The sequence below is a fragment of the Pteropus vampyrus genome, unplaced genomic scaffold (assembly GCF_000151845.1).
Source record: "Pteropus vampyrus isolate Shadow unplaced genomic scaffold, Pvam_2.0 Scaffold12, whole genome shotgun sequence".
In the NCBI taxonomy this organism is placed as follows: Eukaryota; Metazoa; Chordata; class Mammalia; order Chiroptera; family Pteropodidae; genus Pteropus; species Pteropus vampyrus.
In genome coordinates, this window is record NW_011888793.1 from 12762543 (window position 1) to 12833810 (window position 71268).

Consider the following 71268-nt stretch of genomic DNA (forward strand, 5'->3'; position numbering starts at 1 on the left):
ATAACATATCTGCATATTATTTCTTTCTTCATGATACACTACGACGCCCCATTGTACAGTGCACCAATGGGAATTAAAAACCACAAAGCGAACAAACTTTAACAAATACAGCAATTTCATATCAAAATATATATATATGTATATATGTATCAGAGAACGACACCAGAAATTACCAGCTGCAAAAAGCAAGTTGTACTTCTCAAGGACCAAACAAAAATGAAACAAGTTAGTAAAATTTGCAAGCTGTACTTATAACTTCGGATATGAATTAAACAGTAATCTTTCTTTTCCACAGTGAGAAAAAGCTTGAGTGTCAAGTCCCGTCATTTGATGGTGTAACTACATGGGATAACAATAGCTGCTCTCTTAAAAACCTGTAGCCCCTTCTGTTAGCTCAGATAGTTGAGGTATTTAGGCGCCATCGTTGCAGTAACAGTGTCTTTGCTTTGGAAAGTGGGATTTATGGTTTCCAGTGTAAATTCTCGACTTTGGGAGCGTGAGTGAGACAAGTGTATTGGCAGACTGCTAAGACCAATCAAGAGGAGATGTGCAAGGAACAGTCTCCTCATCTCAATATTGGAATGAACACAATCCTTCATAGTCTGCACTTTCTGGGAAATTCACATAACCCACAATTCCCTTTAGCCAATGTTACCAATTCAATGTCAGGAAAGTGTAATAGAAAAAAAAAAAAAGCACAGGGGGAGTTCCTAATGAAAAAATCCACATTGCTCCTGTTTCCTAGTTTGAATACAAAGCTGTTTTCTTTCCTTATTGTACCAAAACGTACTAAATGTTCCCAAAGAGAAAGAAATTAGTCTTCTTTCAGAAGACCTCAGACCCAAAGCTGACTTTGTGAAGGCCTTATATGTATTTTGTAATTCCATGCATGTAGAATATTGTTTAATGATTTCTAACACTATTTTAGTTGGTAATGCAGAATATATGTTCATTTTTGGTGGCTTCAAAAACTTCCACTGATCCTTTTTGGGCTTTAAGCCCTAAAAAAAAAAAAAAAAAAGAGAGGAAAAATAGTCACAACAGCCTCTCCTCTAAAGTAGAGAAAATAAAAGTAGACACAAGACTAACAATTATGTACATGAGAGGGGCTTTTCACTACCCATTACCATTCCAACTGAAAAATATGAAATACACTCCTTGGTGAACCAGCATCCTGGTTCCTGTTTGTGGTAGGGCCTGTGGTTTGGGATGCTGTTTCTGTGCTCGCGCGCTGTTTAATTACAAATATTGGTTGTTTCACGGCTGCGCCACCATTGCTTGCCAGTTGGCAACTCTCTCTTGGGGACTCCACTCAGCAAGATATTCTAATCTGAGATACAAAATAGGTAAATGTGTGATTGACCCTCAGTGGGCTTCCACTGACATCTGAGGACCCGGTAAAACCTGGTGGGAAAGGCGACAGCAATTTCCTCTAGTCTTTTAGGCTCATCTGCAAACTCCTGTAGCTTCTCTTTATAATGTAGGGAAGAGATAGCCTCTTGTAAGGTAGACTTCCAACAAGTGTGATGTAGAGGAGGTCAAATTTATCAACCCTTTTCAGAAGAATAGGGAAAAGATATTTCTTTGAAGGAATTTGTGTTTTGTTTCCCAATAATTACTAGGTTTACATATTGACTGGCCCACAGGTTCTAGAGAAGGAGGGATAATTAAAACCAACAACTTTCTTTCCTGTTTATTTAAACGGGCTCTTCACGATCATTACACAGACATTTGATTAGATATTAGTTTGCACTAAGAAGTAGAACTGGACCTAATTCTATCATTTCATTCCTTTTACTAGTTCTAAGTGGCCTTGTGCTTAAGCTGAGCAAAATCTTGAGCTGAGGTTTTACTGTTTAGATTAGAGAGATATGAAAATTTTCATGTTAGGTTTGGTTGTTTAAACTTATTGTTGGAAAATTTAAAGTGGCCGCAAATAACATCATGCTGTCTGTCGACATGTTAAGTGCTTACGCTCTTCCTAGGTTAATGATCAAACCAGATGTGAGACTCAAAGGGAGAATTACATATTGTTTTCAGTATGGATATTTTTTTTGTCCTTTAACATGTTAAATCAACTTGGAGTGTGTATATGATTTATTAACTCTTTGCATAGGCAGATGAAGCCACTGCCCCAGCTTCTTAAAGTTCAGCCTTCCCTGATTCACACTTTCATCATTGCCCCAACGCTCCCCGCCCAAGGAGAGCCAGCCAGCTCAGTTCTACTTTCCCATCTGTCTGTGGGTGAGCCCTAACCTGCTTTCTCAGCATGATTTCTTACTGTTTCATATATAAATCATGCATAAATCACAAGCTCTTGTTAGACTGGCTTTTTTCTTTCCCTTGTAGGAGGCACAATTAAAAAAAATTCGAATGATTGGCTCCAAATCACAGATCCACATGATGAAACCTCTTTGAATGGAATAAAACATAGGTCTTCCTTGGACTCCTTTCAAGGGGGCTAAGTTTCTATGGTAATTATTTATAAGGTGATGTTACATTTAATGTAGTTTCACAGATGCAGTCTTAAGAAAATTATTCTAGTGATTGATGTTATTTAAAAACACATTGTAAAATCTAAGACTGTTTCACAGAGGCTGGGAAACATGAGGAAAAATATGTCTATTTATCTTAAAAGAAACCTTTTTCTATCATATTGAGTAATTTTTAAAAAGCCAAGGTTGTTAGGGAGATGACTAATCAACTTTAGAGAATAAAGAGAGCAAAGCTGAAAAAAATAATAGAGTTACTATTTGGGAGAAGTGACTCCTGAAATGAGAGTGGTTCATAGCATCTTCAGGCAATCAATATCCACAACATTTACCAAAGCTTGTTCTCTCTTTTTATGCTACAGAAATCACATACATCTGCCACCAGATGATTATTAATGTAATATCTAACCCTCATTAGTAAAAGGAAGCTCTTTCACTCACATTAAGATTTTGTTATTTTGCATTCATACTTCTCTTTGAACACTTTTAATGAATATAGCCCCACTCCATCTGGATATACCTTAAGCTTAACAGATTATATTTAAATTAGGCAGATTTGTTGAGTTCTGAAACCAGTTCAAAACTTCGTTTTCACAAAAATTATTGAAAATTAGTTTGCAATTATTCCCAAGGATATATTTCATAGACCAGGCACTGTATCTTTATGGTTAAGTTTAGGGGAGAGAAAATATGGCATTGCCAAGCATTACTTTAAAATAACCTCAGGAAACTAGAGTTAAAAACAATTAATACAGAGGAATAAAACTAGAAAATAGTAGTTATCTGAATTTAAATGGCATACATTGGCTATGGGTATGATATACAATTTATTTAAGAGTGTATTAAAATGTAGTTTGAATTGACTGTTTTTTGTTTGTTTGTTTGTTTGTTTTTAATACAATGTTAAAGCCCAGTGCATCAGCCTAGAGACTTGTCAGGTTCTGCTGTTTTATCTACAGTTATCAGGCTCCAGTGCTGCTTATTCCCTGGACTGTAAGCCTCTAAGGGCAGATATCCCATCACTTAGCACTTGGAACATTCTCAATCAATGTTAGCTGAGTGAAAAAATGAAGTTCTGCCTCCTCTCCATAACCCTAAAGAACGCCAAAATGGAATTAGCCTCAACTTGTAAGAAAGAATAGACTTAAATATTAGTCCGTGTATCCTGGAAAACTTTTGGCATAATGCTAGATCCAGGAGAGAAAGAACAAGAAACTTGCCATTTTGCCCCCCTTTCAGGAAATTCTCACAAAGATTTTAGCTTAACTCGAACTGTGCCTTCACATACATGCTTACATATCTCAGTGCAGTGCTGGATTCCCTGTAACCCAAAAGTAGAATTTATAGACCATTTACTTTTTTCTGTTGCAGATTCTCTCATGTACCTTGTTTCAGAGAAAGTACTCCTCTTATAGCCCAGACTGAGACATTAGCAGGTAGGTATTTCTCTGGGCTTCAGGGAAGCTGTTCTGGAAAACAGCAGGAAAAATACGTGTGTAAAAGTGAGCTACTCCAGAAGGATAAGGTTCAGAAGTGAAATGTGATCTCATGGAATGCAATTACCTAAGAAGCTGTGCTTCAACATTTTTGTTTTCAGAGTAGCGCCCACCAATCAAGTGGTGGTGTAGCTCAAAAAACTACAGAATTTATAATTTTAGAAATCTGAAATAGAATTTGCAATATGATCTCAGTGGCTGGGTCACTTCTTGTAAAGATTTTTATCTGATTATAAAACAAACAGCCTCCTTCTTCAAGGCATATTAGTGCCATGAAATCATGCTCCAACTTTGCCCTTTTTCATTATATCAGCAGGAGCTTAGAATCTGATATAAGAAAAGGCATGACAGAGAGTTAATTTCTGCCAATGCCCTTCTGGCCTTCACTGCAAGAGATGGTTATTTAAATTTTTTTCTGGGCATTTAAGTAGAGTTTTGATGGTGCTTCTCACCATGCTACTGGGTCTGCATGACTGCTTTATGGTGAATCTGAAACCTGAGGGGAAATGGTCTCAGAGTCCTTGACCTTTGATGGATTCTAAAGTTATAGTTTGGAGACCATGAGAACCTTGGCAAATGAAAGAAGCATATATCTTTTCCATGAATTTGCTTTTGTGAGATTTCAGGATAAAATGTTGCTTGTTGAGGACGTGCCAATGCCACTTGCCCACACTTGGGGAGCAGCTCTCAGCTGGCATGCTGAGCACAGAGCTTTGCCCTTGTGGTATCAGGTGGTGGAAACGCTGCCTTGTGCCCACACTCACCTGCTTTGGCACACCTCCAGGATAAGCTGCAGCCTCGGTATGGTCCAAGAAGTTTGCTCCTTGCTTTTTGGGGTCTCAGTAAGAAGCAAAATGATTCAACCAGCAAAACAAAGGCCTAGAAAACATTTGCTGCCATCAGCTTTGATGGTTGCACCCAAGTTAGAATTTCTTGTAGTCTCCTGTTTAGGTTTTTGTTTGTTTGTTTGTTTGTTTTTAAACAAGGGGACCAGTTAGGAGAGCCAGGTTAAACCCTTAGACAGAATTATCCCGAAGAGCAAAAGTAGCAAATGATAGGCTATGACTGGGGACTGACTTTGGGGAAGGCTGGATTTTTGAAATGAGAGGCAAAAAAGTTTTCACCCTCTAGCCCACAGGTTAAGTTACTGAAAATAAATCACCACCATTTCTACACATTTCTTATGTGTTTACTCTTATTCTGGAGAGTAATCTAACTCATCATTTGCGATCAGAGCCTCTGAGTTCTGTTTGTGTTTGCTTTTGCTCTTTGCTTTGCTACTTGTCCGGGTGTTTGCTTTCGCATCTGACATCTGTTGATAATAGAAACCTTTGTCTTCAGCTGGCCCGCCCCAGTTCTCCTGGCTCTCGCCCTCTGTGGCATAGGAGAAACCTTCCTCCACTGAGAAAGGGTCATCCACATCGTAGCGTTGGTAGGTGCTTTGGTGCAGGGCCTCTTCTCGGGCACTGATTTCCAGGGTGCTGTTCCAGATGCCATACCCAAAATAAATGAGCATACCTGCAGGAGGGGAAAGGCACAGGTGAATGAGCAGTTGTTTTGGGATCCATGGGAGATCACCCTCAATGGTGTAAGCAGAGCTTGTGATGGATATGTTCTCTTTCAAAATACAGTGTTTTGAAAATGACTCAAATTAGAGGCCATTTAAAATTGGGAGATCTTGCATTAAGCAACCTATGTATATAGTTTTTCCTAAAAAATCAGAAGGTCTGACAACACTACACTCACATTCCTATATGGCAATCTTTAGGCTGGAGGTAAGAACTAGCTGACAGTTTAGACAGGATATGGGTTCTCTAGGTCACCTCAGTCCCCACTTCCCCTGTTGACATCCAGCTCAGTACATTGTGTAAGTGCCAGGAATTTACATTTTTTTTCTGCCTTGGGTTAAATATTTATGGATCAGCAACAGTGTATTCCCAACATTCTCATGACATTTTATTATCCTATGCCTCCATCTTTTATTTTTCTACTTAGCAGCATGCGTATATTATCCTACAATTTCTCTTGCTATTCACTGAAAGCATAATATGTTACTGGCACTCAGAGCTGTCTATTTTCTTCTGTTGCCTCTCAGAGTGTCTAGTGCATGCCACTCTTATGACCCTTAGAACATCTGTTGTGTGTGGTTCTATTTTATAGACTACAGAAAATTGGCACTTAATGTTTGTTGGATGAATGAATGAGAACTCCTAATAAGCATGAAATATCCATTGCAACTCCCTGTTTTGATGTCACTCCAAGCAAAGGAAAGAAACTTGCCTCCTTAGTTAATATGTACCATTAATATGGGCTAATGTTTCATTTCTATTAGAATTTTTTTGAAATAATATATAAAAATAGTTTGAGAGCCCCCATTTTCTACCTGGAAAAGCCCATGAAGGCTCACAGCCTGGAAAGCTGAGAACCATATCCTTGGGAGATCATAGGACATGGTAATTAAGAGTGTGAGCTGTGGGTTCAAATCTTGCCTCCACCACTATTAGATGTCTAACCTTGGATCAGTTACTTAGCCTCTTTGTGCCTCAGTTTTCTCTTCTGTAAAACAATGAGAGTTATTGTGCCTGTAACATGGGGTTGCTGTGAGAATGATACCAGTTAAGCAATAATTTTCAACCCTGGCTGTACCTGAGAGTCATCTTGGGAGTTTTTGAACCACTATGATGCTCACATTCTGCCCTTAGAGATACTGACTTATTGAGACCCAAGCATAGGTATGGTTTTAAAGTTCCAGGGTTATTCTAATAGTCAGCCAAAGCTGAAAACTGCTGAGATCAGGAACGTACAGCTCCTGATGCACGTACTCTACTGCCAACTCTGGTCATGTTATGGCCTAGCCACTGGGGCCTACTCAGGTATACAACGTTTTTCCAGGACCCCCTAACACTGTCTTCTGAGTGGTACAAATCCCTTTGACTTGGCTACCCCTGCAGGCATCTGCTGGGCTGTTTGTTTAGAACGGCAAGGTCAAGCCTGTTTTCTGCTCTGGTACTTGAGAAATCCTGCTCCCTTTTCAATTTGAAGTGTGTCTTTTTAAGCTTGGATTTCTCCTCTCTTGTCTCAAGTCACTTCCTGTACTCCCCTTCCACCACCGCCCCATGAAATCAACTTTTCAGGAGCCAAAGTAAGCAGAGATTTATAGTCCTAATTGGTAATAAATCCTAGAGTTAATCACTTGCAGATGCAGCTATTACTTCTCAAATAGCGACTTCATTTTTCTGAGCATGGATCTTTATTCTTTCTTGTTTGGGGGTGCAGGTTGGCCAGAGGGGATATTTACTATCCTTGTGTAGAATGAGGCATCAAATTAAAACCTCTTCTAACGGGCTTATGCCGTTTCTTGGAGAATGTTTCTGTTGGGAGCATGTCTGAGACCTGAGAATAAATTTCAGGAGACTAAGTAGAATTAGCAGACACACACCTTTTGCTCAATTTTCTATTTCTATTGCTATCTTTTCTCCTAGACATCAAGGCAGGTACCAGTTCTTTCTTTTCTGATCCCCTTCTTCACCTTATTCATTTCCCTGCTGAATTCAATGCCATTTTTTCCTTTTCCCTTTGCCTCTAACTTCTCTGCCACTTCTCAACTCATTCAAGCACTGGTTTGGCATCTATTCTGACAGACCTTCCCCTGCCCCCGCCAGGTATTGGGGTGTCAGGTAGATTGATATTTATGGGAATTCTCGGTATGATTGCTCATAGAATCATGGATATTTAGGACTGGAAATGTGTCTATGGATTATCTATTTGAATACCTTCCTTTTACAGAAGAAGAAACAGAGTCTGGGAAAGACTAAGTCACTTGCCTGGGTCTGAGAGGGGCAGAACCAGCATTCCATATGGATCTAGGAAAATCTCTTGCATATCTAATCCTTCACACCTCCTTTCCCCTGGCTGGTTTATAGTCTATGCTTATTGCAGTAAATACTCAGTAAGAGGTTAGGTCTATATTTGTTCTTTGGGAGTGGCTTGTCCTGGAGGGAACATTGTGTGTGTGTGTGTGTGTGTGTGTGTGTGTGTGTGTGTGTGCGCGCGCGCGTGCGTGCACGTGCACACATGTGCTTGTGTAAATGCATCAACTATGATTACTTTGGGAAAGCAACCCATGGAAACCTGCCACATAGATATTTATGGGCCTTTTAATGTTTGCTCTGAGCCTCTTACAGTTTCAAAGGTATGTCACTCTGTTTTCAAAAACACATTTCAAATATGAGTGCTATGAACCAAGAGGTGACTGTGTGTGCAGCCTGACAGAATAAGTAGTTGGCTTGGGCAAAGGCATTTTCCTAGGTCCTGGCATTCTGTCTGCCTTTATTATTCTTGCTGGCCCTTGAGTCAATTCAGGAAAAGTGGTGTGAGGCAGAGAAGGATCAGAGAAAAGGAAAAATGGAGGAGTACAAAGAAACAGAGGTGAGTGGAGAGAGCGAGAAAGAGAGAGAGAGAGAGAAAGAGAGAGAAAGAGAGAAAGTGAGCCAGAGAGAGGGAGAGAGAGAGAAGAGACATGTATTACCATCTGTTACACATAGACAAGGGCTTTGTGTCAGGAGGAGTAAACAGAGCTGCTAAAAGCCTCCTGTGTAGAGCAGGGTGTTCTGTTTCTGTTCCTTCTTTCACTTGGCTTAGAGAACTAAGCATGAGGTAGTTTCTGAAAAATCTGTGGGGATTCTGGGAATCCTGAACTGTCTAAACTAGACTTCACACAACAGCACTGAGTGCTGAGGTCCCATAATGATGCAACATTTATGTTGCACCTTTCTCCCACGGAGCGCAAATGTTATCTTGTTTAGACTCCTCTTAACCTGTTTCGGAGTGTATGTGTGTGTGTGTGTGTGTGGGTGTGGTGCGTAAGGTTTTGAATATGTGCATTTCACAGACGGGAAACTGGACACAGGACGAAATCAAGGATTGTCCATGGCAACACAGTTAGTGGCAGGACCTTGAAGCTTCCGGGTCTCTCCATGTCCAAATCTGTTTTTTCTCCCATCTACCAGGGGTGGCTATGAGGCATAGACTGATTGAAAACAACTTTGCTTAAGTTTTCATTTTGAAGAATTTCAAACATATACAAAAATGGAGAACCCCATGTACTAATATAAAGAACCCTATGTGCTCATCACTAGCTTCCTCAGATACTAACCTATACCCCATCGCTTCTCTTTAGATTATTTTGAAACAAATCCCTTCCACACTGTTTCATCTGTAAATAGTTTAGTATATATTTTTAAAATAGATTCCTTTAAAAAACTTAGCATCATAATCATATCTAAAAACCAATAATAATTCCTGTCATCTGATATCTAGCAATATTAAAATTTCCCTAAATATTATACTTGTGGGGAAAAAAATTATTCACCTTATGAAAGTATACACTTATTTCAATGATGCTTTCATTGCCTGAAATAGTTTTTGGGCACTGTTATTTAGGTTGTCAATGGGACTAGTATCATATCCTTTTGCAAACCCTTATAGACAGTAGAGTTTTACTTTTGAGAGTGGATTTGGTTTTGGCATATGCCAAACCATCTGGACCCAAGCCTTGAGAATAAGATGGCTAATTGATAAATAATATTATTTATTCTATTTGCATATTTAATTCTGCTGTTCCTTTAAAAACTTCAATCCATTGCTTTGTAGTTGTATATCTTACACCTATAATAAGTGAAAGGCAGATGTGATGATGAAAATCAGAAGGGAATCAATTTTTGTGCTACAGTGTGAAAAGGGGGGCCCTGGAGGCCCCACATGCTGGGCTGGAGTTTTTTTCCTAGTGGGAAGGGGCACTCAAGGCAGCAACTAGTTAGCAGCAGGCACAGAAGTGTTTCAATATTTTAACGATAGACATGGCTGTACAAGGGCAAACTGGCTGAATGCCAGCCCTGGTCAAAGGTAATGGCAACGAGTCCTTTGAAAGGCTGTTTGCAGCAAAGGGAAATATTCAAAGGGAAGCTTTGGCTTCTTTTCCGATTAGAGTTCTCTAGTGGAGAATGTGCTCATGAGAGGTTTGGGCTAGACAAGATGAAAAGTCATATCTTCAACAATTGAATGGGCTTTCTTTATGTAATAGAACACTGTGGGATTATAAAATCTTTATAAAAAAGTACTTCTTTATCCATCATCCCAGAGAAGTTAACTGCACAATGAATCAGTGATTGGAATAGTACTGGAACTCGCATCTCTTGAGTCTGTTCCCATCCCACCCAGCTGCCTCCAGGGAGGTTTAGGAATTCCAAGCCTGCATTCAGACACTGGGCACCTAGGCACCAGCTGGCAAAACACCTACTTACTTCACTTGTGTTGATCCATCCTGTGATAGTTAAGCAAATGACCCCAAACCTACAAGTGAGAGGGGTGGGAGGAGGAGGTCTTTTGGATCATATAGGAGAAAATCTGGAACGAAAACTCAGCTCTGAAAAGAGACTGAGTGACCTGGAGATAGACAAAGCAGCCGATTTCCAACTGCGTGGGTGAAACTTGGGTTATGGAGCAGGTCCTTGATCTCTGGAGTCCCCTTGGGGCTTCCTATCCTCTGCATGTAGCTCCATGCTCCGGGTGAAAAGAGGTGGGCCACCTGACCTCAGGCTGGGTGGAGCTGCCTCTTCCAGGGGTACACTTTCCAGCAGGAAGCCCTGCCCGCTGCAGATAACTGAGGTGCTTTGTTATGCCCAGTCTTTTTTATTTTTACCAGTCTGGGATTAATTTTCCAAAACAGACATTTGCCAATGTAGAAACGAAGACTCCGATGGTAATAAGGTATCCTCCCATCCAATGCAATCCCTATCAACTTTGCTGATTATTTTTTAAAATACCGCCACATTGTAATAACAACAGGGTTTGTTTAACGAGGTGTAGCCAGGAAGAGCAGGTTTAGGATGGAATTGGGGGAGGTGGAGAGTTTCTCTCTCTGACCCTGCAACTGATCTAACATAAAGTCACATTACTTTATGCCTCAGTTTCCCATCTGCAAATGGGACTGGGAGCCTTATATCATTTGAGGGGTATAATGGCCATGAGATTGAATTCAATCTTGTTAAAGAATATTAAAAGATCTAATAATCCAAGCTAGCAGTTCCACTTCTAACTCAATAGACCTCAAGGGAAATGTGTCTATTTGACCGCCAAACACTTGGACAAGAATGCTCATAGCAGCTCTATTCTTATAGCCTCAAACTGGAAACAAGCTGAACATCCAAGGACACTAGAATGGATAAATACTCTGTGGTATATTACCACAGTGGAAGGCTAGATGGGAAGGAGAATGAATAAACTAAAACTACAGGCAACGTTGTAGATGAATCTCTCAAATGTAATGTTGACAGAAAGAAACCCCAACACCCCTTCTTCCGTGGCTCTAAGTCTGTTCCAGGCGCACTGTGCTCACCCTCTGCAGGGCCTTCCACCTCTGTGATGATCCTCCCTTCATTCTCGGCTGCCTCCGGGTGCAGAGCTGTGGGATCGCCCTTCCCTTCCTCCCCATGGGTCTCCCTGTTTAGCACAGCACCTCCGCCAGCAGGCAGCCTTGACTGTGGTGGGATTCACCTCCTTCTTGGAATCCCACTGGCCCTGTTGCCACCCTCAACCTGGCCTTCACGATTTTCCTTGCTCTTCTGAGCATGATTTCGATGTTGAAGGTGCCAATGGTTTTCTCCTCTGACTATAAGGAGAATTTCAAACTTATTTATGGGATTAATCAACAGGAATTTTTAAAATCTCAGTGCCCTCAACTCCCAATTCATGGCCTTCTTCTTTTTCTCCTCTTTCCTTCATCAAAATGGTTGCTTTTGTCAATTTCCAATAAGATTTCAGATGATAGCTCAGATAAAGACCGTAAGAGGTGTCTTCTCTTTGCAATATTTTTGGGGGTCCACTGCCCAAATTGCAAGTTCTAACTGTTCTCTAAATCTATAGATAAGAATTTGTTTTCCTCAGGGGGACTGAAAATATTCCTGATAAAAAGTTGGCAGCCCCCAGTGTAAGGGGCCCCGCACACTGGTCTAACAGATGATTAATTCATAATAACCGCCCATAGGGAACAGTAGATCTGAAAGATGCCCATGAAAATACCATCGTACAGGGTTCTCACTGGTCCTTGCTATTCTCATGTCTCCTGAGACTCTGCCCAATTCCTTGAGGTGTTCTTTACAAAACTACATCAGCTAAGAGAAAAGGAAAACAAAGGTTGCTTTGTGCTTATTTTGTTGCAATTATTAACCATTTGCTATTGTATTATTTCTCTTTTCCGAAGGAAATCTTGTTGGGACTTGTGCCTCTTTAACATTATGAGTCGTGTCTTCTGAAGGTCAATGCTTAGAAAACATTGTGACAAAAATGCTGTAATTAAAATTCCCTTAGAGAAGGTTGGGTAAAAAAATGTATCCAAGCAGATTATCAAGTGATGACTCAGCCTAACCATGTAAATCTTTTTAAAAAGTAGCCAATGTTTCATAAGAAGCTCCATTTAAAAATATCTCTACTATTCTTCCCAGGAAAGCTATACTATGAATAGAGAGATTAAGGAGAAAAATCTGACATTTTGGAGACTCTGAAGTTTAGAGGTGGAATATTTATTCTATAAGGTCATTAAAAATTTTATAATCAATTTGAGGGGTTGCAGGATGGGTATATTTTATACATAAACAAATTTATTTTGAAAACTAGGGAGTTTTTGTAATTAAATTATCTGCCTTGCTTGCTAATGTCTTCTTATTCTTCTCTCTAGATGACTGGCTCACAAATTTGAGCATGCATCAGAATCACCTTGAAGGCTTGTTAATACCTAAATTGCCCTCGAGATTCTTATTTGGTAGGTGTATGCGCCCCAAACTCACTTCTAACTAGTTTTCACATAACGTTGATGTTGCTGGTCTGGGAGCACACTTTGAGAACCATTGTTCTAGATAATTTTAAACCTGGCTGCACATTAAAATCACCTGGAGGAGCTTTAAAAAATACCCCAGATTTGCCATAAAAGACCAACTGAATCAGAAAAACTCAGGGTAGGGGCAATCCTGAGCATAGAATATTTTAGAAGCAACTCAGGTGATCCTGACGTGTATGTAGTCAGGGTTGAGAATCTCTTTCTAGGTGAAACTGAACACCAGCTTTCAAAGAGCATGACACTAAAGCAGTTAGCAAGCAGCTCGTAACTGGGTGCTTGTTGAGCTGTGGGCTCCTGTGCCCTCTGTGTGGCCAGCCCCAAGCTGCAGAGTGGCATCCTTCCATGTCAGGGAGTATCAGTTTCTGGAGCAAGTTTGAAGTTTGTGCTATCAGCAAGATTGCAAAAGGCTCTCTGGGAGTTTTCTTCTGCCTGATAACTGGGAGGGCAGTCTGAGTCAGAACAGGTTCACGCTGTGCTTTGGCATGTGATAGCTAGTCTGGGGGACAATGAATCATTTTAGATTTTTAAAAGAAAGGCAGAAAAGAAATAATTCTTATTGCTTTCACCAATATATCTTTACATAAGCACCAAACGGCAACCAGATCAAGGCTAGTAAATTATCTGCATTTTTACAGATGAGTAAACTGTAAATTGAGGCCTAAAGTAGTTAAGTGAATTTCCCAAGGTCACAAGACACAGAGGTAGCAGAGCTGTGATTTGACTCCAAAGACAAAGGCCCCTGCCACCTCACCACTTTTGCAAAATGCCTTTGGTATTCCAGAAACCATAGATATTATTCAGGACCAGCTACTTAATTTGTAGATCCTAGTGCAAAGTGAAATCCTGGAGACTCTTGTTAAAAATTGTTAAGAATTCAAGAATGCAGCAGCTGAGCATTAAACCAAGTGCAGGGCCCTATGTAACTGCACAGGGCATACACTCACGAAACCAGCCCTGATGTTATGTGTTAATCTGCACAAACTACATATCAACCATTCTGGTCGAATGAAAAGGTCTGCTCTGAGGCATCCTGGAAAGGAAGTAGGAGGCCTGGATTTTAGCACTGAGATCCTGGATATTGTAGTAAAAGCTCTGTGAATAACTTCCTGTTACTCCTGTTGACCTTGAGCATGCAATTATCATCTTGGAGGTTCAGAGGAAAAAATGTTGAACACCCATATCCCTGATCTCAGGGAGTGGATGGACTACTAATTCATGAGTATCCATGCAGTCTTGTCCAGGCTAGTTGATTCATGTGCATTTGTCTTGCTTCTCTTTAAGGCAGAGATTACTTATTCTATTACTTTCCTATTCCACAGAGCATCTAAGGATCCTCTTTAGCTAAGTATTTGTTACCAAAGACCCTATTTACGGTTACCAAGTTCTATAAGAAACATAAAAATAGTGACTAAGAAACTTTAAAATTAGTCTTCACTTAAACACCCCTTTCAAGTTATCACAAGCACCAATTCCCAGTCATCTCATAAACATCAGTGATTGTTAGATACAATAAACATATAATGAGAGTGAAATATAAATCGATCACAAAGGAAAATTAGAAATCTTTGGAAAGGTACAGAACTTTTTGAAGGCAGTAAAAGTGAGTGTGAAGAGAGCAACTCTCATCCACACCCACAGCTGTGAACAATTGAGGACCCGACAGAATCGTATCAGTTATCAGCAGAAGGAGAGAAAATCAACAAGGATGATAGTGTGATGATTAAAATATCAAAGGATGAAGAAAGGACTTTGGGAAAAAATAAAAGACTCTTGAATATTTTATAAAAGTTGATGTGAAGTAAGAGATATTAAATGGTGCCATGATGCAATTTTGTCCGAAAAATTTTGCCAAAAAATCCACACTTAGTTCATACCTAGCTCATTTAAAAAATGAGGGCATGGTCACTATTTTAACTCAGTTTTATCATATGTAAGACAAATACTTTTTTCACAATTTTTAGTTTCATGATTTTTAGTTTCATAATTTTTAGTTTCTAAGACAATTTTAATCGACCTTTCTCGCCCTCACTTTTACAATGCTATTTTTCCTTTTCAATCTAAATTCATTTAAAGTAGACTTTTTATGGTTTTATTTATCCATAAGAAGAATGCCCAGTAAAGAGAATCAATGAAGAGGTGGATTGATCAATATCCTTCTTCAGAACCAACAACCAAGACCATACAGGCAGAAAGGGTATGACTGGCCTTATTGACTCTAAAGCAGAGAGCGGGGGTCCCTAGAACCAGCACATTTCTGTTGACATGGCAGTGCCAGCAAGGGAGTAATTCTGGGATAAGCCTGTTCAAGGCCCTAAAAGGGAACTCTCAAGTCTCCAAAGGAAGTTGCTTACCCACAAAGCACCAGACAGCAAACCGGATCCATGTGATGGTGGAGAGCTTTAGCATGAGATAGATATTCACCAGCATGGCAAAGGCGGGCACAAAGGGGAGGCAGGGGGCCATGTAAGGAAGCTTCTTGGGGTTCTCTGGCTGCTGCAGGATCACAAACACCAGGGCACTGATCAGCAGCACCATCAGAACGACCAGAAGGATGGCCCACCAGCTCTGCTCTGAGATGTAGTCAGAGCCAAAGATGATGAAGGAGCAGAAGATGAAAATGAGGATGAAGAGCAGGAGCACGCAGATGGTCACCGTGTGCCCTGTAGCTGCTGTGGGTCGGTCCATTTTGCCTGGAAGGCCCAGCCGGATCCTCAGAGTGTAGTAACGGGGCCCGATCAGCTTTTTTAACTTGATGAGATAAATGTTTTCAGATTCATCAGCTTCTATGCCTGTGGTCATGTCCACAGTGCCGTAGTTGGGGTGGTTGACATTGTAGGTTGACTTGTCCGATTTCCCTATGAGCATCTCATTGTCTCCCAGGGATGGTAAGTTCTTGGCCCCACACGTGTTGGTGGCGGGGCCGGAAAACTCTTCTCCTTCACTCATAGGAGAACACACTTCCTTCTCACAGTCAGCCAGAATGCCCTCCTTCTTCTTTGTGTGCTCCTCAGACAAGAACTTGACAAAACCATCAATGTCGCTCTCTGGTTGGTATCGAAGAAGCAAGACACAGACAGAGACCAAGGTGTAGGCGAGGAGCGTGCCGATGGACATCATCTCTATCAGGTCTCTCAGGCTGACTAATAGTGAGAGGAGAGCCGCCAGGAACCCCGACACGATGCAGGCCACCACTGGTGTCTCCGTGTAGGAGCTCACATGAGCCAGAAACCTGGAGGGTTAATGAAAGTACAGGGTTAACTGGGCTACGGCTGGTGATCGGCTGTAACGTGGCTTAATGCCCCCTTGTCCTGCCTCTACAGCTCACTTTTGGATTCACTGCTTTAAATACAGCTGTGGTTCCTACCCCGGGATTTAGTTCCTATCTCTGGAATATAATTCAAAAAGATTTTACTTTCATTCCTTAGTTTTGAGACAAACTTTTAAATTAAAGTTCCTAATTCATTATGTCATGTGAGGGTTGAATTGAATCTAGGAGGTATTTCAGAAATGTATATTGAAGTCTAGGTTTTTCCAGGAAGAAGTGAGAGTTGGAGAAATCATACACCTGCTGGAGGGTCCTCTAGACTTGTGTCACCCAAAGCACAGTCCATGGATCAGTAGCACCGGCATCATCTTGGAGCTTGTGAGAAATACATATTTTTAGGTTTCACCTGTGACCTACTTTACTATGTCAGAATCTTTGGGAGTTGAGCTCATGGTTTTTCTAAAGTTATGCTTTAAAAAAACCTCTGGAGTTTGATTTATGCCAAAGCTTGATAAGCAAGTTGGTAAAATAAAACAGTAATTAAGAACCTGTGCTCAGCTCATAGGTACAGGCTAAATCCAGCCAGTTACCAAGTGGAGAAGCCCAACAAGGGTGGTCGAACGGCAGCCGCGGCCTCAGCAGTTCCCTGTGGGCCTTAATTCGGCTCCTGCTCTCCTCCTCTCTCTCCTCCTGATCCTCCCTCTTCCCTCCTCTCCCATTCCTCTCTTATTTTCAGATTTCACACAAGACTATAAACTATGCTCGGATGCCCAGCATCTTTCCTCTTAATTTTCTTTCACAGCAGAGAAACCTTTGGGATGCGTGAAGTTGCCACACCTCCCCCATGGGCAGGTTTTGATCTGTCCAGCTTTCCAAACACAGCAGCTCTGACCTGGCAATGACTTCAAGGAGTAGGTTGAGGAACCAGAGAAGATGACAGCCTATGGCAGAAATAAAGTCCCTGAGCTGGATGGATCCCTCTGTACCCCTGAGAGCTCCTTGGCTTCCATGGTTTGCTCCTTGCTTTGTGCACTGGAAGTATGTCTTCCTTGCCAGCCCCTCACACAACGGGCACTGGGAACCAAGAGATGGGGCTACATCCTTTTTGTATCATGAGCAGATAGGCTACTATGTGGCCAACGTAGAGCGGTGGAAGTGTCAATATATCTGTCTGGTTAAAAATCTAGTCTTTGGATTCAGACGGTCCTGAGTTCAAATCTTGCCTTCCCTCCACCCACACCCCCCCAACTCAGCAGCTGGGAGATTCGGGACAAGTTTTTTTCCTTTCTCTGAATATACCCATTTAGTATACTCATCTGCAAAATAGAGTTGTTGTGACAACTAAATGGGATACTGTGTACAAAGCACAAATACACAAATATTTGGAATACACAAATATTTGATAAACGGCAGCTATTGTTGCTATGATTACTAAGTTCTGTTCATAGGGCCATATTCTTTCTTTGATTGTAACTTTGAACTTTTTCAGCTTCAGAGGGGCTGTGGAGAGAGGGGCGGTTGTCAGGCCTCAGCATGTGGGCAGGCCTAACGTGTCCCTGAGATGGGTTCTTCCTTCTGGAGGCCACCCAGTGAAGCAGTTTGTAAAGATGGCATCTTTACAAAGGAGCACACAGTGTCAAATAGGAGGAGAGGGGCAGTTAGGGGAAGAGAGCAGTTTGTGCTAGATCGAGGGATCCAGAGTCAAACCGAGGGGCTGTTTCAGGGCCTAAGCTCTTTCCACTCAAACTCTTTGCCAGGATATTTGACAAGTTCCACAGCACTCATATCAAAATTACAGTCAGGCTGACAGTGGGTGACATTCTCCCTGGATAGGCATAGCAGAACAGAATACATTCCACAGAGAACAGCCCTTACCTGAAAAGGAGCCCATCACCAGCCATGGCATAAATGACCCTTGGCATTGGGAAGAGGGAGCCCAGCAAGCTGACTGTCAGTCCTGCAACCGACCCAATGGCCACTATGAATTTTGCAGCATAGAACCCATGAGCCACAAACATCTCCATGAGTGGGGATTCCGTGTCAATGGCATAATATGGCACCATCAGAGTTAGAATCATGCTCACCTGTTGAAACAAGAGAAAACATGGCTGGAGGTAGAGGGGACTGACAGCGGGGGTGAATGCCTCACAGGAGAGGAAGGGCCCTGCCCTGGTGTCAGAGGCCTGCATGGTGGTTTGGATCTGCCCCTTCTTGGCATGTGCCTCTACTTTAGACCAGTCATTTGGCCTTCGGAGCTCTTGGTCTCAGTATTTTCTCCCCACATGTCGATTTAGTAGACTATACCAGAAAATCTCTAATATCACTCTGTGGCCCTTTCGTATCTGAGGAATAAGTCTGCAGGTATTTCAGCCCCATGAAAGCAGAGCTACACTGACAGTTCAGTGAAGGGCGGATATTACCAGGTTCAAGGACCTGCAGCCACAGGCACTGGAGCCAGGGCCTGACAGTGACCATGACAAGAATCTCTTTTCTTTTTATACTTTCAGAGTCCTACATGGTCTTAACTGTACTCCCTCTTACCCTGAACCAGAGATCAAAACTCCAAAGGTAAATGCAGAGGAGAACCACAGCCAATGAACTGGTGGGACCCGGATGAGGACTCCTATTTCCATCTCCTCTCTGTAACCCAGTCCCAGGTGCCAGGCAGGCCAACAAACTAATTATGGCATCAGGATGGAATCCAGTCCTGCTCTGGGCTATAAGACCACTATGGCTTTGCATAACCAGGAATAACTTAACCAGGAACTATTTCCCTTCTTATGTCATAGATCTGCCATCCCTCTCTTCAGAATCAGCCCCAGGCAAAAAAGCCCCTTGGCTTGCAAAAGCTAATGCTGGCATCAAGAAGGGAGTTCAGAGCCTAAAAGGGAGAGAGTGGTGCATTTCTAGATTACTTCTTTGCCAATTCGTCAGGAGCCAGGATCCTCTAGTGAAGCCATGGGCCACTAGGGAGGCCAGCAGGATGAACCGCCACGGTCTAGCAAGTTGGTTCTTCTGGCAGTGGAATGGCAGACCGCTGATCGGCACAGGGCCAAACAGCTCCTGAGGCACGGCCTGTGCATTCTCAAAGAATATTTCCCAGCAGTGTCATCACTTGCAATGTCCCCCTTGGGAGTGAGCTGGAGGAGAGTGGGACTGATCTTACAGCAATTTCTGTTGAATCTCCTTCCCACGTTCAATCAGGATAGGCGAAGAGTTGGTAGATGCACGGGAGTACTTTGTAGTCTATACAGTGCTACTCTAAGGGAGAAACTGTGATTATTAACTTTATTGTGCTGCAAGGGTCAACCCCAGAGTAGCGGGAGGTATGAGGGAGGAATAGGACGAGAAATGCAGAGCAGGGTGTCTCTGATGCTCCTCTCACATCACCATCACTCTCTGAACACTCTGTCTGCAGGGATAATCAGGATATGGGTAAGATGAAGCCACTTGTATGTGTGTGACCGTGGGAGGTGATAATTGATCTATCCATAAATGTTTGGGTGGGGAACTGACCACATCTAAAGACCACATCTAAAACTGCTCTTGTGTTTTCCTATGGTTTCCAGGACAATCTTGTTCTGCAGCTTGTCTTAATGATTAGTTGACCTGGCTTCTTTAATTAGTTGCTAAAGATGTTCCCCGCTCCCTTCCCTGGGGGGAAGGGAAGGAGGTGTTTTCATAGGCTGTGGCAGCAGGAACTGCAGGACTCTAGGGCACCTCTGCTTCCGGCTCTTTCCTAACTGCAATGACTGAGTGCTTGGGACCCTCAGAGCCTGGGGGTATTTGTGTAAACGCACACCTGTTGGCTTGTCAGCTGGTTCTGTCCATTGCCGGGGGCTGTGGGGCGTGTTCATGTGATGATAGAAATTCTAGGACAGGAGCTGAGAGATGACACATCAAAAGTGTGAGGAGCATCTGAGGATGTGACCCTGGGGACTTTATTCTGAGGACTGCCCTTGGCAGGGAAGCCTTAAGGGGAGAGCTTGAGCCAGTGAAAAAGGAAGCAACAGCAGGAAGAAATTGCATTTCCCCAGGGATTTAAGGGGAAGAGCATCTCTAGGCGGTGTACTCTCTCCCCACCCTGGGGGAGCCTCGCCTCTTTGCTGCCGGGAAGCTCCCAGAAGACAGAAGAGCATTGAGGAGGGTGCACAGAGGCCCACAATGCTCGCACACCCAACCCGTTACTGCCAGCCTATGATCTGAGCTCCTTGGACGGCAGCCCACTCCCAGCACTCCATCCCTGGGCGGCAGTGGACACCAAGAGCCTGTGTGCAGAATGGGCAGGGATGGAGGCTCGAAGGCCGCGGCTGAAGTGAGGGCCTGGGGCTTCTCCCATCTTCAGTTTGGAGTCCTGATTTTCCTCTTGGGTAGGTGGTGATACAGGAAGCATGGACACATGCATAAAAACACCAAGAACGCACAAAGAAAAGACCACTTTTTGACAGAAAGGAACCCAATCCTAGAGCTACATTTTAAGGTCAAATATGAAAAGGTCATGAGAAGGGTCCACAAACATTTGGTACTTACGGATACATATGCAGTCAGGCAGATGACTAGGGAGGCGGTGATAGCATAAGGGATGGATGTGTTAGGATTCTTGGCTTCTTCTCCAGTGGTGGCAATGATGTCAAAACCAATGAAAGCATAGAAACACGTGGCTGCTCCTTGCAGCACCTGTAAGGATGATGATATTTGTCAGACTCAGAGTGTCACGATAGCACCGGAGTCTTACATGTGTTACCCACAATTGGCCAATGCCTTGCAGACATTACTGAGTGGCAGAGGGGGTAACACTGTTGAACTTGTGCTACACACTTGAGTTCTGATCTCCTCTGTTTTCTAACTGTGACACTGCAATTCTCTCATGTGTAAAATGGAGATAAGAAGACTTATGCCCAAATAAAACTAGGTCATTCAACACACACAAACCATTTTGGGAAATAAGTTGGGTTATAAAAAAAGATCACTAAGTTGGCTATCCCTTTGTCTTGGGGGGAACTCATTTACCTCTCTGTGCTTTTTATCCATTGGTTCGCAACCACAACCAGGGACTGTATGACTACCCCTAGGAGATGTCTGTAAATGTGGGGAGGTCCTTGTGACTGTCACAGAGACATGGGGTGGGCACTTCTGGCTTTAGTCTAAGGAGCTCAGATGCTTCTGCACGAAGAAGTGTCCTGTCCAAATTACTGTTAGTGCCCCTAATAGAGCATCTCTACGGTAACTTTCCAGATCTAAAATAATAGAAAAGATTTTCAGATCTTCAGATACTCTGCTGTCTTCCATGGGAAAACAGGTGAAGACAATTTCATTTTTCTTCTTCTTTTGGAGGCTTCAGTGACTGACCTACTTGGGCTTTAAGGCAGGAGAACAGACGAGGTACGAGGCAGTGTAAAGCCGGGAGGTGGTATCCAGTGACATCTGCTGGATGTCTGACAAGAGAGTACTTGGCTCCAAGGATGGTTGGGACTTTATAAAGTCAAGATGTCAGTGAAAATCTTCTAGTGAGGAGTGTGTTACTTTCTTCCAAAGAATCTACTGAAGTATAAATGAAGTTTCCCCACCTTGGTATCTTCATTATCAGCTGAAAATAAAAACTATGCCTCTTTGAATGCTTGGGGATATCTTTTTAGCAGAAGATGAGAGAGATTTTTCTGGACTTGTGTGTATGGGATGCACACAAGCTTCAGTGGGGATCCAAGAGTGAGGCTCTTTGTAGACGAGGCCTTTTTCCCTCTTTTCTGCATGTTTAGTTTATAAATGATGAAATTCAAAACATATGCAAAGCAGATACCTGTTTCTAAATTTTCACTCTTAGCTTTCCCATTGACTTATTAATAAGTAAAAACCAAAATACTAAGTACCAGAACTTTCAAAGTACATCACAATATTGAAGATCTCTCAAACCTTCAAAAACAATCTTTGCTCATCTGCAAAATGAGCTGGTCTCTTCTACAGTCTCTCTCATTAGGATTTTAATGTTTCAATTCCCTACTCAGGATTTTTTATCTTGAGGTCAATGTGACTCAGAAGAGCCTGTGAATTTTGCTGAGAAAAAATGACATCTCTATTTTTACTAACCTCTGACTGTTAGCATTTCTTTTAATTGTGAAAGTAGGTGGTAAACTAACTGTACCTATAATGTTGTCATCAGTAGCAATCAGACATTTTTCTACTATATTAGAGTTGTTGCAGAAATCTTAGAATAGCAATTATTCTTATTGCTAGTTTCAAATTATGATAGTATTAGACATAAATATTAATATTTAATGTACTAATAAAGAAGCATATTATATTATCACAATTTAAAAATATTTTTGTTACTATATTTCAATATATTGATTCCTTGTGATTTTCTATGTAATTAGGTTATTCATTTATAAACATAATTCTCAAAAGGGGTTTATAGGCTTTGCCAGACTGCCAATGGGGCAAATGGTATACACACAAAAGAAATCTAAGAAGTCCTGGTCTAGCCTAATAATTCAGGTAGAAAGAATTTCTCAAACAAGCAGTTCCATTGCTAGAGAGCTACTTTTTGGGAGAGGAGATAACTCCTGATTTCAATTCAATGAAGTCCTTCATTTCAGGGTATGGAAAATGTCTTTGGCCTTCAGACAAGGAGAGAAAACATATCTCACTTTATTGTGCATGGAGGCTCACAGGCTTAGAAATAAGTTTGTTTTTACTTGTCTAGAAAATGTTTCTGGTCTGCAAGGATGAACAATGCTGGGATTGCAGGCTCACGAAGCTGCTCCAAATCAAGAGAAGCCTTGCTTTAAGACAGCTTCCAGAAAACAGGTTCTGCGCTCTATATCTTTAACACTGTTCTACACACACACACACACACACACACACACACACAAACACACACACACACACAAACACACACACACCCCTCTCTTGTAAATCATACAGTGACCTGCTATGACAGTAAGTATGAAGATGTGTCACTCCCAATTAGCATGTCCCAGTGCTACAGTGTCATGCTTATTTCATGCCATCAGTTCTGAACTGAAAGGTCATAGATACTAGATGAGCTCATGAGGAAAAGAGGGTGGGAGAGTCCTAAACAAGAATTTTGGGGCAAATTTACCCTAGAAAAAGGTGAAAAGTTTGTACATCACATCATGTGAAGAACAGGTGGGGACCTGGGGATGTCTAATTTGGAGAAGAGAAGACTCAGTGAATGTCACGGAGCACGGCTTTCAATTTGAAGCAAAGACCATGTAGCAGTTGGAGGAGAAGGATACTGTAGGCTCCAGAGGGAATCCCAGGACCGTGCATGTGAGCAGGATAGGATTAGATTAGGAGTGTAGACTTTGTGGACTGTCAGATCTAGGTTGATTCTGTTGCATAGTAGCTTGGTGACCTAGAACAAGTGTCTAATCTCGAAGAGCCCAGTTTTTTCATCAATTAAATAGAGAGAATAATAGTCCTTAGCTCATGGGGTTGTTACAAGGATTAAATGAGATTATAAAATAAAGTGTAGTCCTAGAATACAGAAGATGCTCAATAAATATTAACTTTTACCAATAGTATTTTTATAAATGGTGTAAGTTTTTCTAGAACAGATGAAACCCAAGGGCACAAACAAATTCCTTCTCCTCAACCCACATTTATTAACTGTTCCGATGTGCCAGGCACTGTGCTTGGTGATGTGGAGATAGTCATGAGCAAGAAGTACTCTGAGCTTGACCTTGTGGGGCTTATAGTCTAAGGGATACTGCATAATCCAAATGCAACCTTGACAGTGATAACAAACTGAATAATATTAATACATATTTATATTATTTTTTAAAACACGAATTCTACTATTTTCCAAGTGAGTGAAAGAGTAGATGGCAATTACTGATAATGATTAGATACCAGAAAGTTAACTATAATCAAGTTGGGAAGAGAGAGAGTAAGTTTGCAAAGAGAATGTCTGTTAGGCTGAATTTGCATGTGTAGAACTAGAAAGCAATTATAGTTGAAGAAAGACTGCATAGGTCAAAGGTAGGACATCTGGAAGTTCTACTGCATAAGGCAGGAAACAGAATTTAACTTAGATCATTCAAATGAAATGATTTCAACGAAGGGATTTTAGGAGCCAAGGCTGGGAGGGAGGGAGGAGGAAATACCCATGGCCTTGCGCTCTTCTCACCTTCTGATCTCCTGATAGTATCTTCCATTGGCTAAACCTAACAGGAAGCAACCAGCAGGGGTCTTCTGGAGCACAGAACAGACCATGAAGGGTGGAGAATGGATCTGGGGAGTGGAGGCAAAGGGAGAAAAACCAGCCCACCTGCCAAGATCAAACAGACCCTGGCCTAACAAGATATAGATTAAATAAATAGATTATCAAAGAGAAGCTAATATGATTAGCAAATAAGGTCATCTTTTTACTTGGGTTAGTTTGAATGAGTTTTTCTTTCTTGCAAACAATTGATTCCTGATTGGTGAATACAAAAGAGCCATGAAGTAAACTGTATAGGTGTGTCTCAACTCAAGAAACCACGAAACCTGCTTTCCTCTCTATCCAAATCTCAGATCTGGCCACTGGAATTTGTGATTAGGATGCCTTTCCATGCATGAAAGATTGTGAGGTACCTGGCAGTGAGCATCTGTGAATAAAACTGGTGGGCGATATGTGTGTGTGTGTGTGTGTGTGTGTGTGTGTGTGTGTGTGTGTGTGTGTGTGTGTATGTGTGCATATGTTTGCGTGTTACTGGCTTGGTACTTTATCCTAAGTTGCCTTTAATGTTTTACATAAATAAAAAATAGCATTGACTTTTAATTTGCTGTCATAAGCAGAAATTGTTTTCCAAAGTAAACCCCGTATAGCTGTTCTGCTAGGGGATCCAGATCTGTCTGTGCCTCTATAGAGCTTTGCAGGAAAGCAGCTGCTGGAGGACTGCTGCTTAATTATTTGTCACAAGCAATGTCATTAGTGGCCTGCTACTTAGTGTATGGGGTCCCTAAAAGCTGGCCCCTATGCCTTGCTGATATTTGAGAGGCAGTAGGATGAGGCGGCCTTCATATTCTGCCTTAGCCATTCTGCCAGATGCTTAGGAGGTAATTAGGCATCTTTATATAATTTACTCCCAAGGTAACAAAATTCCAACTTTAATTGCATTTTCTACCTCGCTCATACTTCCAGATCTATTAGCAGCCTGTTTACAGTGATGGTGGAATGTGTTAATAGATCCAAAAAAATGGATTCAAATGTAGAGAACATGGAAAAGAACTTTTCCTTTGTTTGGAGGCTATCAGCATTCCTCACAAATACTTGCTACTGACCATTTTCCTAGGAGCTATTTGTGCTGGTAGTGTCTTATTTGGTTAAAGAAAAAACCATAAGATAGCATCAAGAACAAATAACATACAGGGAATACACATCCAACAATATTTGGGGGCTGAGGGATTGCAGATGGAAGCAGGGGTTCAGCTGAGGGCCAGCAGTTACTTGATATAGGAAAAAAATGTTTGTTGTTCTTAAGCTCATCAAGACCAAAGAAGCATTTGACCCAAAACCTGTAAGTGAGTAAACCATTCCTTAAGCTATTTTCTTTGGATGGAAGTAGCTGGAGCAGGGAAAGAGTAGGCTTATAAGGGGTCCATGGCTCGCCAGATTGCTCATTAACCCTTTCAAAGTACTTGAGAATTGTGTTTCAAGTCATGTAATGGTAACTTTATAAACCATCTCCTACACAATGGTTTCCTCCATCCCAGCCTACCTAAAGTGATTGAAGAATAAAGTGAATCGGAACTCTGAACTAGTCCCTAGTCAAGGGTGGGGGTCAGTTTTTCCCTAAGGAGTGAAGAAGTTCATGCGGTTGTAAAGTAGGCAACTCAGTTTTACTGATGATTGTTAGATAACAGAGTAGAGAGTGTGTTTATCAACTTGGTGGGTGATGTGCTCATGAGAAAGTGTCAGACCTTAAAAAGTAGGATCTACATTCAAAGTGGCCTTGCTTGACTGGAAAAGTGACCTGAAACCAAAATTGAGAAAGAACAGGTCCAGGCCAGTTCTCCAGGGAGGAAATTTACTATGCAGAAATCCAAGGCCAGTCAGATAGCAGAGAGAATGAATCAGCAACATCTTCACACTGGGATATCCATTTGTGCTCAGTTGATGCTTTTAGTCACAGCCAATAGGGCACATATTTTGAAGTTCCTGCAGAGAAAAGTGGGTTTGCAGTAAAAAATCCGAACTCCCAGCCAAGATTTTTTGGTGGCCAATGACATGCCTGCTCAAGGTAGTAGGTTTGGGTTGGAGTGAGGTCAGTGTCCAAAGGTACAAAAAAGCCAATTGGTCCCATGTGTCTACTACCAGAGGGTAGCAGAGTACATAAATCAGGACTTTGGCTCATGCAGGACTGGGATTGAATTTCAACTCTTTTATGATCAAGATCTGTGGCCTTAATTTTTCTAAGCTTCGGTTATTTCGATGTAAAAGTGGAGATCATTGTACTTATTTTGCAGGGCTATTGTGAAAATTAAAGCAGTATATATGGAAAGGTTTGTCATAAAGAAAATGTTGTTAGAAATGGCATCTCTTTTTTTTATGCCTGATTTTTGATCTTCGTTTCTTGCTGCAAAAGCTAGTGAGAACCTGGGATGTGTAAATGGAGAGCCTTTAAGGCTAGCTTGATTAGCTCCTTCCTTGATGAAGGAGGCTCCTGACTGAGGAAAGATGTGGAGGCCCTAAGAAGGGAAGAGGAGACCCCTCAAAGAGAATAAAGGCCACAGAACAAAGCACAAAGGGAAAGACTAAAAGATTCATCTTCTTCAGCATGGACAAAGAGTATTTACTTGGAGGATGTTAACTCTTTCCAGTTTTCACATGGAGCATAGACTACAGTATGGGCCATTTAGGTAAGCTATTAGGAAGATTTTGAAAATTAAACATGATTCAAGTAATTAAGAAAAGTTTTTGAATTGCTTTGACATGATGTCTTGGTAAGCAATGCACGTTTGGCCTGGACTGGTTTAACCATACTCTCCTTTGAAGATAAAAAAAACGATAGGCCATCTCTTAATGCCCTTTCCAGTTCCAAGACTCTATGACTTTGGGAAAGTTTAAAGGAAATGAAAATATAACATGTCAGATGAATTAGCTTATTCCTTTTTTTTAAAGAATACTCAGAAGGGAGAGTCAACATACACAAGGCATTGATGTAGTAGAAAAAGTTTTGGAGCCACGAAGACCTGGGCAGGAATTACAGGCCTGGCACCAACTAGCTAAGTGACCTCAGGTAAGTTACCCAACTTCTCTGAGCCTTGGATTCTCCACCTGTAAGGTGGCGGGGGGGTGGTGGTGGGGGGATGGCCGTACCTGCTTTAAAGTTTTGTTATAAGAGTGAGATAATATTCACAGAGCACAAAGCGGGCACACAGCAGGTAGTGGATAAATTCTAGCTCCATTTTTCTGTCATTATCACTATTGTTAACCACACAATGTGCACACACAAAAAAATCCAAATTTTTATTCTTTTGCTAACATTTGGTATAATTAGTTTTCCAACTTCATAGGTAAGAAAATCTGAAAGCACAAGTTAGCTGTTGGCCAAAGTCTTACAGTAAGTCCATGACCCAATAATTTCTTACATTGTTAAGAAAATAGTGAGAAATTTTTGTGTGCTATGATGAAAATGCAAAGGAGTTCCAGAAAAACATTTTTTCTCTGTCACTCTTATAATCTGCTGTTTCTTTTATTTCATAGGAAAGGAACAATTTGTATCATAAGAAAATATAGATTTCGGGATCCAGAATGGGGTCAACAGTGTTTCTTTGTCTCTTCTGGCTTTAACCAGTTTCAAGATTTATTTATTTCAAGGAGGCGGCATGAACTTTGTGATTCTTTGGAATTCTTATAGATAAGCAGAAGACTAGAAATCTTGGCTGAAATTGCTTCTTTGCTTATTTCTCTGCATTGAACAGTGTGGCATGGTTCAGAATAACAGACGCTATTTTGAGTGTTCTCCAAGAGACATTTCTGGTCCCTGAACAACTTGGAGGAAAACCAGTCTACGCAAAAGCTGCAAAAGCAAAACTGGTGGAATCCTAGACTTGTTTCTGCACCATCCTAGGCAGGTTTGCCTCTCTGGGCCTCGTGTCTCCACCTGTTAAGTGAGGGGATATGACCAGGTGACTTCTAAGATTCTTTCTAGCTCAAAATTCTCTGATTTATGTTCTACTATTAAAAAAAAAAAAAAAAAAGAATGGGCTGGTGAATTTTACCGATCAATTCTTAAAGTAAGCATTTTTAGTCATCCTAGAGGAAGAATCCAGGTGCGACTTACAACTACTTCTCAGTATAAAGAATTTGCCACTAGGACTTTCCCATTTTTCTTCAGCATGAGCCACATCACCCTGATGACAGGAGTGAGATCTGAAAATGTCCTTGTGGTTCAGGCCACTCTCAACCCCCAGACCGTGCCAGGTGAATTTCTCCGCGTGAACAATGCCACTGGAATGGAGTTTATAACCAGCATCCACTGGGCCTGCTCAACTGCCCTCAGGCCCCAGATGGACTCTCCACCTTGGGTCAAATGCTGGGATTAGATTTAAAAACAGTTATTTCTCTAGTTCCATACCCAGGCAACACACATCCCTTCCCCACTCATTCACTCTTGGCCTCCTTTACTGTCTTGTCTATTTATGGATTGTCTCTATTCTGAATAGACTATAGAGAGATTCTATAGGATTGGGCAAGTTTTAGACTCAGACAGTCCTGGCTTTGGGTCCTGTGTGCCTACTTACACTGTGTACTCCACAGCCATTTAATCAACCCGAGTGTGAGTTTTTTCATGTGTAAGACCAGAATGTAAATATTTTCCTTGTAAGGTTATTAGAAAGATTAAATGAGATATTACATGTAAAGCACTTAGTATGGTATTAGGTGTATTGTTGGGGACCAAAAACACTGAATCTATTAGTTAAATAATAGGATCTTATTAAATACTTGTGAAACAAATAAAATAACCACTTCTTCAGAACTTTCCAATGAAAGGTGATGAAGAGAGCTCCATGAAGACTATGAGACAGAGAAGCATTTTCCTGAAAATATGTCTCAGACCATTCACAGGGTGGAAGGTGGAGCCAGCGACAGGTTTAGGAATGAACTCACCCCTGACCAGCCATGGGGCAAGAACTGGCCCTCAGCCCAGTATTTCCCATTGACGAAGAACAGGCCTGCAATCATGATGAACACCCACACGGCCAGGTTCAGTACATTGAGGACATTGTTGAAGCCCACAGAGTTCTTCACCCCCAGCGCGACGATGATGGTGACGACGACCGCGATCACCAGAGCTAGAAGGTCCGGGTATGATTCTTCACCTTTCCCTGGAAGGGAAAGACATGAGTTAATACTGTCCAGAGGGAAAAAAGGGCCGTGCAAACTGCCAGCCCCAGCCGCCCCAGGGCATCTGCACTAAGCTCTGGGAAGCGTGGTCAGTTTGCCACCGTGGGAGGAGAAGGAGCTATGTGCGTGCGCGTTTGCCTGTGTGCGTTTGTGCGCATGTGCCTACGCTGTGGTTCACAGGTGTCTATTTGCAAACGGCAATGTATTGGTATATAGGTAAGATGACCTGATGTCCCGGACTAAAAATTGGGATACATAATATGACAATTACAACAGTGCCTATGGAACCATGGCACAGAACATCCGAGGTCAGAACCATCCTGGGACATTTGGGATGTGTATATGGGTCCAACATATTATTTGAAAACTGTTTTATCATCATTGTTGTTCAGTTTATAGTCCATGAATTTTTCTTTCCCTTCCAGTAATCTTTTCATTATTAGAAAATTTGAAAATGTGTGTTTTTGAAAACTATTGGAAGAAGGGTGTTCTTTCCCTTTTTATGTGTGTGATTGCACAGAAAATGGACCGTTGAACTTGCCCTGCCTGCTGGGTCTTGTCTGTTGGCCAGTGGACTCCTGCCCTCTATAGAGCAGAAAAGGCACTGCCTTAGCAGTCAGGCTCCTGAATTTCAGCTGCGCTTTCGCCCATAACCAGAGAGGTCAAATTAAATTAAATTGCTATTAAGCACACAATGCAAATATGCACGCAGACTCAAAGCCAAAACAGTCTGATTCTCTCTGCAAGTGCCTCATTTCTCTGGGCCTTATCTGTGAAGCAAGGGGGTTAGACTACTTGATTTTGGAAGACCTTTTCGGACCAAAAATTTTGTGAAATCAGTATACTGAGGACATTTGGTCTTCATACTTTTTATCTTCTCACGGTATGTGGATGCTCAGCATTATGTCAATTCTTCTGATATAGGGACAAAGAAGCCAAATGACTTGCACACAACCAACACCTGAATCAGTCCCTGGAAGTTTTGGGGCAAGACTCTAACGCTTCCTCAACTAATGTGTAGCTTCCCATGAATGTAAAAAGATAAAATCAGACATCAGGGTGGAAAGTGGGTAGCAGGTGATGGACAGAGCCTGAAGTCTCAAGGTAATTGTTATGTGAACTACTGATTGTTTAGTATTCGCTCAGTTCCATTACCTGTCCTTGACCACTGCTAGACTGGAATCCATTTTGTTTCATTGTAAAAAATATATTTAAAAATATATTTCTCATTCAAAAATAATTCATGCTTATCTATGAAAATTAAAAAAAAATCTACTGATAATACCCCTGGAGATGTTCTTTACAGTTCTTTTTTTTTTTTTTTTTGCATTAGTTTTATTTTTATACAGTTATAAATGTAACACATGTACAATTTGCATCCTTTGTCACATGCCATTACATTAAAACATATTCCATGTTATTACAACAGTCTTTCTAGCCTCTCTTTTAATTGTTAGCTATGTAATACTTCCACAGTTTAAGCAATCATTTGCTCCACTGTAGAATATTGAAGCTGTTTCTAATTTTTTGTTATTATAAATAAGGCTCTGATGAATATATTTTTTGTTGAAAACTTTTATGGAAATTAGACTGATTTCCTCTGGATAGAGTCACAGAGGATGAATTACTTTTGGGGAAAAAAGACATATTTAAGGCTCTTGATTCACTTTTCCAAACTGCATCCTGAAAGGGGAACCCTTTTATTTGGCTCAGTAAGTTTGCATGTTGGGGTAAGAGGATGTGGCTGTCTCACCGAGGCCATTGAGGGTTCCCACGCTGTCCACCATCCAGTGGCTGATGGTGTGGTTGGCCAGCGAGTCAAACATGCTGCTCAGAGCACTGGCACCGGCCGCAGTGCCAATCAGATACTCCAGGATCAAGTTCCAGCCGATGAAAAATGCCACAAACTCCCCAACAGTGACATAGCTGTAGGTGTAGGCCGACCCCGTGGTCTTGGGGACGCGAACTCCGAATTCTGCATAGCAAACGCCTGTATGGGACAAACACACATGGATGGTGGACTTTAAAAGATGAGCTAACCTCTTGGTGGCTAACCATTTTGGTTAGAAAATATTGGGAATCTCTGGGATCTTAGAACAAGCACACAAAGTTCAATGTATATGAATCAATTCGAATTCAGTACTAATATCTTCCAATCTCACGTCGGAAAAACTTGTTAACCTGAATCCATGGGAAGCAATCGGAACTAATTCTAATAAACTATTCTAAACTAATCTTTATTTAGAAAAATTCCCCTTTGTTGTGTGTGTCTCTGTCATTGTTCCTTAGGTGTCAGATATCCTAAGCAAACAAGGCCTAATTCATTATGACCCCCATAATTGCTGTCACCAGGGTTTGATTAGGGTAACATTCTTTTCTTTAATTTTTATGTATTGCGGAAGGTGCTTCTCATTTGAGAGTGATACTGTGAGTGAACTGTGCTATGTCTGGGGTGGGAGGGGTTGATAAAAATGGAAATTTTTATCAAGGCGAGATATATCAGAAAGTCAGCATACATGGTAGGCTGTATAAGCTCGATGATGTAGAGATATACAGGAACAATGAGAACAGAGATAAGAAACATGTGCATCAGCCACTTTGAGGTATATGGAGGAATTGACTAGACAAAGAAGGTAGAGGGAGACAGTATGAAGTATTTGGGTGAAGGGGAGTATGCCTGAGGGACTGAGAGGAGACGAGGCTGGAGAAGCCCCAGAAGCCATATGTTTTTCAACAAGGGCCATGGCCACTTCCATCAGAAGCATGCATCGAATCATAATTTCAGGAGATGGAGATCAGGAATCTGCATTTTAATGAGCTCTCCGCTTGCATTTGAAAAACACTGGTATACTGCCTCATTCTTTGTTTGATGGAATCAGAGATCAAATTAGAAAGAGACCAAGAATACACCAAAACTTCTGAGAGCTGAGTTTCCTACATTGTGTTAGGAACTCTGGGTGTGGGGCTAGTGGGTGGGGTAGCAAGTTGGAGGACAGACATGGGACAGCTTGGAGGGAACACAGCAGGAATGGGATGTAGGAGGATGTAGGAGGGAACTCAAAGTAAACTTTACTTTCAGTCCCAATTTTGGTAGGGGCTAACCCTGAGGTTCTCTCATCACAAATCAGGGAATAATATTTCAGTCTTTTGTGAAAAAAGAGAGCAGGTTTCTTTTTCCTTTTGAAGGGGGCAGAAATCAATGCAAAGAAGCAAAAACAAAGATGTCAAAAGTAATGACAACGAATGAGTAAACGTGATACAATATCTCTTTTCCTCCCTCTCAGTGGTGTGGGTTGTTGGCGTGTCCATATGGAAGAAGCACTGAGACAACTGGGCTGCACCGTTGTATTAACTCTACCTTGCACCTGTTCTACCCTTTTACATTCGGTTTCCTTCTTTGTAAAATAAAGGAATTAGACTGAGATCCTCTCTTTAGGATCTTTCTACTCTGTCATGGCAGGATTCTACCTGCTATGTGGAATTGTGCTGCAAAATATATTGAGCATACTCTAACTTTACATCAATTACTATGTTGTTCTGTATTATAGAGGTGCTCTCAGGGACATCAAAGCCGTTTGTTCCTACATTAAATGGCCTGGGCTGCTATTATTTTGAGTTCCTATGTCAGCCCCCCTCCCTCTACTTTGTAAAACAGTTTTCCATCTCCTTCTTGGAGGTCAGTCGCTTCTCCTTGTTGCTGTCAGACCTCTTCCTTTTCTAGATTGCTGCTTCCAACAGCCGATGTTTAAATTGTTAGAGTGAATCTAAAATTAAGAGGAAGTGGTCTTCGAAGGAAGGCCTAAGGAACTCCTCAGTGAGGAAATTATAGAAGTGAGTAAGCACTAAATACAAGGACCTTGGTGTTTTCTTGCTTGGAGGGCTTTTTGTGTTCTCTCCTCCTGAAGAGAGCTGAGTTCGCACATAAAGAGCAGGTTGCTCTTTTAGTGCAGAGTGAGGAAGGGATTAGGAGGTAACTAACTTCTCTGATGTAGAATCCACAGCTTTCCCCAATAATTCTTATATGCTATGAGCTTATCTTCACCCTTCCTTATGCTCGATAATACACAAGACTTATAAATAGAACTTTTCCAAGCAATGATTTTGAAACAGGCATCAATTCGCAAATTTAATTTGGAAAGCTAGTATTGTGGTTTGTGCAATAATACGTTTTCTGCTTAATATTTGATCTGCCAATCAAATTAAAAAATGCCCAATTGACCATCAGAACCCAGTAGCCAATACTTCAGTAGGCCTTGTGAAGGGACCAGCCCCTTGCTGTACTGACTTGCAGGGAAAGGCCCTGTCCTATGCACGGAGCAGGATCACATGTAATCTTAGTCATTCATTTCCCAGGGTCTTGCTTAGATGCTGATGACTGGGGTTTGGGGAGAACGGTGAGAAAATCAATTAGATAACCATGTAAGACAATTTCTGCTCTCAAGAATCATTCTTTTGGATACATTGTAAGGGATATCATAATATTTTAAAAATCCTTCTTATTTATTTGTATGTGAGAATCCAGGCTTTCAGTGGACATTAGAGAGTATCCTACCTGGCATTGAAGCTCAGTGGTGACAAGTAAATGATTTCAACCCCAAATATCCTGGAAAATGTTGTGAATCATTCAACTATCTTCAAATATCTGGTGTGTAAACACAGAGAGAATCTTTCTAATTTCAATAAGAAATAAAAATCACTGAAAGGGAAGTCTTGGTTTTTATCCTAGATTATGTAGTAACTGAGCGTCCATGAACAATTTGGGGTTAAGAAAAATTTAGTGCCTTTCAATGTTAATTCTTTCCAACTTAGAGAGTCTGTGGTTCAATCATATATTGGAATAATGGGCCGGCCTTCAGTTAAATACTCCCAGAGAACCTACACACAATGTTGAACTTTTCAATTGTGCCTTAGACAGTGCCACCCAATAGTAAAGATAATCACTACATGTTTCTTCTTCTCTACTTTCAACCTGTCACTCACAGCCTGCCCTGGCTCTTGATTATTCTTTTGGAACTAGGAGGCCAATATTCTCTAGCCTAAGACGATGTAAAGGAGAAAGACCCAGCTGAGAGTAGGGAAAAGACAGAGAACGGTTTCTCCACTCAGGAAATGTATTTCCTTCCACATTGCACCAAAGAAAGCCATTAGATAAATAAGTACTCTTTAAAAGTGTACTTTCACTTGGAAATATTAAATCTAGTGGTTATTCACACTCAAATGCTAATTACTCAGATAAAGAGAGATTTCCTCATTAACATGTAGTTCAACTTACAGGCTAATTCCCTAACCTACTTTATCAACTAACTTGCCGATTTCCTAAATAACTTCTGACTTCCTAATTTCCTTCCTTTACATGAGTTGAAACACACGGTTAAGTTCCTACTAAATCGATCACTTTAGTGAATACCAGAGACACAAATGCTAAGTAAGGCAGGTCTCCTGTCTGTGAAGCATTTACGTTTCAGTCAGGAAAGAGTTTAATATACAGGTGATTCCACATGGCCAGTCTTAATATTGTAGATTGTTTACAGGGTGCTCTTGGAGCTCTGTGGGTGAGCGTGGTTCTTAGTGAGCATGGGTCTTTCGTTGCTGGGAGGGTGGAAAGGAACGGGGTAGGGAGCTTTTGAACTGCATCTTAAGGGTGAGCTGAATGATGCCAGGCAGAAAAACATGGGAAAAGATGGTTTCCGGCAGATGAAAAGGCATAGCTGGAATGACACATGAAGGCTACTTTGGGGACTGAGGAAGTTGAGCCCGCAGAGGTGGACTAGAATTAAGTGATTGAGGGGGTGGGATCTTTTAAATAGATTGGGGGAATCTAACTGAAAAGGACTGGACAGTTTATCTATTTCTATAGTTTTAAAGCTTTGTCTTGGTTGTAAAACCCTCTTTGCAGGCAGTCTTATTTGAGAGCCTAATACATAAATAAGTAAGAGCGAGGTAGCTCTTTTAAAGAGGGGCAGGAGACTTGAGGCTGGCCTGTCCAGGGTTTTCCTCATCCCACACGTCCCCAAAGCCCCTAACCCTCCTCTGTGGACTCACATGGCTTGGGAAAGGGTGTCAACTTTTCACTGGGTTTATTCTCTTATCTCATAGATGATGCAACTGAGCCCCAGACCTGAAAGTGCATATTCAATTAATAACGGAGCTGGGGCTAGACCAGAGGTCTCTGAATATCCCGTTCAAAGAGCTTTAAATTCATTCATTCATCCAAACCATTCATAACGTACCATCTCTATGATTCTATGTTAACCTTTAATGATTAAAAGATGAACAAAAAGAATATTATCCTTTTTTTGTGGGTCTTATGGTCTGCTAGAGAAGACAGACCAGAAAACCAACAATTAAAATAAAACAGGAAGATAGATTTGGTTGCAGAGGGTGGGCGGGAAATGCATGAACTGCTTTAAAGCTGCAGAATTGAGTTTTGAAGAAAGATCTTTGGACAGCCAGGACTGTTCAAAGGGAAAGAAAATATCAGGAGACATGAGAGGAAGAGGAGGGGGTGTCCAAGAAAACAATTTGCCCGCTCTGAGGTTTCATTCAGGCCTCTGGGATCAATAATGTCTTGAGTGTTGTTAAGAGGGTCACTCTCAGAAGGTCTTGCTTTGTGTGATGGGCATGAGTTGCAGACATCAGGCGTGATGAGTTATTTTGAAAATACTGTATCTATAATACTTCATACTGAGGAGGAAGGAAGGTTCAGGTGAACTGATTTGGCAAAAGGATGAGGTCACTGATTCCTCAACCATGAAGGCAGTGCCTCCTGAGTGTCAATTATCTGTCATCTCCCAGACATAGGATAGAATCAACTGTTGGACTACACCAGTGCAATTCACCACTTAGGCCCAAACATATCTTTAAGAAAGTCCTCACCAAATATAGCATTTTGCTGAAATGGTTAATACTCATTTCCTTCTCATTTTCTTAGTCTTCTTAAAGCATCTTTGTTTCATTTGTAAATTCACAGCAGGACTAAGAAATGTCATATATTATTGCTATGGTTGCTACTATTGCTCAAATGTAGATTGAGAGTGGGGTATAAGGAGAAATCACAGGACCTCAGAGAGAAATAAAGTGTGAATTCTCTTGGGAATATTTTCTTTCTCTTCGACATTGAATTCAAGGTGGTGGGTGATGAAGTGTCCCCACCACGGCTGTTCTCCTTGAGAAGCAGGCTTTTGAATCCTGAGAATCATCTATTTAGGTCCCTATCATATGCTACGGGACCCTGTTATCCACACTGATGTCCTCTTCCCAATGTTCTTGATTAGCCCAGAAAATTGAAGGTTTCTTTTTCAGGGATTAATCTATCAAGCTCTCTCTCCCTCCCCTCTCACTGCTACTGTCTCTTCTCCCTGAGCAACCTTGGCCACTCACCTGTCAGTGAAGCCCAGGCAATTTTTACAAATGTGTCTGGAAGAAAAGCAATTTGTCTGGGGCTGCCTATGTTTCTTTGCGTCTAAGAAGAGACATAATTTTTCTGCCAAAGCAGGCCCTGGGTGGACAGTAGGAGCCTGTGTTTAGGGGATGGATGGCATCTTTAATCAGGGTGTGTGTGATACCATTAGTTACTAAACCTGACAGGGCTCCAATTACAGTTGGGGAGGGAATAGAGAACTCTAAAGTTCCCCAAACCGCAGGGCCAATATATCAACATATAAACAGGAAGGAAAGAAGCTGTCCGTGTGGTCAGAGATGTGAACCCTGAAACAAGTCAAGGAAGTTTAATAATTTGCTGATTAAATGTGACCAGACTATTTACTCCCTTCTCTACATCTCCCTCTATGAAAATATTTAGAGGTTATTGGAGACTCGATGTTCGATCCATAACAGTTTCCATAATATGATGAATTTGAGTATCATTTTGTGTGGTCCCGCTATTGTTAACTTTCATTAATGCACATTGTTCTACTTCATTGCTTTATCACATGATGATGAAGATGGTAATAATAATAATGCGCATGTGGTTGTTTCCAACAGAAGCATTTACAGGGGTAGCTGTTCCCTGAGGCCATCTTCCCATTCAGACCTGGCCCTCTTCATTACCCGGGGGGCAGAGAGGCTGGCACTGCCTTTTTTCTACTCTTAACATTTATATGGAGAAGACCTCAGTTAATGCCAAAAGCAACCTTGGAGGGGAAAAGACTTTACAAAAGAGAAGAGCAAAGGCATGATTTTGTCATCTACCTGTGCCAAGCCTATTACATACGGTTCCTCATCTGATGTTCAGATGAGCAGTGAGGGAATGCTGAGACCTCTATAAGCAGCCCCTCTTTGCTCTAGGACAGGCAGTGAGGTGCCACACAGCCTCTAAGGAGAGATAACGCACATAAACCATGTTGCCTAGTGCCTGGAACACAGCACATGCTTAATAAATAGCAACTAAAATTATTACCAACTGTAGCCTTGAGCAAGTCGTCTAATTAAAACTAAGCTTTAGTTTCCCCAACTGCAAAATGGTGATGATGATGTCTACTGTGCAGGCTGCTACAGATCTTCAGGAATACATATATGGTTCCCAGCATACAGTAGCTCCTCCTCCAGTGGGAGCTATGGCTATTATTACATGCAAGGAAAAGGAATCTCAGAGAGCTTTACTTAGCAGTAGCCTCTGGAATGTTTATACAAGAGCCTTTGCCTCAGAAGTGGGATAAAAGAGGTTGGAAGCAAGTACTATTGGCTGATGTTTTCGCAGACTCAGCACTGGCAGGGATGTCAGAAATTATCTGAAGTCTGGACCAAACCCTATGTGTGCTCAATTCACTTCTAAAACAGAACATGGAAAAGTTTCTTCCTAGGTTTTAAATCTTTAATCTAGAAACATCTTGTCTATTCCACAAATCTAGTTAGAAATTGTGAGGTGAAGAGAAATTTCCTGTTTTCTAGCTCACGCTTAACTGGAGTAAAAAGGCTTTGTGCAGAAAGAAAAGGAGAGTGGACGTTGAAGTGACAACCAGCAATTCTCTCACCCAAATATTTTGTAGCTGATCACCCTCCAGGAGTAGGCGGTGCCCCCATTTCTAAAGCAGATGAAAGTGGCACTGACGGAGGTGATAGACCTAAGAAGCTTCTGTGAATGGACCAGGCCATGACTCCCTTGCTCTGAGAATACAATGAACAGAGGTAAAGGTAGCGTCAGGAGAACACACCTGAGCCCTGTGTGGTATCCTCGATTCCACAGGGATAGGCTGCATTCCCAGTAGATGCCAGGAGGGTGCGCCACAGAGAATCTTTTGTGGGCCTGGATTTGCTCTCTGAGGACCTTCTCAGAGACATTAGACACCCCTCATAAGAGGGGTGCCATCTTGACTTCTTTCCAAAGCACACAAGGAGGGTGGTGCAGAGCCAGAAACCAGGGATTTAGGAGATTGTTGGAGAGAATCTTTTGGGTATGGGGATTCGGTTACTGCTCCTACTTCTAGTTCAGCTCCCTCTTCCCATACAAACACCTGCCACTTTCACCTCTGTCCTTCTCCCCTGCCGCTTTCTACTCCTTGGCTCTCAAAACTCTAGAAGAATTTGGCCTTCTGTGGGTATAAATATGAAATTTGTATTTTAAGGAGTAAGTGTTGCCACCTACTGGTCTATGAGGATGGAAGGATGCCGTGTGCTCGGTAAACGGTACTGTGTACAGGGTCTGTGCACAGCTGACAAGGATATGCTGGTTACTGTTCTTTCTAAAGTTCTCAACTAGATGATCCTGATGGATTGTTTCCAAGTGGCAGTGCAATGGTGACGGTGGGATATGAGCTGACTTTGCTGCAAGACAACTCTTGTACAGTGAATAGCGACTCCCTTAGATATGTTGGTGGCTTCTTGAAAGAGGAATTCCTCCAAGGCAAACATCAAGTACTCCAGGCGGGTTTATAGTATCGAGTGCTCTCATAATGAAAACATTCTTAGAAATGTTTGCAAAGGAGCAGGCATTTGTATCTATGTTTCATATTTAAGAGAAATTCATTAAATTGGGTATTTTCTTAAAAAGCCTGAGAAATTATAAGCTGGGGTCTTCAAAAATAAAGTTTCAAAATAAATAAATATAGCCAAGGGCTATTAAATTTATTACAAGATAGAAAGTCCGTAAAGAGTTGATAGGATCTAAAGATATGCTTGTGTATATATACGTATGTACATATACATGTAAATGTACCCATATATGTATATATGTTTTCGACTGCTTCGCAAAGGAATTTGTTTTGGTCCAGATCCATGAAAATGGACAGTGGTGAAGCACAGTATGAAACATTTGTAATGCATATTAGCAAATCATTGCTTTTCACACACATACAGCCACTCGCTGGCACTCAGAAAAGCACAGTACAGACTGGGTCCAGGATGAATGCATTTCTTGGGTTGTTAAATCAAAGATTCATTCTGTTGCTTGCTGTTCCCTCTTCTCCATGCCTATTACCCTTTGCATTGTAATGTCTGCTTATACTACATCCCAGAAACGGCCACTTCCAACCCATAGGCTATCAACTTGAATGACCTTTTATGAGTATTTCTGCAGCTTGTGACACCAATGCTTACACCTTCGTTCCCTTGTATAAAGAGCTGCTCTTCCTTCAATTCTACTCCTACTCCTCTGCCCACATTTTTTCTTTCTTCTTTGTTGCTTCTTATTTTCACCTCTTTTGATAGCCATTTAACAAAGTTCTCCCCTTAGCTCTTTTCTCTGCTCACACACTTTGCTTTGGTGATATCACCCCCTGGCCAGGGCCAGTGGAATTTTCCAGGACCTCTCCGATTCCCTCGATAGCCATGGTCCCTTAGTACCAGCCTCTGTGACCTAGCAATGTGAGGAGGGGCATGAATGTTCAGAGCAAATGGGCTGACACGTGCAAAGCTCCTGAGCAGCTGTGGTCAGCCATTTAGACTCTAGGCACAAAGTCTGCTTTGTACCAGGTCTCTAAGGGTGAGGGCTCGTGCTTGGCATAACTTCTCTTCATGGGTTTCCATCAGCACTCCTGTCTCAAGTGGCCGTTCCATGTCCATTGCGCCTTACACATATCTAGCACTTATTTCAGTGTACAGAGTTGAGACTGCTTAAATATTACTTGTTCAGAGAGAGTACTTTGTGATGGTACTTCGATTCATTTTCTTATAGCACTGAGCACAAGTTGCAATTATTATATGTATTTATTTGCTTGTTTTCTGCCCCACAGCCTATTTATGTTTTGAAGCACAGCTTTTTTGAAAAGGGCTGTCCCGGTAGGGATGGTAATTCCTCTTGGGCAAATACCTTCAAAAGTAAAAGTATGATCTTTGCACAAGTTTCATTGGAAAAAGAGTGAGCAGGAGGCAGACCTGCTGGGTCTTTTGCTAGGTATGTACTGAGAGGTTTCAGAACCTGAACCAGGGCTGCTTGTTTGCTTTAAGGACACACCTAGCCTTGTTAAGTTGGAGACCTGGCCAGTAGTCACAGCAGCTGTGCTAATAGCAAGAACAAACATTACTGAGCATTAACTATGCACTTCAGTTATACTGAGCACTTTACATACATGATCTTAATCTTCCCAAGACGGTTATGATGAAAAGGCTAATGTTATTTCCATTTACTGATGATGAATCCAAGATCTGGACAGGTTATCAGGACTTCTCAATCTTTTTCATCTGATATAACAGACTTAGAGAATAATAGTATTTGTATGGATATGGGAAGGATGTCATGTGTAAAGGGGCAAGGATGCTCACAGGTAGAGGTGACTAGCCTGGGGCCTTGGCCACTTCCCAGCTGCCCTGAAGGCTGAGGAATCAACATATTGGCACATCTATAATTTTTGGGAAGCTCTAGGTTAGGTACATTTTGCAAGTCATGCAAGTAGTAAATGGCAGAGCAAGGCTTGATGTGAGGGAGATCAGCTACAGGGACTCATTGCTATATAGGGTTGGGAAATGCACGTGCGTGTGTGCATGTGTGTGTGTGTGTGTGTGTGTGTGTGTGTGTGTGTGTGTGTGTGGTGGCCATGGGGAGTTGAGACATTGGATATTTCTTTATAAATTTTCCCCCTCTTTGGGTTCTTTTTCTACCCTAACTCATACAGAAAATGTAATTGAAACTCTTCATTTTACAGAGGGAAAATTGAGGTCAAGAAATGTGAATGACTTGCCCAAGGGTCCCAAGCTGCTGAGGGACAGAGCTGGAACTAGATCTCAGGTGTCCTGACCTCTGACCTAGACCCTACTGTCTCTTGCAGCACAAGCGTTTCACGTGTGCCTGTCTTGTTTCTTCGCATCGATGCCAAGCTCTTTGTCTTGAAGTTCTTTCCTGCCTTCCTCAGCACCTCTGCCATGCTGAGCCCAGGGCAAGTGGCCAGCATGCTAGGCACTCTTGGGATGTACTGTTCACTCTACCAGGTGCTGTAGAAAATGTGAAAGAAGCCCCGGTTCTCCTGGGTTTGCAGGAGGGAACTCATTTTCACAATTAGCAATTTGAGAAACTTGCAAGTTTCTATAAAAATATGTTCGCCTTCTCTGAACTGGTAACTGACAGCCTTCCTACAGGGCTGTCAATCAGCCCTGTATAGAGGAGCTACATGCACTTCACAACACCCTTCTCACTGCTGACAGGTGACAGAAAGGTGCCGAGCTTAGAAGTCATTTCTGTGACCTGGGTTATAGAAGTTTTGAGCTAGAAAAGTGCTCTCCTAATTAGTATAATAGAGTGAGCGGTAGGCTCTTTTGAAACCCCAATAAGAGCAAAAGTTTCCTTGATTCGTTTGATTCTTTTCAGCAAGTTTTTAAGTTTTGGGGTGTATGTGTCTGCATGAAGCAGCTTGGGAATAATAGTCTCTGGAGCTAAGCAGAATTCAAGGCAGACTCGGCCTTTGCCACTGACTGCCTTGTGGTTCTGGACAAGTCACCTAACCTCTGAGAGCCCTGGTTTTGTTATCTGCAAAATGAGTGTAATAATGGCACTTATTTTGTAGGATTTGTTGAAAGGGTTATGTCATTGGTGTTCAGCTAGCGCCAGGCACATTATAAGTCCCCAGTGATTTAGCTATTATGATTCACCACAAAATGGGAACACTGATATCTACCAAGCAGAGAGTTTGAGAGGATTAAATGAGTTGATGTATGCACAGTGCCTAGGGCATAGTTTTTGTCTAATAATCATAAAAACAATAGTAATAATAACAATGCCTAACATTTAGGGAGTGTTTAATAAGTTATGGCTTAGAGGCTTTATAAACATCAGGGATAGCTGCTATCATTATTAAAATTTCAACATGTAGCTGTGTATTTGGACACTATTTTGGAGAGCTCATCTTCAGAGGCTTGAAGACTGGTGTGCACTTCCTCCCCACCCTCTCAATGTTTCTGCCTTTCCCACCCCCCAGTACGGTGGTTCTAAGCAGTTCTCAGATATATTTGGGGGAACAAATAACCGCAAATTTGTGGAATGAAGGAGTGATTTAGATCATTGAATAGGTTGCGAAAGGACCGATCCTCCTGGTGTTCACCTCTTAAGTCTGGCTTCGGTTTGAGGAGGGGAAATTGGTTTGTTCTGAAAAACAAAACAAATAAACTCACTAGACTAACTAGATAGACTCTGAATCTTTACAAATCTTCCTCGATCATGAAAATCTGACATGAGATGAATACAGGAATGGGGAGACTCTGCTTAAGCTTTGCGAACGTCCACAGAACCAGCCCAGGGAGGAGCTTGGGAGCCTCACCTGGGGGAAAGCCATCTGTTTGACAGAGCTCTGCTTCCCTTACCACCTCCCCAGGGATTCAGTTACCTGATAATGAATTAGAAGATGCTAAAGAACAAATGAGGATGGTAGGAAATATGAATTACAAACACTAGTGCTAAACCATAAACTAAGAGTGCCAAGCAGAATGCCGCTCAGTGTGGTGATTCTTTATTGTCTTTTAGATCCTTCTCATTGATTGCATTTATTAATCCACATTTAGTGAGAAATACTGACTTCGAAGATCTCAGAGGAGGCTTGCTGGAAGAGAGGACCATGAGTTTTGGAGTCTACTAGTCTTAGATTTTAGTTCTGGCTCTGCCACTAAATATCTGTCTGCTTCTCAAAAAGTTACTTTAACCTCTGACTGTCTGGCTCCTCATCTGAGGGTGGAACTAAAGTCACCCCTCCCTCCACCGGGTTGGTGAGAGTGGAAAGGAGGTGCTACTTGACAGCACCATACGCAGTGTCCTGCCCACAGGGTTAGTTTACTCCTCCTCTTGGTATTCTGTGGGGATCCTCTATACTAGTGTTTCCTGTTTCTACTTTCACTGTCTGTCACCAGAATGGTGTTGTAAATCCATCATTCTAATGACAGTATTTCAAAAACATTCTCATTTATTATGAACTAGAGAAAGCACATATCTTTTCCACTCAGCCTTCCTCATCCACCCATGCCCGAATCCTCTCCATCCTAAGCTTCTTTTTGATGTCCACGGTCAGGGCCTGGGACCTCACAATCTCTTGCCTGTTCTATACAGTATGCACATAACCAGCTTCTCCAGCCCTCTTCGCTCCTCACTGTTACTAAAATACAGATCTGGTCATGTCACTGAACTTCTCAGTGCCTATGGAATAGTATCTGACCTTCTTGTCTTAGCCCCCAAATCTCTTCTCTAAGAACCTGTTTCATTTAGTGAAATATCTTGATGGACCATTTTGTTTAGAAGATAATAGATTTTGAAGAATGGCCAGGATGAACGTGAGATAGCCATATACAAACTGCTCTGGATAAGATATGGACGAGAGTCTTTGAGCTTGACAATGAACAGGCTAGGGAGTTTGAAGGAAGACGGCTGCCCATCAGTGGGGCTGGAGGCTAGAGCCAAGAAGAGAGGGTTGGTGGCCATTCTCTAAAAGCAGGGAGAATTGGAATGTCTTATATTTAATTGTAAGCTTGCTGTCTGTTGGAATGGACTGCATTGTATCTTCCATCTCTGGCCCAAACTTTCCATAAAGTCCACTGCACATACAATCTTGCCTTCCTGATATTTAGAGGAGGAAGGATCTGGGTGTCATCTAGCTGGATGGTGAGGTGAAGAAAAGGGACATCTGGAAGCGAAATGCAGGCTGGAGACACAGACTCTGTAGAAATAGACATTTAGAATTGGAAGAGCTGGGAGAAAGGAAGCCTCACAACTCCCTAGGGGCTCTAGATTTTCTATTTGTGCGTTACTGGGAATCAAAACAAATTTTACTTAAATATTTCAGAACAGTTTGACCTCAGCAAACTGGAGGGCTTAAGGGTTGTGCATCCATTGTAGATCTGGCAGTGACAGCCAGTTTCCATTTTCTTTCCCATCAACAGAATCTCTGTAATACTGAGATTGGCAATATAACCAGTCAGAAGACTGCATTTATCAGCCTCGATTGTTGTGGCTGAGTATCCAGGTTTTAGCCAATGTTAGTAGAAGTTGTAGGGACAGACTTATGAGTAAGCTTTTTATAAAGGGGACAAAGATGTGGGAAATGACCTGCCTCAACTTTCTGTTCTTTTTCCTGCCTTCTGGAACTGAGACATACTGACTGGAGCTCCAGCAGCCATTTTGGATCTTGAAGTCACCTTGAGGATGGAAGCCAAGCATCTGGATGGTAGGGCAGAAAGATCAAATAGCCTTAGTCCCTATGACTATGGGAGCACAATAGCAGCCTCCCTTCAGATTTCTTTTACATAAAGACAAGTGAAGTTATTTCTCGTTTTTAGTTTTCTATTGTATGCAATTGAACCTAATCCTTATCTGCTAATATAGTAGCAGAATTAGAAAGAGAGTAAAGAGTGGGCTCTGGAGTCACTCTATTCCTTGCTTTCACTCTATTTCTTGCTCTGTCACTTCTTAAGCAGTAGTCTTAAGCAAGTTGCCAAACTTTTCAGAAGCTTTTGCTTTCTCATCTTTAATACGAGGATGATAATACCACTTATCACATAGGGCTTTTGTGAGGTTTAAGCAAAACAATGTGCTAAGCACTTAGAACTCTTTTAGTACATAGTAAGTGCTCAATAAATGGTAGCTGCTTCTGCTACTATTACTATTATTACTACTATATTCATAGTTACTTGCTAGGTTTGGTGTTCATAAAAGACCCATTAATAAGCAATGAGTCCTTTAGGGTAGAGATAATTCTTATTTATTTTTGGTGCTCTCCCAGGACTGGTATATGGTGGGTACCCACCACATCTTTACTGGACTATATGTTACTAGATTTTTGCCAACTATTTATTATGAGTAGGTGATAAAAATTACTGGCATTGTGAACCAGGCAGGGGACCGATGTTGTGTATACATACTGTCATTTAATCCTTACCAAAACCATTTGAGATATGGACTTAGAGGGTTGTTATAGAAAGTGAATAAACTTAAGAGTCATTCAGACCTATATTCTCTCTGAGTTTCAATTTTAATAATATTAAAAGAGAACTGGAAATAAACTTAGAAAAAAATTAAACTGGCAATCCTTCATACAAACTCAAGTTCATAGGAGCCTCCTGGGGAAGGTTGCTTTTAACTGTCAGATATCTCTGGCATGAGAGCTTTGCTTTGTGTTTTATCCTAGCCAAGTGAATTAGAGAATTTCTGTAAACCATCTTGCCTCCATCCCTCAGTCTCTCAACAAGGCTATAGATAGGAACTAGGAAGAAAAACAATTTCCCCACCTAGTTTACTTCATCTGGTATATATGAAAGGACTTTTTCAGGTTTGGTAATGGGCTTGGGGTCTGGTTATGGTTGCGGAGCTATTAAAGTGTGGATAAGACATTTTGGACAAAGGGTAAAGGTTATAGCACAAGCTCCTGCATCTGAAGTTTCCTTCCACTGCGATAGGGCTGTGGGCAGTTCTGGTGTAGATGCAGGACTGGTAGGAGGAACTTAGAAAGTTATTTTAACTTTGGATCTTGTCAAATTGTAGAGAAAGCGGTTCTCTCTCCTCATCAGATTTGTTTCATGTTATAAGCTGGTTTACATGGCATAGGGGATGATGCCACAAGGCTAAGAAAATCCCATAAAAACCTGTTGGCCAGATCGTTTCTATCCTAACATACGTTTCCTCTTCTTGTAGGTCATGGCTGCAGAGAAGGTAGGTTTTGGTTCCCATCACAGAGTAGTTCTTAACTCTGGCTGCACATTTAAATCCTCTGGAGAACTTAAAAAAAATACCAACCCCTGGGTTCTACCCCAGTCCAATTGAATTAGGATATCTGGGTGGAGCCTGAGCATTAGTATTTTTAAAAAGAAATTGAAAGAATTCAAAGATGAGCCATAAATGGGGAGAAAATATTTGCGAAAACACATATCTAATAAAGGTCTCATATCCAGAATGTATAAAGAACTCTTAAAAGTCAACAATAAGAAAATGAAGACCCAAATAAAAAATGGGTAAAACATTTGAACAGACACTTCCCCAGAGAAGACAGATGAATGACAAATAAACACAGAAAAAGATGTTCAAAATATTAGTAATTAAGAAAATGAAATTAAAACCACATTGAGATATCATTGCAATATAACTTTTAAAATGGCAAACAAACAAAACAATTACAAAAAAAAACAACACATGACAATTGTGAGTGCTGGCAAGGTACAGAGCAATTGGAACTCTCACTTATAGAGGGTGAGAATGAAAAATAATACAGCTACTTTGGAAAAATGTTTGCCAGTGTACTATAAAGCTTGCCACAAAGACCAAAAATGCCACTTCTAGGTATTTATTCAAGAGAAATGACAACCTGTGTTCACATAAAACTTGTATACAAATATTTATTAATGGCTTTATTCATAATGACCCCAGATTGGAAATAACCCAATTGTCATTCAACTAGTAAATGGATAAGCAAGCCGTGGTATATCCATACGAGGGGATTCTATTCAGAAATAAAATGGCACAACCCACTGATATGAACAATATGAATTTATGTTGCATCATATTAAGTGAAAGAAACCAAACTCAGAAGCTTATATACTGAATAATTCCATTTATATGACAAGTAGTTGCCAGGGGTTGAGGGAGGGAGGAGAGAAAAAATACAAAGATGTAACATGAAAGAATTATTTGGAGAGTGATGGGACTTTCCGTATCTTGATTGTGGTAGGAATTTCACAATTGTATGTGTTAGTCAAAGTCATAGATTTGTATATTTAAAAGGGTAAATTTTGTTGTATGTAATTATAACTCAATAAAGCTAACTCCGCCTTCCCCAATTTGTTATTTAGAAAAAAAGTTGCCCAAGTGATTTAAATTCATAGTCAAGGTAGAAAGATATTGTTGGCATAACAAATTTGAATCTAGGTTCTGTTATTTAAATTTTAATTTCTTCACATGTAAAACTGCAGACAATAAAACCTACTTTGAAGAGATATTATGAGTTTTAAATATGATAACATATGTCAAACTCCTAATGTGGAACTTGGCACCAAACAGTAATAACCACTTATTTAGTACTATATATCAGGCATTGTACTAGGCACTTTATAGACATCTCATTTAGTCTTCACAACTCTAGTAAGTATTATTACTATGACCATTTTCAAAGTGGAGAAGGTGAGGCTCAGAGAACTTATGGAACTTGCTAAGATTTCACAGGTCAGTGGCTGAGCCAGTTTTCAAATCTAAAATTAACATTACTCATTACTGTACCACTTCTGAAATCTTAATTTCAAACATCCCACTCTTTGACTTCATTTATACTCTTCTAGCACACTTTTTCAATATTTTAATTTCCTGGACTCATTGAGAGCACCTATCTCCATTGACCTTACCACTTCTCATGAATCTCTACTACTCTCATGTTCTCACTTTCAACCTAGACTGTGTGGTCCTGCACTGTTTCCTTGGAAAACACCCCTAACCTCATTGCTTTTTCCTCTCTGCCTCGAAAAAGCTAAACCCCGTTAATCTCAACGTTTTATTTACTCCACTCTTGCAACCAAGCAGACATTTATCCTGAAGATAAGTGCAGACTCTGGAGACTGGACTCACCTTCAAATTTTTTAACCATGAATCTTAAATGGGCAGTTGATTTAGTACACTCTGCTAGGCATCTATTAGCAAAGGTGTTAGCTGTGTTTATCTTAATATTCTAGCAATATAAAAGTGAACACCTGACCTAACAAAAGCCAATCAGAGTCTTTCATTGATGTTTGATATGTGGATACCAGATGAGAGAGAGAGAGGGAGAGAGAGAGAGAGAGAGAGAGAGAGAGAGAGAGGAGAGAGAGAATGAATAGAAAGAGAACCTGGTGTGGAGGAAGAGGATACCTTTGGAATATGTTGAATGAAGCTATGTTTGGAACATCCAGATGGAGATGTTTGGTAGGCAGTGTGAAGCTTGGAGGACATGTATATGGCTGAGGTATGAATCAATATAAGCGTGGGGTTAACGATGGCAGTTGAAACCATGAGAGAGAACATAATTATCTTAGAGAGAATGTAGAGTGAGAAACACCAACATTTAAAGAAAAAGTAGAGAAAGGGAAGACATGAAGGAGACAGAGAAGAAATGATCAGAGTTATGAAGAGAATAAACTAGAGAATATAAAATGTTTCAAGAGTTCCAGTGACATAAGTTCTAAAAAATATCTATAAGACTTGGCAAAGAGGATGTCATTGGTGACCTCATTTAGGTTAGTTTCATTAAATAGTGGGGGCAGAAGCCAGAAAGTAGCAGGATGAAGAATGAAACGGAGGTTAAGAGCCATCAATGAGAATTCTTGAGGAGTTTGAATGAGGAGAGGAGAAAGATTGGAAGTTGATAGAAGAGAATGAAGAATTATATTTTAGAATAGGAGAGACTTGACTAGGGGAATAAGACTGTTGAGGAGAGGCTGAAGATACAATTGGAAAGGGGGACTGTTGAGAGTAGACGATGATAGAGTTAAGGGAACAAAGAACTGAAAGTGAGGGCATTTTACCTTCTGGAATGAGAGGAAAGGTGGCAAGTGTGGGTGATGATTGGATATGGATTTGGTGGTGGAATGTTTAGGGAGCTCATGGCAGTTATCTTCAAGGAATAAAGGTTGTCTGCTCTAAGTTAGGAACTATGCATGGAGCGGGGCTTGAAGAGAGCAGTGAAAGTGTAGAAAACTCATTGAGAAGATTTGACAAAGGGCAAGTGAAAGAACTCATGGGCCCGGCAGAGGGAGGCTGGAGACCACAACTCTGTGGGGTTGAGTGACCTTTTCCAAGAGCTCTTGTTTACCTAGGTGCAGACCTGAGAAGGCAGAGATTCTGGGATGGATGGGATGGATTTTACTGGGCAGTTTCAGAGGCGGTGTGTTGGACAGGGAGTCAAGGGAGAGGGGGGAATTTTTGATAAGGTTTAGGATCATGTATAGTGAAGGAATGAGCTATGGTCAGAGAGTGGGGTTTTAGTTTAAGGTTCTTGACACAAAGCCATTCTGGGTGATGACAACAGCAGGGTGCGACCATGAGCAAGGTGACTGATGTGGCACCAGTAGAGGCGAGGGCCATGGGCATAACAATATCCAGTTATAGCTAGGCTACCTGGATGTTCAAATTGTCTGGGATTATGACAAAAGCTGGGCTGGAGAGAAAGACTGTGAGAGGGAGTGACTGAGGAAGTGAAGACATCAGGGTATGTATGCATTGTGAGTCAGGGCGCATGAGCCTCAGGAAGGCGATTGTCACTGACAGGCATTGTGCCAAAAGCTTTGCATATATTTTCATATTTACTCTTTATAATAGCACCATTAGTTAAGCACTATTATTATCCCCATTTTGCAGATAAAGAAAACAAAACTGAGAACTCTGAGAAGTTTAGTAGCTTTCTGCAGGCCACACTACAGTGAGACAGGGTGGAGCTTTGATGTGATGGTGGAAGGACAGGGCTCTGGAAGGGCCGTGGGGAGGCAGACCCTCCTGATCTCGTGAGTGGCCAGGAGGCTGGGAATGACATCCTTCCCAGATTGGGTGGCAGGGCAACAGTGTTTTTAAGTTTGATCCAAGTTTTAGTTAAGGCCAGAAAGAGAAAAAGACCATGTATTAAAAAGTCTGAAGGTTGAAGAGAGTTAGATTATTGCGACATGGAGAAGTTGTCAAGGAAGAGGCAATATGGAGATGATGATATAGGAGTGGAAAGAAGACAGTGGAGGGGACTTTCTCTAGTTGAGTGACACCGAGTAAGAGGTCTGGTTGAAGAAACTGGCTATAAATATGCTAACTTTGGCATAAGCTATTTTGGTCTTGACCTTGGCTGGGGCTCTAGGAGGATTCTGGCTGGCCTCGACAAGGAGATGAATCAGTCATAAAGCATAGAGAAGTGTTATGGACGTAGCCATACGTGGAGGAGGGGTCCTTGATTGGGGAAGGTGCAGTCTTTTCTTTTGGTGCCTGGTGCAGTGGTGAAGTCATCAGTTACTGGGCAGTACAGTGGCTTTCAGTGGCATAAACAACCAACTCTCTGAAAACAAACTAACTCTGGTTTGTAGCATTTGCCAATTTCTGTGGTATAAATACTCCCATCATAACCAATTTCAAGTTAACATGACCTCACTGAATGCAAAGCTGAGAAGTGTGCACAATCAGGGCTCTTTGGCAGCTGGTGGGAACAGGCTCCTGTACAACGCTGGCTGGTCCAAGCTCAGGTCCATCTGAGCAGCAGAAAAGCCTAGGTTATACAGCACTCATGGGCGCTGTGACAGGGGGCAGCCTCGCAGAATGAGACTGGGTCTTGTTCTGGTTTCTAAATGTACTGTGACATCATGAAGGTTAACATTTGGGTGATTCGTCCTCAGGAATCATTGTGGTTTGGGGAATGGGCCATAACAGGACGGATCTGGGGAAGATTGAGCAATCTGCGTTAACTGAGGAGGACTCTTAGCCATTGGCTCTGTGACCCCTGTAGGGACTCCCCAGTTACATGTCTGCCTTTTGTTCTACCATTACTGGGCCATTCCATGTGATAACACTTTAAGATCTACAAATTTGTGGTAAAAATCTGTCACCTTCTCCCACATAATTTCTTTGCCAAATAAGTTTGAAAATAATTGCAATCAGATTAATAGAATTTCAAATACCCATGAAATTCATCCAGGTGAATAATTTATTTTAATCTATAAGGAAAAAATATTCTCTGTTCTGCAGCAACTTCAATTATTAGGATATTCATGCATAATAGAGAATGGCTTCAGAAAAAGGAGATGGTAAAACCAACAAGGAAATAAGCCATGACAGGAGATAAATAAAATCAGTCTGGAAATATTTTTCTCATCAAATTGCAAAAATGTCAAATGTAAACCAATGTACTTTCTGGTCACACGTTCCTAGTCTGTGCATCCCACATGAGTGAAGACTATTTAGTCTAGATATACAATATTAGTGCAGAACTTTTCTTGCAATGGCATGTATTAGTACACAGATCTTCCCATATAAGTTAGCATTCTTACTTCTTACGAAACATTTGAAAAGACCATGACATCCTCCCGCTCATGGATTGAACCACATGATCTGCCTGATGCTTTTGCATTATAACCACCAAAAAACAGAAAATTTTCTTTTTCCTTCTTTTTCAAATTGTTCTTTAATCTATCTCTGGCATTCTGGGAAGGTACCATAGATCACAACGGAAGAGGAGGGAAAGGCAAAGGAAATAGGAAAGCTGTTTCACAGATAATAAATGTTTAGGTCCTGGTACTTAATTTAAAAAAAAAAAACAACAATGATTTTTTAAAAGGATTCTTTCTGAAGAAAAGAGAAGGTGCTAATTTAGCTACCTCTGTAGAATATCAGTCTGTTGAAGTTCTGTGGCAGATGTTGCTATGTGAGTCTCGCAGTGGCTTTACATCTCTCATCTTGGTTTCTTCCTTTTGAGAGTCACAGTGCCAATTTGAGGCTCATCAAATACCAATCATATTAGATTTACTGACTTCTCATTTTGCTACTCTGCCTAGTCTTTATTCATTATTTATATCATGGCTATCTCCTCCCTTTCACCACACAAAAAAATTAACTTATCTTCCAATGAAAGGGAGAATTATAATAAAAATAGAGCCATTAAGACATGATGGGAAATGAGAAGTTGGAGATGGCTGGGAACCAGAACAATTATTTGTATCAAAAAACCAGCGAAAAGGGAAGCTACTACAGTTGAACCAAACGTAACCCTGAACTCCCTGGCAGTCAAAGCACAAAGGAAGCAGGATGACCCGTCTTCTGCCACTTCACACAGCTCATCACTAAATACTCTAGAATTGTAGGACGAACAGCCCGGCAAGCATGCTTTCCGCAGGCCTTCTGCTGCTCCGAGACACTTACCTGATAATATGGATGCAACAGCTGCAATGATGAAGGACACAATGACACCAGGTCCTGCCATTTCCTTGGCCACCAAGCCAGATACCACGTACATCCCAGTGCCCACGCAGCTGCCAACACCAAGGGAGATCAGGTCCACAGTGGTGAGCACCTGGGCCAGCTTGGTGCCGTGTGCCGTGGTAGCCCCTGTTCCCTCCAGCATGGACTCTACTGGTTTGGTACGCAAGATTCTAGAGTGCATAGCATACCAGGCGGCTCCCCACTGCACCCGCCGGGGGTCCAGGGAGGCGAGGAAGCCACTCATCCTGAGTGGTAGGGGTTACAGTGAAGGTCAACTGATGGAATAGGGCTATGGAAGCCTTAGTGGATGCTTCTGGAACTCATCTAGTGCACGGGGATCTCCCTTTTAGGAAAAGTCCAGAGGGACCCAAAGCGGCCTTCTCCCGGGCATGAATGTCTGTAGGAAAAACACAAGAAAAAAGAAGATGAGACCAGGTGGGAAACAAACCATGACCTAGGGACAGGATTGGAGGTCCATGCACTGCACTGGGAGAACCGGTCTATCCTGTGTACTCATGCGCAGGAAGGTTGCTTTTCCCTTGGTGTCCTCTCCAGCGCTAAATGACGGTCTGTAGTTTGCACTGTGTTGCATAGTTGTTCTGAAGAGAATGGTCTGAGTCAGGACACTGCCACTTACTTCTCTGGGACCTTGTGTAAGTCACTTCACTTCTCTGTACTTCAGTTTCAACTATATAGTGGGGCTAATAAAGTCTGACTAGTAAAGATTAGAGTATATCTGAACCAAGCTTAAGACAATGTGTGGCACATGGAACATGCTAATCTGTCCAAACTCTAAGTATTTTTCACCTGGTTTGGCCAAGACTTTGTCTGTGATCCTTGGGCATATTCTTTGGGGACACAATAGCCTCATTGTTTTGCACAAGGACGTAAAATTAGATCTATGACTCTCAAGAGGGGCAGTGCTTTGGAAGGTTTTGGAGCCTTGCTCTCCAATGAAATGAAAATGTTTTGAGCATTTTTTTGGGGGGGGGTCTCAAAAATTGAGGAGGGAGGGAGTGTCCTTGGTATTTGGTGGGCGGGCTCCGGAGATGCTGAATGTGTGAGAATGTATCTCATCAGACATCCTTGTAGACGAAAATTCTGGTTGCGATGATCTGAACCTAAATCCTAACTCTGTTTATCATATAAACACTCGGGATTTTTTAGGGACGATTTTAATATAGAAGTACATTGAAATTTCCAGATATGCCACTATAGAATAAATTGAAGGAAGATTGCAAATTCCTTAGTTTGGAACTTAAGAGGACTTCTTCACACTTTCAGAAAACCAAGGCCCCCACGGCAATGCTACCGTGCTGCTGCATCTCCCACGCAGCACACTGTAGCAGCCTGCTGTTTGGAACTGGCCCATTTACAGTATTTTTCCATATAGTGCATGTGTCTGACAACTTCATTTGGACATGCCTGCGTGTTTACATACTAAAATATGCTATATACAGGTAGATTACTATATACAGAGTGTTTACATACTAAAATATGCTATGTATAGGTAGATTACCCATGAATTTTGCTTCAAACATTAAAGAGGGGTGTAACGAAAACACTTATTACAAAAAAGGTATTGGGTCTGATAGAGTTGAGAACTATTGTATTAGATGATTTCAAAAGTTTTGTCCAGTTAGAAAAATGCAAAGATTATATAAAGCGATTTTCTTTGGAAGCCAGAAGCTTTATAAAATTCTATAAAGAAAATTTTAAGGTATGGCTAAATGTGCTGCTAAGCCTAGGACATTTGCATTTATAGTAAGTACCAGTTCATGTAATCTACCAATATTATTAATTAATACCACTTAGCACCTAATGTAACACTTGTATGCTTCTAAAGCTTTTGCAAACACTAACTAATTAGAAGAGTCATGTGAAATGTGGCAGTTTGGTTCACAGGGGTTGGGTGATGGCCCTGCTGGTTTAATTTCCTCCTGGATTTGACAATGATGCTTCATACTGGATTTTGGCTGTATTTTAACTCTTGATAACACCTTAAATATCAGTATAGTAGGATAGTGTCACTATATATGCTGAAGTCATTTAAAACCTAGAGTGTTAGCACTTTTTTTTTTAAGATTTTCAGATTTGTGAGAAAATGTGTCACATGTATATCAGAAAGGCTGCAAGAACAATTGCTTTGCTTGAGCTCTTGTGGGGAAATTAATTTATACATCTATTTAATTTCAACTCGGCCAGCATGTATGGCGCATCGATGATATGCCATGCATGGTATTAGATGTGGTACCTGGTCTCATGGAGCGCCAAGTCTAGAATGGGAGATGACGGACAAACAAGTCACAATGCAAAGGAGGAGGTTTGTTTTTTTCTGGAAAGCTTTTTTTTCCTCGTACAAAAGCATAGCATGGCTATTGCAGAAAAATCAGACAATATAAACAATGACATTCAGTGAGGAGAGACAAGAAAATACAATACACAGGTAGAGAAATAGAACCAGATGTTTCAAGAGAGAGATAGGGCTATGTTATAGGTTGAATTGTGTCCCCCTACAGTTATGTGTTGAAGCTCCACTCCCCAGTACCTGAGAATGTGACCTTATTTAGAAATAGAGTTGTTGCAAATGTAATTACTTATGATGAGGTCATACTGAAATAGGCTGGGCACCTAATCTGACTGGTGTCCTTATAAAAAGAGATTTGGCAAAACAGGAATAAACTCTTAGATATAAAGAACAAACTGATGGTTGCCACAAGGGAAGGGGTTGGGTGATGGGTTAAAAAGAGGAAGGATTAAGATGTACGACTTAGCAGTTATAAAAAAAGTCATGGAAATGTTAAGTACAGTGTAGGGAAAATAGTTGATAATATTATAATAACTATGTATGGTGTCAGATAGGTACTAGAATTATCAAGGTGATCACTTTATAAGTTATATAAATGTCTAATCACTGTGTTGTACACCTGAAAATAATATAATATTGTATAGCAACTGTAATTGAAAAATAAAAAAATTATTAAAAAAAGAAATTTAGACACAGAGCCACATACACACAAAGAACAAGATGTGAAAATGAAGGCAAAGGCCAGTGTGATGCATCTACAAGCCAAGGAACACCAGGGATTGCTGGCAAACCACCAGAAGCTAGGGGAGAGCCATGGACCAGATCCTTCCTCATGGCCCTCTGAAGGAACCAACCTTGATGACACCTTGATCTCAGATTTCCAGCCTCCAGAACTGTGAGAAAATAAAATTCTGTTATTTAAGTCACCCAGTTCAAAGCCCTTCGTTATTGTGGCCCTAGCAAACGAATACAGGCTATAAAGAAAATCAAATCGAGTGACGAAGGGGTGAGAGGGTCTCTGTGGTCATGGCATTGGCTCCTGAGTGACGACAAGGAGCAGTTGTGGCAGGTGTCAGGGAAGAGTTTTCCTGTAGAGCAGGTTCAGAGGAGAGAACAGAGGGAGCCTGTTCTGGGAACTATGTGAGACAGGAATGGGGTGAGGGGAGGATCTGAGTGCTGTGTTAAAGCTGGACATGTGTCGACTAATTTAATTCTTACAACAAATCTACCTTTAAAGATGAGGCAATGGAGGTCTAGTACCTTCTCAGAAGTCGTGGAGCCCATTAAGGCAGAGCCAGGACTCGGCCCTGGGGTGTCTGCTTACAGAGCTCATGTCCCTACTCCTGGCTCTCCTGCATCAGGTATGTAGGGTCAGACTGCTGGGGTCTCTCAAGCCAAGACGAGGGCCTTGAGTTTACTCTTAAGTACAATTTAAAGCTATTGGAGGGTTTTATTCAGATGAGCAATGCATTATGATTTATATTTTTAAAAGCTCATTGTAGTTGCTGTGCAGTCAACTGAGGAATCATGCCCAATGATAGGTTGGTCCCAGGATGGATGTAAAAAGATGAGTGAGTGCACCTACTGCCAAGGGAGGCAGGAGCTCTGCACCTTGGCTGCATAGTGGAATTACTCAGGGATCTTTCAGAAACACCGATGCCTGGTCCTCGCTCCAGAAATCCCAATTTAATTGGTCTGAGGTGTGGCCTAGATTTAGGATTCATTAAAGGTCCTCAGGTGAGTCTAGCAAGGCAGGATTGGGGTCCACTGCCCTACACCACTGGTAATGACTGAAGTGCTGGGTATGGAAAACTAGATATTACCTGTGTTATTTAATTTTACGTGTCAACCTGGCTGGGCTAAGGGATGACAGACAGGTGGTGAAACATTATTTCTGGGTATGTGTGTGAGTATGTCTCTGGTAGACTGAGTAAAGAGTATGGGTGGGCATTACCTGATCCATTGAGGGCTTGAATAGAACAAAAACATGGAGGAAGGGTGAATTCACTGATTCTGTTTGAGCTGAGACATGCATCTCCCATCTTTGGACATTGATGTTCCTGGTTCTTGACCTTTTGGAGTCAGAGTGGAACGTATATCATTGGTCCCTCCTGATTCTCAGGCCTTTGGATTCGGACTGGTTTTCCTTGTTCTCACACAGACAGCTAATTATCAGACTTCTTAGCCTCCATAACATGTGGGCCAATTCCTGTAATAAATCCCCTCTTATATATCTGTATATATCCTATTGATTCTGTTTCTCTGGAGAACCCTGACTAATCATTGTCATTTTCCCCAGGGGGCCACAAGTCTGGCAGGTCCTTCCTGTTTATCTTCCTAGGCAGGTAGCAGGGCCTCTCAGCAGCTGTCTTCTGTTGGCAGCGACTGTGGATGCTGCGCTGTCTGGAGACACCCTCTGGGATATTTGTCTGATGAGCCCTTCATTGGAAACTGTCACAAGGACATTGAGAAGTGAACAAGGCTTACTAGAGAGGTGATGGCTTCTATTTAATAGACAACTAGAAACTGTGATGAAAACAGAGAGAATCAACTAAAACAAAAGTTGAGGATGGTGAGAATTTCTTCCTGGTTCTATTCCCTCCGTGTAATTATTCTGAGTTCTTGCTTTATTGATGCAAGCAGGGGCTTAGGGCATTTCCTGTCTTGGTTGGAAATTTACTGGGAAGAACAAAATGTACAAAAGAAAACATGCTTCTAAGTGACTATTGACAATATCCATATTCATTACCCCCAGATTATGTTAATCAAAGACAGTTTTGGAAGCTCACTGTTGTTGTCTTTCCAAGATGAGCAATAAATGTGTGTTGTGCTTTCTCTAGCACTTTAATTCAAGTTTCTCAAAATACTTCACAGTTTTAACTAAAGAAGGCTTACAAGGCCTCTGGGAGAAGACAGTCATCATTGTGGTGTTTGCCGGGGTGCTTTAGGGTTCAGTGGGCTCCAAGTATAATGATGGTAAAAGCAGGTTTGGGTAAGGATGAAAATGATTATGGCTTAGAAGTTCACAGAAGAGGTAGGATTATCGAATTAGATTGGAGCCTGCCTTTGGAAAAGAGGAGAGAAAGGAAATGAAGGATAACAAAACAGTAAACAGCCAAAAATCACTCCTGCCTGATTTTGCAAACATACTAAAGGATTACAGAAATCCCTTTATGACATTCCCTGAGTAATTGTCTAGTCTTTGCTGGAACATCTGGAGTAGCAGGGAACATTGATTGACAAAAGCAGCCCCTTCACATGATTGGACAGTTATGATTGCTACAAAATTCTTTAAATCAATATCCTCTGGCAAATGAAGGTTACAGTTGGAGTGAGAGGTACCTGGTTTGATGAGCCCCACTGGTGACTATGGGGTCTGAAGGAGGCTTCTGAGGCCTCTTCCCACTCTTGTACCCTGGGCTCCTGCACTAACCATTCTCCTCACCAGCTTCACTGCTTTTCCTCCTTTGGGCAGAGCTCCTGGCTCTTGGTTAAACATATAACTCTTCAGCCAGTTTCCTGGGGTTCAAATTCTAGCTCTGCCCTTATTAGCTAAGTGACTTTGGACAAAGCCTCTGTATGCTTCAGTTTTGCCATCTATAAAATGAGATAATAAGAGTTCCTAGCTCACAGGGTTGTGTTAAGAAGGGAAGAAGTTAATATGTGTGAAGCGTTAGCACAGTGCCTGGCACAGCATGCATGAGTGCCATAGGAGCGTTAGCTCAGGCCCTCGACCAAATCTTTTTGTATCCTAATCCAACACCCTCTCCCACTACCTCCAATACCCTAGGCAGCTCTCAGAAGGCCCTAGGCTTTTCTCTGCTTAAACTCCCCCGAGTTTCTTCTGGCTAAAGACTGAATGCCCTGGTACTTTCACTGCAAGGGGCTCATGCTTACCTTTCTCATGTTTGTAGAGAATGGATTTTTCCTTTCTTGTGTTTCATTATCTAAAAGGGCATCTCCGAAGATTTGCTTGGCCATTAGGGGCTTATACCTTTTTTATACCTTTGACTTTTCTACCATCAGGTGGCTAGGACATGGAAGGTTCACCTACAGCTACCACCTTATGCCCCAAAGCATGACACCTTCTGACCTTTATGCCTGTGGCTCACTCAGCCAATCTTTGACAGCAGAGTCTCTGCTGAGGCCTTTGCTTCTGTTGCTCTCTTCTAGCCCTTCCAAGTTTGCCAGATATGGCTGTGCTTATACCTTGACTATGGATGTGCTTGTCTGTCAGTCTCCATGACTTTACACTGGTGGCCAGATACAGGTCAGATGTGTCTGAATCTCAGGGTCTGCCCAAACCCAAAAGAACACCCTAGTCAATTGAATTGAGATCTGTGTCCTGGTAAATTCTTCTGTTGTCCCCAATTTTGCTGTCTATATCTATACAGATTAAGGTTAATCTGCTTACAAGAAAAATCTACAAACGTTTGAAGGCAACTAACTTATCTCTTGGAATCTTATTTTCCCCAGACTAATCATCTTCAGTTTCTTCGGCAGTGTCTCCCATGTTATAGCTTCTAAATCAATCACATTCTGATTTGTAATTCTTGAGCAGACTGCAGTTTATCATGGTTGACATTTTTGGATCATGACAGAGTGGTAAGGGAGATGTTTTGCCCTGTGTGTGTGTGTGTGTGTGTGTGTGTGTGTGCCTCCTAAATCATACAATGTTGGTGCCTGAAAATTCATTCAGATATACAATTATATATTGTATCAGAAATCAGGGTTTCTGATTTTCAGATTACTAATCTTTGCTAAGTATTTGATAGATCAAATCCATCTCAAGTATTTTTTGATCACTTACCATATTACTTAACACCATGCTAGCACATTGATATTGTATGTGGAATCTCAGACACAGATGGCTTTGTTTTGCTGGAAATGTTTTTAAAGGGGAGTTTTAAACTCTGACAACTAACTAGGTATGCAAAAGAGGTCGCACAAATTCAGCTTCCTTTTCAAGTCTTACTGTTTCTTTTTCTATTTCTAATAAGTTATTGAGTGTATTAAGCAGCTTTTGCTGCAATAACAACCTCAAATTTCAATATGTCACAACAATGACATTTATCTCTTGCTGTGACTCTACTCCAGGCTGTGGATTGGCTTCGGGTCTTTCCCCCAATCTGGACTGTGAGTCTCCACATGTCTTCTCATTGTGGAAGTCAGGCTGGAGGAGCAGCTCTAACTGACGCATGATGTTCTTTTCTGGCACAGGCCAGGCACAAGGGACTGGTAGAAACATGCAATGCCTCTTCTGTTTCTGGCTGGAAGTGGCATTTGCACGGACTTTCCATTGGCTAAAGTAAGTTAAATAACTGAGTCCAAAGTTAATGGGGTGGGTTGCATACCCCTCCCATAGAAAGCAGGTGAGTCATGTGGCAAAAGGTGAGGTTGTAAATTTTCTTATAAAGAAGGATGTGAATAGCTGTGATGATTATATAACTTATCTCACTGAACCCCTGCTATGTACTAGGCAAAGCAATTGTGTTTTGTTTTTGAGGATTTTTTTTTTTCCTGGAATGGTCTTAAGTCTGAGGTATAAACTAAAAGAGATTTTGTTTTGTTCATTCCTGTACTTCTACAATTAATTCTGTAACTGTATAAATATTTATTTCCTTTAGCAATCAGCATAAATCTAAAATTCATCTGTTTCTGACACCGAGAAGAACAAAACAATAAGTCATTCAAAATTTATTTGCTCAAAAGAAACAAATCATTTTTTAAAAATCTTACGAAGATTGATCTTTACCTAGTCCGAGACAATATTTCTGCTTAAAAAATTTCCCATTCTGCTTCTCTCTTTGTCAACACTCCAGGGGTTGAGAATATTATCTGTGTATTTATTTGGCAGAAAGTATTGTGCAAACACTCTCAAGAGAAAGTCTGGCATCTACTTAGCAGGAGAAGTGAGGGAAGCTTGTTCAGACATCTAGTTATTTAGAACTGAGATACCGCTTTTCTCTTCCAGCACTCCAGTCAGGGAGAAAATCACAGCCTGACATTACCTTCCACTCTTTTCTCCCACTGATCCCGGGTCAAAGATCTCAGGTCTCTACATGGTAGTATGTATTATTCATTTTGCATTTAGTGATATTAACAAAACCAGAGCCCGGGGAAATGAAAAAACTCTCTATTAATTAGATTTTAATGGGAAACCCCTTTTTAAGAATTAGGCAAGCTACACAAAAAGTCAGTTAATCTTTCCGTGCCACTGTAAAAGATCTAAGAAATTGTATTAACTTAATTATTAAAAGTATTTAATGAGTTCCTACTGTGCGTTTTGCTCAATGGCAGCTGTTATAGTCATACCAGAAATCACTATTAGACATAGAATATCAGGAATTTAGACACAAGGCAGCCTCAGGGGGTGCAAGCAGCCTCTGTTTGTCTTTTCAGAACCTCTCTCCAAGAACACATCCAAGACTCCTTGGCCCTATGCTGGATTGTTCAATGGGAGGCAGCAGCAGATAATTGGGAGGGTGGAGGAGAGGGAGGCTAGGTGTTTATCTTCAGCTCCTCTCTTCTGGGTTTCTGTGGGTTGGCTGTGTCCATCCACTAGAACACATGGCTCCTGCCAGGTGGTCCTCTCCACACAGCTCTCTCTTTCTAAGTCTTGATAACTCTTCTCTCCTTTTGTCTTTTCAGGAAGAGTGTGGTGCCCCCAGAAATGCACTGTGACTCATGATTGCTCTACCCACATCTTTGTATATAGTTATTTTCATTATATTTTCCTCAAACTACTAGATTCACATGCTCCATCTGCTTCCTGTTGGGACTCTGACTGATACCTTGGAACATCCTGGGGCTGGGAGGGATCCAGGACAATTACAGAGACATTGGGTTTGAAACAGAACACTGTGGTCTGAACTCTGCTTCTGCTGTGTGACTTTGGGTGAGTCTCAAAAATCTCTGAGCTGCAGTTTTCTCATCTGAAATATGGGAGTAATAATAGTTACCCTGTAGAATTGTCATGAGGGTTTAATGAACTGATGCTTATGAATGAAGTTTAGAAACTTCAAAGCAGCCTATGAATGTAGGCATTGAAATGGTGACCAATGCCTCAAACGATGGCTGAGACACAGTAAAGTGTCAAATATGTGGTGACAGAAAGAAATCTAACTATGGGCAGTGAACACACAATATAATGTGTATATATGCCTTACTGTTGAATTGTACACCTGAAACTTACTGGATTTCGTTAACCAATGTCATCATAATAAAAATTAAAATTAAAAAAAAAGATATTTTGCACCAGGAAAAAAAATAGACTAAAAACTCTTTGCCTTGCTGGTCATATCAATATAGGATAGTGAACTATTAAAATTTGTGAAACCTCTGGACAAAAGAGTAGTACAACAATATTTTTTCTAGTTCACATTTGGTTAGCCAGAAAAATTAGCTAGAACCTATTTCCCAAGTGTTCTAGTTACTGGGAGTTCAACTGCATGCGAAAGTTATTGGGAAATATGGTAAGCCCTTAGGCCATTTCTAAGATGCATGCAGATTTTAAAACTTAACACTGTGAAAGGTGAGGAGTACATCATCATACAATGAGCCTACATTGTGAATCAGGAGACCTCAGGTATTGTACTTAGCCTTATCAGAAGCTATTGGAGAAACCTCGAGTAAGCCATAGCTTGCTGAAGATTCTAATTTCTCATTTAAAAAAGATGATGAGTTACTTTTTAATGCAACACTACAGGTTGCAAAATGCATTCATAGGTGATGCCTAAGGTAAATTTTTGCACAAAAATTCTTATCTCTCCTCCTTAAATGTGATTAGAGAGGCCTTTTTGAATAATGAAATCATGGAATGTGTTTGTGTTGGAGATCATCCAGTGCAACACCTTCATGCCACATTTAATTAATTTGATGCTGCTAAGCCTCCAGAAGCCAACCTGAACCCACTTGGGCTGGAAGCCTATCTCAGCACGTCGTCACACCCCAGACAGACACTCCAACTGGACTCCTAAGATTCTGAAGGGTAAGGAGACTTTACTGATGCCTTACTGATGAAATAGAGAAATGCTCTCCCATGTCACAAAGAATCCCTCATGTATTAGTTGCCTGAGTCTGCTGTAATAATTGACCACAAACTTAGTGGTATAAAACAACGCGAATTTATTATCTTACAGTTCTGAGATTGTAGGATTGAGTTCCTTCTGGAGGCTCTAAGGGACAATGTGTTTCCTTGTCTTTTCTAGGTTCTGGAAATTAGAAGCCACCCACATTCCTTGACTCCATCCTTTCCTCCATCTTTAAAGCTAGCAGCATAGCACCTTCTCTCCTGTCTGACCTCTTGCCCTGCTCTTATAATAATCCTTGTGATCACATCAAGCCCACCCATTTAATTCAGGATAATTTGCCCATCTCAAAAACTTTAATTTAATTACCTCTGCAAAGCCCCTATATCATGTAAAGTTATGTAGTCACAGGTTCTAGAGATTAGGATGTGGACATCTTTGGAAGTCATTATTCAGCCTATACACCTTCTAAGAACCACTCTTTAGAAATATCTCTCTTCATATGTCTACACTCTATAGCAAACTTCACTCTTCTCTCTTTGCCTGAAAAAACTTGACTCAACATTTCTCTATACCCTGTCTCCAAAATTCTGTCCCTAATTAAGACAAAAACTTAATTAAAACTACATCTTCTTACTGTTCCTCAAGAATGCCCTTGGTAGAATAATTCAGTCAGCTACTTTCAGATGAGCAGCTCTGGAGCCTGAGCACTGAAATGACTTATCCAAGGTCACACCAGGTAATAGCAGTCTCCTGACTTCCACACCAGTGCTCTCCTGCTGTTCTGTATTTAAGAAGAGGAATGAAGCCTACATTTTCTTTGTATAATATCACTCTCATGTCAAGCTTGGGATGACCCCCAAAAGAAAATTAGGTATTTCCCCGTTTTCTATGTGGTAATGTTCTTTTAAAATATATTTTCCTCCTAGGAGCTGAGGGAAGGACAAGAGCGTTTAATGTTCTTCAAAGCTCTTCGTAGTGACTTGACCTTGATAGAAATTCCTTTGTCTCACTTTGGAGAAGCATGACTCTTGCAGGAGTCTTCTAAATGCTTTTATTGACATTATTACCATCTGGCTTCCCCAGAGTTGCACAGGAAAATCCTTAAATAGGTGCATCTCTGAAGCTACTCTCCCTGGATATGATAACTACTGTTGCCCATGTAAAAAGCCCCCTCACACATCAATAACTGCAATTTGGATAACTGACTTCGTGATTTTGTGTTCGGAGCTCATATTTGAAACTGCTTTTGTCTTTTCTATTCACTGTGTCTTAATCTATATACCCAGGCTTCTTTTGAATTTTGGATTAAGTTATTCTGGACACTTGCCCCTTGTCTCTTTGAGATTCCTTCCACTGCTCCCAAAGGAAATTTCTACTATTCTAAATCGTCTGCATTTTAAGTCAAATAATTTCAAGTAGACCCTTCAAGTTTTGATAATGGCCATTTTTATATGATACAGCAATAAACAGACAAGTGGACAGAATCTTAATTTTATGTAGGTTCCATTAGCTTTCAATTCTCAACAAAGCCTGACTCCACACAACCAGCTCCATTCTATTCTTGGTTTGTACTGTTCTCAACACACACCTTCTGCTTTAATGTGTTCAGAGCACCTAGTAAATGTTTGGCACCATGTGTACAAGATGCAGAGACAGGAAAAGGAAGAAGAGGACCCTTGCCCACCAGGAGCTCCCAGGCTGGCTGGGAAGATAAATCTGACAATGAAGGGACCATTTAGTGTGACACACACAGCAGGTGTCCCCACTCACTACAATGATTTTACTTATTAGCCTTACTTTTCTCTGTTTTTCTCACCTTTCTCCCTCAAAGCTATTCACATTTTCGTGCTATTTTGGGACTCGGCTGATATTCTGTTTGTTATTATATGTATGTTAATCACTTGGGCCTTCTCTTTTCTGATTTCCTAGATGACCCCCAACTCAGCATTTATTAAATTGCTTTGTACAGATTGTTACACACTTGAGGGCTAGGATCTCCTTAACTCTCAAACTGGTTTTGTATTGCAAAGAAAATGCAATTTGGATTCATTACCATGGCCTACAGGGCCCTATGCAGTCTAGTGTCTACTTTATCCAGTTCATCTCCTGCCACCCTGTCTTCCTTCAGCCACACCGACCTTCGTTCTGTTCTTGAAACACACTGAACTCTCTGTTATTTCAAGGACTTTGCACTGATTTCCATTACCTGAAATCTCTTGCCCCAGGTCTTTTTATGGCTCTCTTCTTCTCATGATTCTGGTCTCAGCAGAAATGTCACCTCTGCAGAGCAAGGCCTTCCTGAACCACCTGAACTAAAAGTAGCCTTGTTCTTTCATCTTGCCTCTCTGATGTTCTATCCATCCATCCATCCATCCATCCATCCATCCATCCATCCATCCATCCATCCATCTATTTATCTATCTACTTACCTATCTACCTATTTATTTATTATTTATTTATTTGTTATTTATTCTTATTAGACATTTATTTATATTTTCATTATCTGTATTCTCCCTCTAGACTGTAAATTCCTTGAAGGTAGGGATTTTGCCTGTTTTATTTTTTGCTGAATCCCCAGTGACCACAGCAGGGACTGGCACACTGTAGGTAATCAACAAATATTTGTAGAATAAAGATTCCTCTATAGTGCTAAAAAGAATACTGGGCATAAATATTTTTTTAATAAAAGATATCACTTACAATAGCAGTTTATAATAATTCTTGCTATGTTGAGACATCTATTGCAATGTAAGATGACTTTCTTTGCTAATTACTTTTTGCGCATAAAATCAAAGAAGACAAACCCTTAGAAATCATTCGATCCAAGTCTCAGATTTCACAAATGTAAAAACACTTTTCATTGAATGCCTTCACAGATCCCTTTGGGAAACTAAATTGTCTGTAAATAGTATATGTCATTAGAAATAAATTATCTCTCTATATTTTGATTCTTTTATATTCATTAAGGCAAGGGAAGATAATTAAAAATTTACAGTATTATAATATCAAATCTTTAATAGTAAATTTTAGTTAAGGTTAGAGTTGTACTTTTTGTTGTAGATGGTCCATGTAGTTCCTTGGAGACCTCAGTCTTTTATCTAATTATAGCAGTAAAAACCTCCTAAATCACAGACTTTTGACAGCCTGCAAATTTAACACATTTTGGAAAACTATAGATCTGCTTTGCCCTGTGGGCACATTCTTCATTTCTAGCTTGAGAGTTTACTTTGAGGATGGCACCTACACAGGATCTGCGAGTCTGTAGGACCTCAGAGTATACTCTCTGGATCCACAGCCTAGAGGATTCCTCTCTGGAGGCAAATTCTTTCCATGACTATCCTCATGTCTTTTCATTAGGAAACCTGAAAGCCAGGAAAGCGTATTTCAATGCCAATAGCCCTAAGTTGTAGAGGAATGCCAGATTTCATTTGGGGACATTTAAATGCATTCATAACCTCCAAGCTATTTGACTGAAAAGTGTTTGCTTCTAAGCTGTTGAGTTAAAAATTTTCTGGATTACAAGTTCTTAAATTCAAATTATTCCTCATAGAGCATCGTAAGGAGCAATTGTTAATGCAAGTCTAAATATTCAATAAGATGGAACAATATGCCCATTATCACAAGTATTTGAAGAAATGTCAAATAAAAGGAGACATTTTCTCTTATTAACATGGCAAAGGTTAAAAAAATAAAAATACTTACTGCTGATGAAGGGTCAAAGAAATGACACTTCCATACACTGATGGTGGGAGTGTGAACTGACACAAATGTTTTTGGAAAGTAAATCTATCATGTGGAAATAATCAGGCGCAAAAAGTTTTTTTCTCAAGGGCATCCATTCAGTATTATTTATAGAGGTAAAAGTATGAGACAACCTAATGTTCAAAAATAAGGACAGAGTAACATGAATCATGAGACATTCAAAGAATAAAATAGTAAGCAAACATTAAAATATTGTTCTAAAATAATAATTTATGGACATAAGAACTACTGAGGATATAAAATTAAAGCAACTATAATAATAAAGGATATAGAATAGTATATAGGGTATAATCCAATTTCATTTGTGCACTAAGATGTTAAAAGTATAGATCTATGTATGGTGGGATTAGGAGATTTTTATTGTTATCTTTTTTTGTGACCAGCTTCTATTCCTTTATAATCAGAAAAAAAAATTAAAAAACAAAACACAGAAGATCCCAGAATAATGAGCATGCTTCTGTTCCCAGCCAGGAAGATAAATCCTCAGTTTTTATATTTATGCGTCTATGCATCTCCACTATGGGAACTGTTTTAGGATCTGTTCCCCCCATAGAATTAGAACAGCCAACATTATCATTATCATTATCATTCTTTTCACTTTGGAGATTGAATTTTCAGGCACAGGGAAAGCTTTAACTTGGTTACAGAATCAACTTTCCTTAGCAAATTTGAATCACCAAGAGCCTGGAGATGGGATTCTCTCAGTTGCCACATCCCTGTTGGGAAGAAAAGATCTGCCCTTAAAGCAAACACCTCACTTTTATGACCTTGGTTCCTCTTAGCTTGGTTTACTTTCTTTCCTTGTTGACCATGCCCCTAAAGCAACAAATTCTGAAAATTTCATGGACTGTTCTAAGAATTCTAATTATTCTCAACAGGTTCATCTGACAAAACAAGTAAAAATGCCCCTCCTCTCACAATCTCCATGCCTTCTTTAGGACTGCCTTGCTGTAGCTATTGTCCTCCAGGCTGTCTCCACTTCTTCCTATCTTGTCAGTCATCAGCGCTCTCCATTCTGTCCTTCACATCTTCCTTGCCACCAAAATGTCTTTTGCTGGGGTCATCAATAGTTTCCATGTTGCCAAACCCAATGACTGTATTTTAGCCCTCATCTCCCTCACATGATCTGCCAGTGCCTTCAACACATTTGTCACGTCCTCCCTCTTAAAATGCTCTCATTTCCTCTTATAACAGTGAGAGCCATGGGTTTTGTATGTGTCTGTCAAGTGCAAACTTGACAGTGCTCTCCCATCCTTCTTTTAGGAATAAGCTATTGTGATTTTTTTTCTTTTTCAGTATAATGGAATTTTAAAAGGAATAACACATCCTCCAGAAGATCCTTACTGCTGGTACATTTTTAGCCCTTAATATGATGACAACTATTAATCACAGAATGGAATCATGGAATGAGATTTAGATGTGACCGTGTATTAGACAGTGTGAGTCAACATCAGGAACACATTATGTTATAATGCTCGGAATGTCTTTGCTGAAAGAGTTGGGTAGAGGGAAAGGTACCATCTGAGTGCTCTTAAGTTCGACATGAAAATAAAAAAAGGAAAATTTGCTTGTCAAATATGAACAAGAATATAAATATTCCTTGAGGTAGAGGGTCAGATGGTTTACAAACTTTCAGGTACATCTGGACTGTTTGGTCATTTTTGCCCCTTGACCTATGCTTGGAGTTGACCTGCCTGAGACTGTTGCCCTCTATGAGAGCCGAAGCTCAGACTGAAAGTGTAAAGTACCCTTGCCAAGCTAGGCTGGTGAACCTGCTTCTCTGGTGCCTTTTACCTCCTCCTTTCTCCCAGAAGATGCTGGCCCAGATGCCTGATATTTAGAATCAGCCCAAGATGTTCTGCATCAGCGAGGTCCTTGAGCTCACAGACCTGTATCCCCAAGAAGCACGATCCCTCTAGGACTAAGCAGAATGGGAAAGGGATGGGCCAAATTGCATTTCATATTTTGAGAACGCCCAACAGATGAGCGTCTGCGTTCATAGCCTGGGATTGAGAATGCTTAACTGGTTCCGCCAATCATAGGCAAGTGTCGACAGTGTAAGTCCTTCTTGCTTGTGGTTTGAGTCTGAAATCACCAATAAAAAGGGAAGAACTCCCCTTGGGGCACATCACAGGGTTGGAACAGTCCCATCGTTATTTTGAACTCTGGGTTTCATTTTGTTATAAGTATTATCCACTTATAAGATAAGGGGTAAAATAGACAAAAACTAGAATCTCTTATTATGAGTCTAGAAATTGAGAGGTTAAATGGTTATATGTCTAACATGCAAATCATAGTGCTTAAACAAAGTGGGTCTTCCCTCTCTGCCTTCTATGTTTGCACATCTGAGGTAGAAATATTTGCCCATCCACTCCTATGTACCAGATGCTGCCCATATCTTATCTTGGGTAACCTTCACCTAAAAATGTCACCACTTATATGATGCTTACTATGTGCCAGTCATGATTTAAACTGATTTACATATCAATTTAAATTTTTACAACAGCCCTATGAGTGAGATGTCATTTTTAACCATCTCCAAATTGAAGATGAGGACACTGGAGCCCAGAGTAGTTAAAGCCTTTGTTCAAAGTGACATAGCTACTAAGTGGCAGGGCTGGGATTTGAATCCAGGCTCTGTGGCTCCAAAGCAGTGGGCCATCTAGAGCAACCCTGTCCAGCAGAGCTTTCTATGATGATGAAATGTTCTTCTGCTGTCCGGTACAGTAGCCATAACCACACGTGGCTATTGAGCACTTGAAATGTGGCTAGTGCAACTGAAGAACTGAATTTTAAATTTTATTTAATTTTGATTAATTTAAATTTAGATAGCCACATGTGGCTAGTGGCTCTTACACTGTACAACACAGCTCTGGAGTTTGTGCTTACTAACTTCCAAAACAACATCAGAATGGTAGTAGTATCCTTTACAGAAGAGGACACTGAGTATCGGAGAAGTTGAGGGATGTGTCCAAGGCCTGAAAATGGAATGTGGCCTGGCCACGATGCTAGGCTCGAAGGCACATGCTCTGATCATCAGAGATGCAGCCCTCTCTGCCCCCGACCAATTTAGTCTCCTGGCTCTTCGTTTTTTTCCAAACAGGATTGGAAAGCATATCTTTCTTTCTTCACCCTTATCAAAGTCTCTTTTTCCCTTCCTCTATTATTAACGCAGTAACAGTAGAACAATAGCATTTTGTGACAGAACATCATGCTACATGTGTGGGGGATGTGGCATGGCCCTGTAGAGTTTAACTGATCAAATTGGAACGGCTTAACTTGGTAGTAAGTGGTATACTTTCTTAACATTCTTAATGGTTATACCAATCTATTCTTTTATTGTTTCTCTCTTCTTGGTTATTCTCCCTTCCAATCTACCACAATTCTTTCATTATTGGTAATGAGATATATGCTGCATAATCAAAACAGCCTTTGCTTAAAAGTACTAAAGTTATATTTACCTCAAGCTTTGCTAGTTAATTTGAAATTCCCCTGATCCCACACACACACAAAAAAACTTATTTCAATTAAGTTTACATTAGCTAATATTATTTTTAAAGAAAAAGTAAACAATCACTTATGGTTTGAGAGACTATTACTTTTTCTTAAGCATTGTTTTGAATAAACCAACCTTATATTAGCCCATAATGAGCTGAGTGCAGTGTCTGGAATCCCACTGACCTCTCAACAAATATTAACATTTAATTGATTTACTTTCTTCTACCTTCTTTTAGTGACTTAGGACTTATGTAAATAGGAAATCTCACTTTAACAACTGGCATGAACAGAGAAAGAACTCTATTTAACAAAGAAAAGCCAAATTTAAGTAGTGGTGCATCAACACACCCAGGCAATCCTTTTTGGCATTAGAAGAGGAGAAATTATGTTACTTCATCAGATAGCAGCCTGTCCATCTAATCACAAAATGCTATCACTGTGTTAATCTGGAGACAAAGACTCATCCAACTCGCAGACAGAAGAAGGCAGAATCTAATGTTTCCTGTGGAGAGCAGCATGTCAGTATTTCCAGTGACCTGGAAAGTGTTCTTTTAGAACACTGAAAAAACAGCGTTTGTGTCTGGGTGTCCATGATGCTTCCTATTCCCCTATGACATATCCTGGACTTCTTGGATCTCGAATGATGATTGATCTATACCAGTATGGCCGATGGTACTGAAAAATCCAGAACATTGATGTAAATTAGTGTTCTCATTTAGAGAGAATAAGTTCACATGGTGGTATGAACAGAAAAGGCAAAAGAGATAAGAAGGCATTTTATAATTTCTCAAGATATGAATTCTAGCATTGTACTTTTAAACAGAAGCTCTTCCTACTCCTAAGCAGTTGGACTGCCAAGCCA

The 71268-nt window shown here is 41.0% G+C and overlaps 1 protein-coding gene across 1 annotated transcript; it reads right to left on the reverse strand.

Moving 5' to 3' along the window:
* Window positions 1–5053: 5053 nt before the first annotated feature.
* Window positions 5054–53049, reverse strand: SLC7A14 (solute carrier family 7 member 14). The gene is made up of 7 exons (XM_011380347.1): window positions 52746–53049; window positions 31254–31490; window positions 29264–29481; window positions 20677–20823; window positions 18022–18230; window positions 15233–16110; window positions 5054–5506 (listed from the first exon to the last, which is right to left on the reverse strand). Exons 1-7 carry the CDS (start codon window positions 53047–53049, stop codon window positions 5184–5186), a joined length of 2316 nt encoding a protein of 771 aa, XP_011378649.1. The 3' UTR covers window positions 5054–5183.
* Window positions 53050–71268: the final 18219 nt, after the last annotated feature.

Excerpts from the sequence above, each read along its gene's own strand:
- SLC7A14 (XM_011380347.1), bottom strand. The coding sequence starts at position 53,049 with ATGAGTGGCTTCCTCGCCTCCCTGGACCCCCGGCGGGTGCAGTGGGGA. Across the intron at positions 29,482-31,253 it reads GGGAACCCTCAATGGCCTCG|GGAAAGGTGAAGAATCATAC; the intron begins GTGAGACAGCCA and ends TTTCCCTTCCAG. Across the intron at positions 20,824-29,263 it reads TGCCCCATGGCTGGTCAGGG|GTGCTGCAAGGAGCAGCCAC; the intron begins GTGAGTTCATTC and ends TCATCCTTACAG.